Below are 72,089 nucleotides of genomic sequence, written 5' to 3' on the forward strand. Positions count from 1 at the left end.
CTTCTACACCCTCGACATTCTTCCCATGAGATGACCAGAACTGAATACAGTACCCCAAGTGTGATCTAACCAGAGCTGTATACAACTGCATTACCTCGTGGCTCTTGAACTCAATCCCCCTGAAACTAGAAACCTGTACAATTTTCTTTCTTTTATTTACAGGGAGATAAAAGAGCAGGGGAGTGAAAACCATAACCAGGTAGCTTGAGCAGCATATGGATCTTGTAATCTGATGAGAACAATGTGGCTGCACTGTTGAACATGCTGAGATTGGCGAAAATATTTGCTGAAGTTGCACTGGGGTTTGTTTTAAACTGATGAGACTAATTGAAGCCTAAAATGGAAAAGTCCTGTTTCCCTTAGAGAAGTCAAGAAAATTTAAACCAAATGGATTAGGGGAGAGGGTTGGGGAAGAGGGCAGCTGTACCCAGGTTCAATCCTGGACTCCAGCAAATGGGGAGGGGGTGGCACATGCGTGAATTGCATAGGTCAGAAGGTTAATTGGTCACTGTAAATTGCCCCTAGTGCGCAAGTGAGTGGTCAAATCTGGGGCTAGCTGATGGTAATGGAGAGGAAAGGATGAGGGATCTTACAGAAACATAAAATTATGAAAGGGGTAGATCAGATAGAGGCAGGAAAGTTGTTTCCACCAGTAGGTTAGACTAGAACTAGGAGTCATAGCCTCGAGATTCGGGTAAGTAGATTTAGGATGGAGATGAGGAGGAACTGTTTTTCCCAGAGGGTAGTGAATCTGTAGAATTCTCTGCCCAATGAAGTAGTGGAGGCTACGTCAGTAAATATATTTAAGACAAGGTTGGACAGATTTTACATAGCAGGGGAACTAAAGGTTATGGGGAAAAGGCGGGTATCTGGGTCCATGGCCAGATCAGCCATGATCTTATTGAATGGCACAGCAGGCTCAACAGGCCAGATGGCCGACTCCTGCTCCCATTATGAAACAAACTGGTTGGTTGATGGTCAGAGCACTCACTGTGCTGCAGGGTCTGTTTCTATGCCATACGTTTCTGTGAAAGAAAACTTCCAAGTTAACCTGAGAGCTATGACCTAAAAGGGGGCAGACCAACAGTTGGAAGCTGAGCCTCTTTTTTGAATCAGCAGTTTAATATTTTTTCAATAATTCTACTCAAAATTCTAAATTAATAATGTAACAATTTAGAATTGTATTGGAATGGGTCAGAGGGGCTGTAACACTTTTAGAGACAGTAAGAATAAAAGGAGAATGCACAAGTTTTCAGTGGCCTTTAAACTGTTGCACTTGCAGTGTCTGAGATCATGGAATTTTAGAATGTTATTTCTGAATTACTCTCACTACAGAAGAAGAAAAACAATTCAAGATACTGTTTCATCTCTGAAAAGGTGTTAACGACTTCCACAAGCACCAGCCAGGCTGGGAGACTGAATGAAGTGACAGGTTGCACTGAGCCATCCTAGAACCAGAGCCAGGCTGTCTGGGACTTCTGTCACCCCTGAGGTGGAACACAGAACCGAAATAGATTCAAACAACAGGAATTCTGCAGATGCTGGAAATTCAAGCAACACACATCAAAGTTGCTGGTGAATGCAGCAGGCCAGGCAGCATCTCTAGGAAGAGGTACAGTCGACGTTTCAGGCCGAGACCCTTTGTCAGGATGAAATAGATTCTCTGTGGAAATTCACAGAGTGCCTGTGTTGCAAATGACCACATCCAAAACAGTGCAAAAGATGAGATTTGCAAACAAAAAGTGTTAATTGACGGTGCGGTGCCCGCACACTCTCCCCGTGACCGTGCAGTGCCCGCACACTCTCCCCGTGACTGTGCGGGTCTCTTCCCACATTCCAAAAAACGTGGGCTTAATTAGCCACTGTAAATTGCCCCTGTGAAAGGAATAAGTTGGGGATGAATGTTGAATTTAAATTTATTTAAACCTTACATCCATCCCACAACGCGAGTGAGTAAAAATCTTTGCGTTATGACTCCGTTGCAATGTACAGACATATGAATTTAGAAGTCTAATGTCTTCTAGAAAGAAGCTGTCCTGTAGCCTGTTGGTTCTGGCTTTAATTCTGCGGTACTGTTTGCCATACGGAAGCAGCTGAAAGCTTATGGTTGGGGTGACTGGTGTCCCTGATGATCTTCCGGGCCTTCTTTCTGCACCTGCTGTTGTAAATGTCCTCAATGGAGGAAAGATCACATCCACAGATTCGCTGGGCTGTCCGTACCACTCTCTGCAGTGCCCAGTGATCAAGGTTGGTGCAGTTCCCGTACCAGGTAATGACAGAGCCAGTCAGGATGCTCTCAATGATGCCTCTGTAGAAGGTCTTGAGGATTTGGGGGGCTCATGCCGAACTTCTTCAGTCGCCTGAGGTGAAAGAGACACTTTTGTGCTTTTTTTGCCACAAAGCCAGGGTGTACAGTCCGGGTGAGATCATCAACGATGCATATACCTGGGAACTTGAAACTGCTCACCCTCCCAATTGTAGTCCCATTGATGTTGATCAGGGTGAGCCTGTCTCCGTTCCTCCTGTAATCCACAATCAGCTCTTTTGTTTTTTTAGACATCGAGGGAGAGTGTAATGGCTGGCATAGATTTAGTGGGCTGAAGGGCCTATTCCTATGATCTTCCTTTAGCCACGCAAGATACCAGCCAGAAACAAAAGGCTCAAGACAAAAATATTTTTAATTTAAAAAATGCAAGTCACAATTCATAGCTTTCAATTGTTTGTCAATGCAAGCTTCGGTTAATATACTGTACAAACATATTTGCAATTTGCCCAATGTTTTCAGTGGGGTGCATCTTGGTGTAGCTGATGAACTGGCGTCTCAGTTTGCGCAGCTCTGCCATATGAAGGCTGCGTGTCAGTTCTATGTGTTCAGAGTTAAGGACATTTAACAGAATCACTGAGTATTCAAATGAATATAAATGTCTTCCAAAGCAACACCGCTGAAAGAGAGTAACAATGGTGCTTACAGCACATCCTTCAGAGTTTCCCCACCCTTTGGCAATTAGGAATTCCTTCATTTAACTGAAAGCAAAATCAAAGCAAGCTACCGATGACAGAAATCTGAAGTAAAAATAAAGGATGCTGGAAACACTCAGCAAGTCAGGCAGCATCTATGGAGAGAGAAATTGTTACTGTCCCAGTCTGAAGACCCTTCTCAAATGTAAAATATTAATAGTTTTCCTTCCCACAGAGGTTGCCTGAACTGCTGAGTATTTCAGCTTTTTGTCTCATTTCAGCCTTCACCTATGGTTCAGGCCATAAGACAGCACCAGAATTAGGCTTTTTGGCTCTTCGAGTCTGCTCTGCCATTTGATTATTGGTGAGTTATTTTCCCCTCTCAACCCCATTCTCCTGTCTCTCCCCATAACCTTTCTTTTTGTCATTACCAATCCAGAGCCTATCAGCCTCTGCTTTAAGTGTACCCAATGACTTGGTCTCCACTCAGATGTAGAAATGAATTCCTCTGGCTGAAGAAATTGCTCCTCATCTCAGTTCTAAAGGCATAGCCTTTTATATGAGGCTGTGTCTTCTGGTCCTAAACTCTCCTATTGGAAACATCCTCTTCACTTCTACTCTATATCCAAACCTTTAAATATTCAGTAGGTAATGACTAGGTTTCAGACTCACTTACCAGAGAAAATTTCTCCATCAAATCCTCAACAGCTCAATTACACCATCCCTGGATTCAAGGGAGTATCAGCATACCAAGTCCAACCTTTTGAACAGCAATACAACTGCTCCCTATTTAGGCCAACCTTTGAGATTTAAAAGGATATTTTCATGTTGGCTCCCGGTACAGTGATCAGGTCTCCTGGTACACTTGTCTTCTGTGCATTTAATACCGCCTGAAGTACATGAACAATATTTTAAAGTTAGGTTTTAAGAAAACTCACATTTTAAACCACAGTACTGATAAATGTTTTGGGAAGTTGGGGGAGAGGTTGGGTAGAATACAAGTTACATTTTTACCCCATCATCCTGGGCTGCATTAAATACAGATCCTATTCTCCTCTGCCCAGCCAGTAGCATGTTGTAATATTAGCAGGGGGGTAGTCTGAGCACTGGCTTTCTGCACAACACTGCCCCAGAATTGCCACTGATTTGTAATCCTGCTCTGACATCCGTGAAATGTAGATAGTGACAGTATGGGAAAGTGTGCACATCAGTACAGTCGGGAGGGCATGAACTCTGACCTTGGGCCAAGAGCTTTGCTCTGTGTCTGTCTCCCACTGACACCCACCCTAAGAAGAAACTTGCTTGTTGAATGGAAGTCATTTATTAACCGAAACTAGAATTCTAAGAGTGTGCAAATCAACGGCCAAGTGAAGAATACTTGATTTCACCTCTGACATCCACTTGCTTACTAGGCAATGGAATTCAGTCACTGAGCCATACAGGGGCTTTGCCCAACTTGTCCATGCCAACTAATGTGCCTATTTAAGCCAGTCCCATTTGTCTGTGTTTGGCTCTTGTTCCTCTAAACTTGTCTTTTAAATGCTATAATTGTGCCTGCCTCAAGATTTAATCCAACTCCCACAGGACAGAAAACAGAATAGTTGAGGGGGGTGTTACAAACAGTATTGGGGACAGCACAGAGGCAGTGCGTATGACTGTGAAAGAATATGACAATTATTATGTATTGACTTTCACGGCCCAGCAAGTCCCTGAGCAATTTACAGCCAAAGCACTTATGGAAAAGCAGTCACTAATGTAGGAGCAACACTCATTAAAAGGGAGTTTGAGGAGTTTAAAAAGAACATATAACTTATTCTTCCTGTTGACAGTCTGGTGTCGCCGCAAAGGGAGGCGATCACTACTGGGAGTGGCCACCTTGAGAAAGGCTGTTTTGAGGTTGAAGTGCAAAATATTTTACGAAGGAGAATTCAGCAAAAATGTCAAGGGGCAAGATTAAATCAAGATAAGGTTTTTTCTTCTAAGCATAATACAGATTGGCCACCACAAATCCAGAGTGATTGGGACCTGTGCAGTGAATCTGTCGAATCGCAAGTGGTTAGGTTAGGATTAAATAAACACCTCTAACCCACTTGATGATCACCTCACCCTACCTTTAAAGTACCCTGTAAATAGTACAAGTTGGATAATGAAGAAAAAAAAGTGTTGGAGCAGCTCGATTCAGTGACACGATCTTTTGAAGCTTTCTAACCCGTTGGTGATTCTGCAGTGTTTATCTTGGAGTACAACGACAATACAAGGCAGTTTTGCCCATATTGTAGGCCTGCTCAGGACTTAAGTTTTCATCAGAAACTGACTTAGCAAACTCATCAATCTCAGCAACTGCTTTTTTGTCTGCTGACCCTTTTTTCACCATATGCCGACTGCACGAAATTTTGTGCTTGAAACGGTGAAGCCACCCTTCACTGTATTCACACTCATAATCCAGCCCTAATTCTTCATGAAATAATTTTGCTTGTTCCTTCACCATTTCTCCTGACAGTTCTACACCTTTGCTGAGAGAGTTTAAATCACTTAGAGAAATTTATCTAGTTGTGAACATCTTCCAGCTTTCATGGTTTTCTTTATGCACACCTGCTTTTTTGATTCACTGTCAGCAAAGAACTGGAGCAACTTTTCTTTTTGTTTCTTCATATGTGGAAGAAAATTAAGAAAATAAAATTTTGAATTACATTTTGTTGTCAAGCTTAACTATTGCTCAAGACTTGGATCATGAGGGTGACAGGATAAGAGGCAGACACTGCCTTGCTTGTGCAAGCTAACAATAGCTAGATGTAGATCATGCCAGCATTGAGGTATTGTTAACCTTTTCCCGAGATTGTCTAGCAAATAGCAAAAAGAAACTGTAGACATGCATTTCTAATTTTGTGTATTACACAGGAACATCAGTAGACTTACTGATACCCAACAAGTGCTTCTTGAAATCGCTGACCAAGTATGTAATAGCTGTTGGCTATTGCCCAAAATTTACTGTATAAATTTAAGATGTAACCTGACATTGGCCGAGTTGTAAGACAACAGCTCCCCGTGATCACGTACTAAAGGGTTAATACATGTTTTTATTTCTGTTCCTTAAAGAGTAAAGTCTCTTACAGTAAATTGGCGACAAAATCCTTTTTCAAGTCTTATGTGCTACATCATGATAATTCTTCAACATCGTATCATAAACTGTGGAAGAACCAATGTTTTACAAGGCGCATATCCTTTTTACAGACACGCCACTGTTGAGTTTTATCTTGTATAGATGACATATGATGTTTACACTTTACAGAAGAAGCCCTTCCTTTATTCAATGAAGACATGACCGGGGCTAGATAAGCACAGGTTAGAAAAATAAATTCTTTTAAAGACCGTGCCAACAGCCAATTCTGCTAATGGTACCACCAAAACAGTGGCGATGGGTTGCTGCAGCGACACAGGAAATTTGAAATTAGGCTGACAAAAGTTATGTCTGAACCAGCGGTGGAACCAGAATACCGATGGCCAGACTCCAGGTGGATGACGGTCAGTGGAATGGTGTACTTTTCTTGTGAAATGTGAGAGATCAGGGAGGGGTCAACTATCCCTGATCACTGCTGCGCACTTGCAGTCAAGAAGATCATTACTATATGGTCTAACGAGGCAATCTCTATGCTTCAGGACGGTTTTGAACAGACTGATGGTCATCTCATGGCCCAACGAGAAGCCCCGGCTGAAAGCATAGGTGCTCTCCCTAACAAAAGCCTGGGACTTCATATCCGGTGAGAGAACAACCAGGAAGAACCTCATCTTAAACATCAAGAGGGCAAAGGCTGCCTAAGAACAAAAGATTCATGAGCACCTGTTCATTATCTATCTCTGGCGTATGTGGCTGGGCATTACGGACATTATTAACTATGCAAAGAAAACAGGGGTCAACTGTACCAGTGACGTCTCTCTCCTAGCGCTCTAAACAGCATTAATGCACACGTCGACACATGCAACACAACACTGGCCACAAAAGGCACCACTTACCACCCCCAGGTGAGCAGCCATGGTCTAACAGCAGCAGACGTGAGAAAGACTCTGCAGAAAGTCAACCCCCATAAGGTGTCCGAGCCAGACAACATCCCAGACCGAGTGTGCTCACTGACATCTTCAACACTTCACTCATCCAGGCTGCTGTCCCCACATGCTTCAAATCAGTCACCATCATCTCTTTAGCAAAGAACTCTACACCTTCAGATCTAAATGACTAACACCCAGAAGCAGTGACGTCAATCATCACGAAGTGCTTTGAATGGCTGGTAATGGTAATTATCAAAAACTCCATTTCTGCCACATTGGGCTCTCACTAATGTACTTACTGACAGAACTGCTCTACAACAGATGCCGTAGCATCTGTCATGCACTTGGCCCTGATATACCTAGAAAAGGACACATGTCAGAATGCCGTTTCTAGATTTCAGTTCAGCTTTGAACACTATTGTCCCACAGATCTTGGTGAACAAACTCCTACTGCTCAGTCTGAATACACCATTGTGCAATGGGGTGTTGCATCAGATTGCCTACCCATCAGATCTCAGACAGTCAGGATGCACAATCACCGGTCCCTCCCCATGGGTGCTAGAGAGTACAGAAACAGGAACACAGCTGAATTAGTGTCTCCCAAGAAGCTGGAGTAAGGGCAAGAGCTTCAGGTATTTTGATCACTGGGATCTCTTCTGGGGCAGGCTGAGCCGTGGAAGAAGAACAAGTTGCACCTAAAATGGAAGGATCAACATCCTTGCAAGGTTGCTAGTGCCATCCAGGAGAGTTATATCTGGCGAGACGGTGGGTGGACCCAGAATAACAAGGTAAGTAGAGGAAATAGAACAGGAAAGTCCAGTGGGCAGAGATAGGTGGGAGTGGCGATAGGTGTGACCACATTTGCAAGGATCTGCACAGATAAAATGATTGAGCTGAGAGTGCGGATCAGCATGGGGGATGATGATATTGTTGCAATCACAGGAATGTGGTTGAGGGAAGGGAAGTACTGGTAGCTCTGTGATCCAGATGCAAATTTTTCAGAGGTGCCAGAGGAGGGTACAAAAGGTGAGGGGACTTTGCACTGCTGATCAATGACAGCATCACGACAGTTCTCAGGTAGGACATCATGGAGGGATTGGCCAATGAGATTATATACAACTAGAACTTCAAAATAACAAACAGGTGATCACTTGGACGGCATTACACAATAGGCTTCCCAACAGTCAGCGGGAAATACTACAACACATGTAGGCAATCACAGTCGGAATGCCTAAACCACAGTGCAGTATAGTATAACATCCTTTACATTGACTGAGATTGTCTTCGTGTAAGGGCCACAGAAGGGAAGGATTTTTTAACCCGTATTCAGCAGGGGTGGTTTTAAGGCATTAAGTAGAGAGTCCTGCATGGGAAGTGGCTGCACTCAGTCTTATCTTTGGTAATGAGGACGGACAGGCTGTGCGAGTGTCTTTAGTAACAGAGACCATAGTTCTGCAAGTTTCAAAGTATCATGGAAAAAGATCAGATTGGCCCTAGAGTTAAAGTCTTAAATCGGGGCTGAGGGCTAATTTCACAAAACAGGACGTGGCAAAAATAGACTGAAAGCAGCTTTTAGAGGAAAAAACAATAGCCAATAAATGGGAAGTGTTTAAAAATGGTGTAGTAGGAGCTGAGAGTCAGTATGTCCCCATAAGGGTAAGAAACAAAGTAATGGAGAGTTTAGGGAATCTTGGTGAACAGAAGAATTAAGGTTTAATCAGAAATAAGAAAGTATACGTCGGATATTGGCATTTAGTATTGATGAAGTATTTTGTCAGTATTGGGCGCCAAGGTAGCGTAGTGGTTAGCGTGAAGCTATTATAGTCTGGGGCGTTCCAGAGTTCAATTCTTACGCCATTCTGTAAGGAGTTTCCGTACGTCCTCCACGTGAAATGTGTGGGTTTTCCCAGGTGCACTGTTGTCCTCTCACTGTCCAAAGGTGCACCAGGAAGGTTAACTGGTTTTGTAAATTGTCCTGTGATTGAGATAGGGTTAATCAGGGTTGTGGCGTTGCCTGGGCGTCGTGGCTCGAAGGGCTGAATCCACACTGTATCGCTAAATAAATATTCACCAGGTTTTGAAGGATGGCGAGTTAGAAAGGGGTATGATAATATTGTAAAACAATGTTTTTCCACAAGAGGATGGAATAGACTGCCAGAGGAAGTGATGGCGACAGATACAATTACGACATTTAGACAGCCACTTGAACAGGAAAGGTGTAAAGACACGGTCAAATGGAATCAGGATATTATGTGCTGACGTGGATGAGATGGGCTCATGGCCGGTTTCTGTGCAAGAAACTATGACACTAAGTCCCTTCCGACCAGAGAACAAGACAATAACTCACCATCAGTATTTCCTGTGTGACCCTGTCCAACTCGTACATGAAGTTTGCAGAGGAAAGTGGTTGCTAAAAAAAAATTTGCAGAAGACATTAAATTTTACTTGAGTACTGGACCCAAGTATCGACAGGCCTCTCTTCTGCCCTAACTGAATGTTTAATCTGCAAAAGGTTTCACTTTTAAACCTTCACCCTGGGAAAAATTTACTACAGTTTAAGATTCTTTATTGTGGGTCTAGAATATTTCCCCACTTTACTTCTGTATCCAATTACAAATAAAATTACTAGATTTCAAGCAATAAACTGTAGATCAAAACTCATATTGTCAAAAATCAAATCCACCCTTGGATAATTTTGCTAGTTACTTAAATGTGCGCCCTGTGGTCAAACTTCTAATCTAAGAATACTTCTATCAAATAACTATTTTTGAGAATAATCTCATTGCTATAATCATTTTCACATCAGGCGACACCCTCACTACCTTCACCCCAGCTTTGGAAACACTGGTCATCTAACATGAGTTGTAACTGTTGTTCAACGGTTGAAGGAAATTAGCCAAATGAGTGGTCAAGCTCCCTTTTAATCATTCTTCCTCCGCTCATCAATATTTTTATGTTTTATTCACAAAAGTACTCAAAGAAAATGAGAACACTCCAATACTCTAATGAATATTCTAGGTTTGCATGTAACAGTTTTCTAGAAATGAATCTAGAATTCAAGGGGTGTCCAAGCCAACACTGGATATACATTCCATTGTACACGTTTTCTCACTGTCCTCACTTACACTTAACGTTGACTGGTTGGGTGGTGGGGCTTTCCTGTGGAAGATTGCAGCGCTTATTGCCTCAAACGGGAGGGTATCATCTTTCTGAATGGTGAACAACGGCCTGTCCCATCGGTTCCTGGAATCAGGAGCCTCAAATCTCATCACCAGTGCATCAAAGCTGAAGGAATTACAGATAAGTCAAAGTTAGAACTCATTCACACCAGGTGGTGTTATAGCATCAGCTGAATAGGTAACTGGGAGGGATTTACAGGAATAATTTATGCAGCACCTTGAATATAGTAATATCTAAAGGATCTCAGTTGTATTTTCAAATGAAATCCAACAGTCATGCAGAGATTAAGATCAAAAACAAATACCTGGGTTGAACAGGCTTTTAAAAATCATCTTCAAAGGATTAAAAAGAAATTCCTGAGCTCAAAGGTTGGGAAGTTGAGGGTCCAGCTGAAGGCAGACTAATGAAAATGAGCCACAAAGGAAGAGGAGAGCTTGGGAAGGAGATTACGGAAATAGGCGTGACTAGGACATTGTACAACATGCCAAGGGGCTTCCTATGTTTCTCAAGCAGCTGTAACACATAAAGAAAGGAACAAGAGTAGCAATGAGGGCAGCTCAAGTTTGTTTCACTGGAGCAGGAAATGATACATACCCATCCCTCTACAGAGGTGCTTGTTGGAAAGCTGGTCAGACCGACAGGTTGTGATGAAGGGCACTGGAGAATAGTGAAGCATAAGCTCTGGTGCAGGCGGTGGTGTGGTAGTGCTGCTGCATCCCAGCTACAGCAACCCGTGTTCAATTCCAGCCTCTGTTGCTACACGCATGCCTACCTGTCCGTGACTGTGTACGTTTCTTTCCCATTCCAAAGAAGGGCTACTGGTAGGTTAATTTACCTCCAGCAGAGTGGGTGATAGTGGAAATAAAAGTCAGGCTGAAGTTGATTGGCTTGTGAGAGAATAGGTTACAGGGAAATAATTGGCGAAGGGGAAAAGGCATTATTCTGTGGGCTGCTTTAGATTCAATGGGCTGAACAGTCCCCTGTATCAAGATAATGTATGATCAAATACAATTGGAGCAAATGACAAGTTTCTAGAATGTTAATTTTATGTATTAATGCTGGCAGACAAAATGAAGTAGATGAGCCACCTTCTGTTAGGCAAACTTGAATGAATGGATCCTTTCACACATTCATCATCATCAGGTGCTGTGCCCAGTTTGAGCTTTGACTGCCATGGCCCACACACTCCCGTTTTGGGTCAAGTGGATCAATTCATTGGTATTCATTTCCAGTTCTCTGGCTGCTGCCTCCATCATCATTTGTCTTTGCCTTCCTCTTGCTTTCTTTACTTCAATCTGTCCCATAATTACTGTGCATTCTAACTCCTCTTTCCTAATAACATGTCCAATGAAGTCACGTTGCCTTTTCATGATCTCATACATTATTTCTCTTTTTGTGCTTGCTCTGTTCATAACACCCTCATTAGATATTCGTTTCGTCCATGATATTCTTTGCATCCTCCTCGAAAACCACATCTCTGCTGCTTCAACTCATTTCCTCATGTTAATAGATATTGTTCAACATTCTGAGCCATGTAATATAACTGGGTAAATGTAACATTTCAGTGCTCTGAGGTGGGTTGTCATGCCTAGTTTAGTGTTGGTCAGTATACTCTTTATTCTCATACAGGTGTCTTTTGCCATCCCTATTCTTCATTTGATGTCCATATTGCACCTGCCATCTGATGTCACCCAGCTTCCTAAGTAGCAAAAGTTCTGTACTTGTTTTATGTCTTCCCCGTTTATTCTCAGCCTGCGGATAGGATTCTCCTTCTTTTTGGATATCACCATACATTCTGTCTTTTTGCAACTGATAGACCCATTTTTGCACTTTCTTCCTTCAACAACTATATCAATTAAGTTTTGTAGTTCTTCCTCTGTACTTGCAATTAACAGTATCATCTGCATACCTGAAGAAGGGGAGGAGAAGATGGCGGCGCGACGCAGCACGCGTGGCCGCTCCGAAATGATATCGGTATTTGCTAAGTAGGTACCGTGCACAATCCTGATTTGATGGAGACTGACGTGAGAAGCACGGAGGAACATGTGGAGAAACTTCTGAAATGCCTGCTTCGCTGCCGCTGCTAAATGTACGATCGAGAATCTCCAAAGGGGAAGGCCACAAATCCTCGGCTTTGCCTATTGCCTGTTGCTGGGGCCGGGGTCGAAGTGCTTGGCAGAGATGGTGCTCGGTGTCAGAGGGTTGGTCGGAGGCTCAAAGTTTTCGGACGGACTCAAGAGTCGGCTATGGTCGGGTGCTTCCAGGGTTCTGCATCAGCAAGTTTGCGGTGCTGGAGGTTCATGGCAGGGGGAGGTTTTCTTCCTTCTACCATCTGCATGAGATGATGGGACCTCCGAGAGACTTTGAGACATTTTTTTTTACCGTGCCCATGGTCTGTTCTTTATCAAATTACGGTATTGCTTTGCACTGTTGTAACTATATGTTATAATTATATGGTTTTTGTCAGTTTTTTTAGTCTTGGTTTGTCTTGTGTTTCTGTGATATCATACTGGAGGAACATTGTATCATTTCTTAATGCATGCATTACTAAATGACAATAAAAGAGGACTGCGTGTCCTCATAATCTAATCTAATCTAAATTATTGATGTTTTCACCGCCAACTTTGATTTCCAAGATGTCTCTTACTTTCTGTTTCACTGTACACATTAAACAAATCAGGGGAGAAAACACACCCTTGTCTAACATCTCTCTTGATTTTTGTAAACTGACTCACTTCTCCATCTATTCTCTCAGCTGCGGTTTTTTCCCAGTTCAGATTTCTGATTAGGTGGGGGTCTTTCGAATCTAGATCTAGAGATTCCTGTAATATTTCAAACAACTTTTTGTGCTTCACTTTATCAAATGCTTTTGTGTAGTTAATAAAAAAAACAAACAAACAAATCTTTTTGGAATTGAATAGCTCCTTCTGATAGTATCCTTAACATCAATATTGCGTTTCTTGTACCTTTGTCTTTCACAAAACCACATTGTTCTTTACCTATTTCAGCTTATATCTTACTTTTAGCTCTTGTCATCAAAATTCTTAGAAGTATCTTGGTGATATGACTCATTAAACTTATGGTCCTATGTAATTCACATTCTATTGCTCCAGGTTTCTTAGGAAGAGTGGTAAATACTGATTTTTCATCTCTTCTGGTATTACTCCAGTCTCATAAATGTCATTGATTAAATCAGTAAATTTTTCAATTCCATAATCTTCAAGGGCAATAATTTGTTCTATTACTAATTCATCAGGACCTGCTGCCTTTCCTTTCTTCATCTTATTTATTGCATTACGAACTTCAGATTTTAAAATACTTGGACCTTCAATGTACTTAATTTCTGGTTTTTTGCCTCGATTGTCTTCAAACAATTCCTGAATAGACTCAGTCCATCTGCTCATAATCTCATCTTTTTCCATGATAATGGTACCGTCCTTTGCTTTCAAACATCCACCTGAAGAACAGAGGAGCTTTTTAACCAGTGATATTCTTGATTTGTTGATGTAACCTTTTTGGATCAGTAATAGGGATTCTTTCTAATTGCTCACATTCCTGGTTTAACCATTCTTCTTTGGCTTTTTGACATAAGCTTTTAACTTTTTTTAATCTAAGAACTTACATTCCATAGGATTTGCTTTCTTTAGTCTCCTTTCTTCCATTAGATTTTTGATTTCATCTGTCATTCATTTATTCTTTGTGCTTTTTTAGGAATCACTGACTTTGCTGATTCTACCAAAGATCCTTTAGAGATTTAAACTTCATTTCTACATGATTGCTATCATCTTCAACAGATTCTATTTCTCGACTTTGAAATCTATTCCTTACTTCAATTGTAACTTTTTGTCTTAAGTTTTCTTCTTTAATTAATTGCGAGTAGTCAAGGGATTGTTCAGGTTTTTGCTTCTTTAGTTTTTTAAGTTTTACTTTTACATGACATATTACTGGGTTATGGTCACTATTACAGTCTGCACCTGGATACGTTTTGCATTGAGTCACTGAGTTTCGAAATCTTTGGTTTATAGTAATAAAGTCAATTTGATCTCTTGTGTTATCACCTGGACTTTTCCAGGTCCACAAGTGTCTTGGATGGTTTTTAAAGTAGGTATTCATAATGACCTGATTATTCATCTTGCACTATTCTATCCATTTCTCGCCTCTTTCATTTCTTTCCCCTAGTCCAAGTTTTCCTATGGTATTTCCATCAGCACCTACTCCATTAGTATGGGATGTTCCACAAGAATAAATTAGTGTTTTATTTCTATTCTGACATGGTTGCTGGGCAGGGGTGAGAAAGCACAGGTTAGGGTATTTTTAGCTTTCTTAAGGGGTACAGGGTTCTTTTTTATATATATATAGGATATGATGGATAAACAGGATAGGGTACTAGGATGGCCAAAGATGAGAGGATAAAGTGTAGGTTAGGGTGTGTGTGGGTGTGTGACTGGGTGAAGGGATTTAGAATGTAAGTGTACTGCACACTGCGGAGCAGAAGGTGGCGGTAATGCAGCATTAAGCTGGGTGCCAACCGCCGTAAAACGAGAGGGGGGAGAGGGGGGGAGAGGGGGGGAGAGGGGGGGAGGGGGGGAGGGGGGAGAGGGGGGGAGAGGGGGGGAGAGGGGGGAGAGGGGGGGGAGAGGGGGGGGAGAGGGGGGGAGAGGGGGGGGAGAGGGGGGGGAGAGGGGGGGGAGAGGGGGGGGAGAGGGGGGGGAGAGGGGGGGGAGAGGTGGGGGAGAGGGGGGGGAAGAGGGGGGGGGAAGAGGGGGGGGAAGAGGGGGGGGGGGAAGAGGGAATCCCCTGCTGCCCAAAATCAACCCTACCGAGTGAAGCATCTTCAGAATTGTCTTGAAGATCCTCTTGATGCTGTTGTTGTGCTATACATTTTGTGGATTTGACCCTGGTTTTCTTAGCAAATAGATTCCAGGAAACCTAGTATCTAGCAACGGTGGTTTGCTATTGTCTTCTGTTGGGCGAACTAAAGAAATCACCATTTCCCTTCCCAAATGTTCATCCGCCTGTACTATAGCCATTGACATTTGAGGTTCTAGCTCATCCGCCTTCTTTGTCATAAGTTCAGTTACTGAAGCTGCCGTTAGCCTTCGCTCGTATCCTGAGCAGGAACCCTTGTAGGTGCTACTGTTCCGGGTCAGAGCGGCCCTGGGAGCAATGAATGACTGAAGGGTAACTCCACTTTCCCCAAAGCTCTGAAAGTCCCCAATCAGAGCCTCATCACCAGTTGCAGTTTAGAGTCATACCCAGGACATTTTAACCCATTACTTAAACAAAAAACATCCAAGGGTTTATGAGATTATATCTTCATTTTAAATATAGTTGCATAATGTTCAGGCAAAGTGTAGCAAGCAAAACTAAACACTTTTGGTTCTTCGATCCTTGTCTCCGTCTTCCTTCCCTGTTTACCAAGTTTGCTACACCAGAGTGCTGTTGAACTGCCTTGGCTATGCACAAGTGATAACGTCTAAAAGTCAGGGTTGGTGAAAAACAGATAACATGATGGCGATTGGTCAAATGTCATTGGAGCCAACAGAATGTCTCCCACTGTCAAATTTGGAACATAGTTCATTAGATCTGGTTAAACTGGCAATATCATAAGAAAACACTTTTATAATTAATGGTTGGTGTCTGCTTCTAACTTTACAATAAACAAAATCTATCAAAAAGGTATAAAGTTCAAAGTATAACTATTATGAAAGTACGTATAAATATATTCAACCTTGAGATTCGTCTCCTTGCTGGCAGCCACAAAACAAAGAAACTTAATAGACTCATTAAAAAAGGACCACCGAACACCCAATGTGCAGAAATAAAACAAATCGTGCAAACAATAAAAGCAAGCAAATAACATTCAGAACTGAAATTTCTGAAAGGGAGTCCACAGCCATGAAGCCAGTCATCACTGCAGCTGGACCAGGAGCCTGTTCGTCATAGGCTAGAGCTTCAGTTCAGCAGAGATTAGTAAACCTTGTGGAGCAGTAAGCTGAACATTGTCCCTCATCTCCCCCCGACAATCTGTCCTGGCACCTAAATTAGTTTAAAGGGATATAATAAAAAGGCAGGTATATGGAGTTTGATTACAGATCAGCCAAGATCTTACTGAATGGTGGAACAAGTTTGAGGCCAGCTACTTGTGCCTGTAAGAAAATTCCTAGACCCAAGTACGGTTCAAACCTTCAATGGCCTCCTTTGAACAGCCTTGCCCCAGTTTGGCACCAAGGCTCTGGGACGCAGATCAGGATCAGTGCCTCCAGAGCCCATCACCCAATAAGCAGGCGTCACCGCTAGAACAAACATCATGACTAATCACAATAAAGAGCCAGTGAAACCTTACCCCAGAACTACTTGAAGTTTCAACAAAATGAAACAGCGTAGAACTGACACTGCACACGCAATGAGTCAAATGCAGTAGTTCCCTAGCTGGACCATCAATGAGCCCGGTTGTTGGGAAGTTATCAGGCTGGATGCTGCCCACATAACGCTAAAACTAAGAGGGGCTGTAGAGGGCACCAATGAGCTTACATTGTCTGGGAGTATTGTTGCTCCTGCTCTCTGCTTTGGTTCCATGATGAACATATATCAACTGCAGTCTCACAGTGAATCTGCAAACAACAGCAACAAAGACATAAAAGATCCCATCTCAACATAGAAACAGAAGTTATCTCAAGAACTTGGGGATTGTTAAGTACAAAGCAGATTTGGCCAGGTAGTCCGTGGTGGATAGGAAAAGCAGGTTGTTCCAACAAGGGATGGAGACCTACAGGCAACTGTTAAATCCACGGTCACACAGAGCTGTACAGCACAGAAAGACTCTTTGACCCAACTCATCCATACCAACTGTGATGTCTACCTTTGCTAATTCTGGCCTGTTTGTTGATGTTAAGTAGGAGGTGGTGGAAGTCTCTGACAGATTAGGGAAACACTGGGATTGGAAGTCAAGACGATGATCGGCAAAACTAGTCAATGTTCAGTGCAAGTGCATGGTTCAGGGAGAGACAGAAGGGGACAGAGCACTGGTGTTCCATTCAGCAAACAACAAAGCTCTATCCGCACAGGAGTCATAGTGTCTTTAACAACAGTTTTAATGATAATGTTAGGGAGGAGCATGATTGAATGCAGTTTAGAGAAAGGAAAGCTGGGATGAATAAGGGGAGGAGAGGAACTGACATGACTGGTCGTGCCAGGAATTTGCAATGAGAAGATTAAGCATCCAGATTTTTCCTTGCATTGTGTTGCCATGCAATCATTCACTTCAAACTAATTTACCTTACATTGGTGTTCAAAATCTTTCTGTGTACAAATTAGCTGTCTAGTAGTCTTCATCCCAACACATCAAAAGGAATAACACCCTTAAGTATGAAACAGCTCCTTTTATACTGTATTATCTGTACTACCTACTCCCAAATTCTCTTACAAGTTGGAAATGAATGGACACACTTCCACAGGTTTATGGAGACTTCCAAAAACTCACCTAATGCCCATGTGAATGACTGGACAGTCAAAATGTCCAAACAGTCAAAATGTCCGAACAGTTATTAATGACTCACGTCTAACCACCAGGCTAAATGTCACACACAAGACGCTGGAGGAACTCAGCAGACTAGGCAGCAACTATGGAAAAGAGTAAACCATCGATGCTTCGGCCCAAAATGTCGACTGTTTACTCTTTTCTATAGTTGCTGCCTGGCCTGCTGGGTTCCTCCAGCATTTTGTGTTGCTTGGATTTCCAGCAGCTGTAGATTTCCTCTTGTTTGTCACCAGAACAAATGTCACAGGTAAGATCCTAACTCCATAATTTGATCAATTGGTCTGGTCAGAACTTTCAAAACACTCACTGTTAGAGGATTAGCCTTTGAGGTGAGGTGATCAATGTTCTCCCCGCTTCTTAGAGATGAATAATTCCTATGAAAATAGTCAGAGTTCTCCAGTCCCCTGGCCAACCTTCATCCTATATCAACAAACTGAGTGATAATGTGGTAAATTTGATCAGGAAATTAGTGGATGACACCAAGATTAGGGGTGTAGTGGACAGAAAGGAAGATTATCAAAGCTTGCAGCAGGATCTGGACCGGCTAGAAAAATGGACTGAAAATGGCAGATAGAATTTAATGGAGACAACTATAAGGTGTTGCACTTTGCGAGGACTTACACCATGAGCAGGAGGGCACCGCAGAGTGCGGAAGGACCGAGGGATTTGGGAATACAGATCCAAGATTCCTTTGAAGTCACGTCACAGGTAGATAGGGTTGTAAAGAGAGTTTCTGGCACATTGGCTTTCATAAATCAAAAAAAACATTGAGTACAGGAAATGGGATGTTATGTTGAAATTGAAGAAGACCTTGGCGAGGCCTAATTTGGAGTATTGTATGAGGTTCTGGTCACTGAACCTACAGGAAAGATATCAATAAGATTGAAAGAGTGCAGAGAAAATTTAACAAGGACGCTGCCAGGACTTGAGGACTTGTGTTATAGGGAAAGGTTGAACAGGTTAGGACTTTAATCCCTGGAGCATAGCAGAATTAGGGGAGATTTAATAGAGGTATACAAAACTATGAGGGGTATAGATAGGGTAAATGCAAGCAGGCTTTTTCCGCTGAGATGGGCGAGACTAGAACTAGACATCAAAGGTTAAGGGCGAAAGGTGAAATGTTTAAGGGAAACATCTTCATTCAGAGGGCATGGAAGGAGCTGCAAGCATAAGTGGTGGATGCAAATTCGATTACAACATTCAAGAGAAAAATGAATAGGTACATGGATGGGAGGATACTATGTTCTTGGTGCAGGTTGACAGGATGAGGCAAAATAATGGTCTGGCACAGTGCAGATGGGCCGAGGGGCCTGTATCTGTGCTGTCGTGTGCCATGACTCTATAACACAAGCAAAGCAGGTCAACGCTGGTTGCTGGAGCTTGCTATACACAAACTGCTGCCAATGTATCTGCACAACAATAAGTAAACCTCACAATGGAAAAGCAAGTTACTGCCTGTTAATCATTTTGGCATGTCTGGAGGACACAAAAGGAATCAAACTCAACTTCAGACTACGTGTGTGGGGAAAATGGATATTGCAAAGTAGTTCTTTGTAGGGGAGAGAAAGCAATTATGAGGAAAATGTAATTGGAAAAAACCTGGTTTTAAGCAGAAATCATACTAGGAATACTTCAGATTTAACAAACAAGGGGTTAAGTGCAGTTATTTGCGATTAACATTTGTGCACGAAGGTAGCCTGGTGCATGGTTTAGTAAGAGGCCCAGAAAAGTGGCGAGAATTTATGAGGGTCTCAGATTAAAACCAAACTGAGCTAACAGCCGTGTTAGTAAAAAAAATACATACAAAACCTGCAATCCTTCACATTTCGTTACAAAAGGAAGATTTAATGGCTACTTACCAAGCAATGTGGAGTCTGTGCATGCTTTATTAAACAAAACAGCTCATATCTGTAACCTATATTCAAGAGAACAGTCAGCTGGATTCACATATTCGCAACAAAATTAGACACAGTGAGTCAATATTTTCACATCTCAAGAAGAAATGCTAAATCAAAAGTCATTCTGATCTGGCCTCTTGATTAATTAGCCCCATTATCAGCCCAGCTGCTAATTTATAGCAAGATTCTGTCAACCTGACTCCTCAGCACGGATAAGCTAAATTGGCAGCTTCTTCACAAGGCTTAAACATACATGTGTAGATGTCGCCTGTACCAACTGCTGTCTCACACCTCCCTTATTACTTCCATGTATCCAGCTGGCAAAGAGCTTCCCACATGCATTAAAGGCTACTGAGAGGGCCAGAGAACGCAAGGTAAAATCACTTCATCCTAACAAAATTGTAAATGAGTTTGAAAATAAGTGCATCTGTGCTTAAAAAGCAACCCACAGCACCACCACTCTCCCCTTTTTAGCTAAAATATTAACTCCTCTTGATGGATGATTTACTTTATTCATTAATATACAGGAGAAACAATATAATATGTTCATGTTTTCCTCTACATTGATTGGATTGTCAAAGCAATAGATTTTATTACTACACATCATCGCCACTGATGATTCCTCTTTAAGCAATTCGCAAATAAAACAGTTAAGAGGCCCTGCATGCCACTGGTAACAGGTACTAAAATTGTGGTCCTTGCCCAAACAACCTTTGCAGTGGCTGCACCAAGCTTCAGTGCATCACTCAGCACGGACTTCTGCACCCTGGAGTGTGCCGGGTGGCAGCATTTGCTTGCAGGCATCTCCTCATACTGAAAGACCAACAAGTTTCCCGTAGACCAAGGTGTACCCCTCTCAGAGCTGATGTTTGCCTCAGTGTGTACCTTTTGGAAATTATAAGACAGTCCTCTGTAATGCAGCCGATTGTGATGGACCTCTATGGGGCCCCAAGATATCCTCTTCCAGACCTTCTTGACAATGAACTTGATCGGACACTGGTATCGGTTTGAGCTGCAGCCCAGGTGACCAAACAGCAAGACTTATTCATGGAATCTGGCAAGCTGGAAATGCCAAGGGGATTTGAACACTTCCTATGCAACACGTGGAAGTGGCTGGAATGATTAGCAGAATTCCAGCAGTTAAAGCCATGGAATTACTGCTGATGTTCACAATTGTGGAGGGAAGGGAAGCCTTGGTTTTACAATTCCCACCTGGCTCCCATGCCGATTGGCACGATTCTACAGACTGTTCATCGCTCCACACTAAACCATTTGCTTTTGAGAACACGTGGGTACAGGGATAGCAAAAGAACATATCTAGGACCTTTAATACATGCAAAAGACATGTACAAAAGGCACAGGGAAACGCTTTATTAATTCTAGGAGTGCACCACCTCACAAGCCTATCTGTCAGGCATCTCCTCCCTCTATGTGGGTGGGTGGGCTGGGGGGGGGGGGGTCTTCAGTTCCCCTATTTACCTCACCAGCCTCCTAGAGAACCTACAAATCCACAGCAGAACAAAGCCATTCTCAAAGATGACAGCTCTTTGTTAACTATGCCGGAGATGTCAGTACCCATGAAAGCATTTTGAACATTTCCTACAATCCAGCAGGAGACACCATTAGCTCAGTTTAACATTTAATATAAGGATATTTGCAGGTACATTATCTTTCAGAACAGAATAGGTAAAAAAAAAAGCGGAAATTGTGAAAAGTACTTTTCCTTCCACAGATTTCTTTTGTTTAAGCTCTATTTTACAAAATTAGAGCTAAGCATTTTAGTAGCATCCTGAATGCAAATTGCTCATCACACTGACATTCTAAACACAATGGATTGCAGTCAGCAACACTCTTAGAAAAGCTTATTATCTGAAAAAGGCACACCAGCTCAAGTGAGAACAGGAATTAGTTGTTGCCGATTGAGCACACTCGTAACGATAATATAAGTAGCAATTGGAGAGAACTGCAGAACCCTAATTATCCAAATCCATGCTCCTTCAGAGCACGTGGTTCAAGAATATTTAACCCGGGCTGCACTTTAGTGCAGCAGAGAGAAAGCTGCACAGGCACTCGCTGAGATCACACAAAATAAAAGTCCCATCAGCTCTCAGAGGGAGATACAAAAGGATGACAGCAATCTGAAAGAACAGCAGAGGAACTATCACTGATCTCCTGACCAATGTATTTCATTGCAACAACATTGCAAATATAGATCAACTGCTTATTCAGGGACCTTGGGCAGCTTCCCCGAACTTCTCCAGGAGATAAGAGGGGTTGGATGAAATCCAGGCCATGCCACCCGCCAAGCCCAGCCAGGAGATACTCATTGCTCCTTCCCTGGACATGGATATATCACTAAAGAGGGACAGACCCATTACCTTTACCTGTGAAGGCCCAGGAACAGACTCTTAGCCCATTGGTATAATTTGCCTTGCTATAATTTATCTCATCCAAGCTATGGCACTGAACTCCACTGGTCTTAGACTTGAGTGTAACTAGTGGAGTGGGACCCTAAGCCACATGTTTCTAACAAAGGAAATAGACTACAACTAAACCAAGCCCAAGACCTCAGACCTTGCAATATTACACAACTTACTTACAGAATGACCTACTACAAGGACATTGACTGTATTACAGCAAACAGTAATCATTGCAAGTAGGTAAGTTCTTACAGAGTCTGATCTGACTTTCTGGCCGATTGCTAATGGCTTGCTGCAGCAGGTACTCACAGACTCCTTGCTACAGCCCCGAATAGTTGACCTTCTTCTTATAACTAAATGGCTCAAGTACAGCAAATAGTTCAGGAAATTACAATTTGGTGCTGTGAACAGTAGACGCATACAATACATAATACAGCTTTTTCAGACAAGTAATACGTTGGCACCATTCTAAAATACAGTGCCCATAAAAAATATTCACCGACCACACCCCCCCCCCCCCCGGAAGTTTTTATGTTTTATTGTTTTACAACATTAAATCACAATAGATTTAATTTGGCCTTTTGACACTGATCAATGGAAAAGACTCTTCTGTGTCAAAGTGAAGACATATTTCTACAAATTGGTCTAAATTTATTACAATTATTAAACACAAAATAATTGATTGCATACCTGCTCACAACCATGCTTCACGGTAGGGATGGTGTGTTTCTGATGAAGTGCGGCATTTGGCTTACACCAAACATAGTGTTTAGTCCGATGGCCAAAAAGCTCAATTTTGGTTTTATCACACCATAGAACCTTTTCCCAACTGACTTCAGAGGGTCCTACATGCCTTCTGGCAAACTCTAGCCAGGAGTTCCCCCCCCAAACAGTGGCCTTCTCTTTGCTACTCTCCCATAAAGCTGTGACTGGTGAAACACCCGGGCAACAGTTGTATGTGTAGTCTCTTTCATCTCAGCCACTGAAGCTTGTAGCTCCTCCAGAGCTGTCATAGGTCTCTTGGTGGCCTCCCTGACTAGTCCCCTTCTTGCACGTTCACTCAATTTTCAGGACGGCCTGCTCCAGGCAGATTTATAGCTGTGCCATGTTCTTTCCATTTCTTGATGATTGACCTAACTGTACTCCAAGGAATATTCAGTGACTTGGAAATTTTCTTGTATCCATCTCCTGACTTGTGCTTTTCAATAACCTTTTCACGGAGTTGCTTGGAGTGTTCTTTTGTCTGCACGGTGTAGTTTTTGCCAGGATACTGACTCACCAGCAGTTGGACCTTCCAGATACGGGTGTATTTTTACTACAATCAATTGAAACACCTTGACTGCACACAGGTGATCTCCATTTAACTAATTATGTGACTTCTAAAATGGCTACACCAGTGATGACTTGGTGCATCATATCTAAGGGTGTAAATATGTATGCAATCAATTATTTGTGTTTTATATTTGTAATTAATTTAGATCACTTTGTAGAGATCTGTTTTCACTCTGATACCAAAGAGTCGTCCTGTTGATCAGTGTCAAAAACTTCTGGGGGTTGGGGGGTGAATACTTTTCATAGGCACTGTATACACAGACACATCACAAATCCTAGTCAAATGACACGCATGTGAGCTAATTAGCTCTTATTCACAGTTAACATTTTGTATCAGGGTAACATTTGGACCTCATGAAGGTTATAGCCTCAGAATGGAGAATGTGCCTTTAGAACAGAGATGAGGAATTTGTGAATTTGTAGAATTAATTGCCACAGATGGCTATGGAGGAAATTCATCAGGTATATTTAGAGCAGAGTTTGATATTTAGTAAGGGTGTCAAAGTTGATGGGGAGAAGGCAGGAAAATAAGATTGATAGGGAAAGTCAAGTATACCATCAAACAAAACGACGTTTCTCCAAACCAGGGTGTAAAGCACTGCAGTACACATAACACACAATAACTTATAAAAGGAAGGGTGAAATCATCAAATGAATTACCCATAAATAAACAAACTCAAGTGCACAAATTAAATATTATAAGGTACCGAACAGATTAACCAGTGACACTTTGAATATGATGCAGCAGGGAGTTCAGAAGCCTAATGGCCTGAAGGAAGAAACAGTTTCTGATCCCGACCATTCTTGTTTTTATGCATCGGAGTCTCCTGCCTGATGGTGGAAAGTCAAAGGATGGATAGGCGGGATCCTTAATAATACTAAGGGCCTTGTGTACGCAGCACTGCTGATAAATGTCCCCAATGGATGGTAGGGGCACACTCAATGGGCTGAATGGCCTAATTATGCTCCCATTTTTTATGTCCTGAATTGTTTCTTTCTCCACAGCTGCTGCCCAACCCAAATACTTTCAGCATTTTGATTTTTAAATTTAGAGCTGCATGACCACATGCTCTTTGCCTTCCAGCCTTCAGAAAGTAATCAGCTGGTCTCCATCCTTAATCTCAGGCCATCAAGCATAGGATGGGTGGGCTACTGCATCACCCAACATACCACTGCTCTCAAAACAATGAGACGGCATCCATACATCATTGAATTAATTTAAAGACTCACTCCATACCTTTGATGTAGTTTAGAGAATCCAGAATTACAACATCTTCTTTATTGATTTTTCTGAGAATAAAAATACACAAGTTTAAAGAAAAATATGAAATTGTACTAGATAGTACAAGTATCAGGCATATTTTGAATCTCATCCGAAATTCCACTGTAATAGCCAGGCAGAAAATAAGTCTGTTTTTGCTTTTCCTTTCCTGCTCGCTGGGTTGAGTATGACTTGCTTCCAAATGCTAATAATGCTCTGAATATCAAGGCGTGTACAAGCCCTACTCAATTGTTATGCTTTATTGTGAAGACTGTGTCTAGGCATACAACAGAACATGGCAACGCTGTATATTATCAAGTTAAAACAATATTACCATCTTATTAAGTATCTTACCAATTTGGACAGTCATTAATTCCAAAGCGAAGAACTGCGAATGACAGAAATCTGAACAAAAAATAGTAATGTTGAAAATACTCAATATATCAGGCAGCATCAGTGGAGAGACAAGCAGAGTTAGTGCTTCAAATTGAAATACTTTCAATGACTCTGCAATTCATGTTCTTAGTATTATTTACTTGTTATTATACTTTTTGTATTTTCTTTTGCACATAGATTGTTTGTCATACTTGTTTGTGCGTACTTTTTTTACTGATTTGTATTTCTTTATTCCATTGCGAATGTTGATGCCCGTAAGAAAGTGAATCTCAGGGTAATACATGGTGAAATACATTCAGTGGCCACTTTATTAGGTACAACTGCTCGTTAGTACCAACATCTAATCAGCTAACCATGTGTTAGCAACTCAATGTATAAAAGCATGCAGACATGGTCAAGAGGTTCAGTTGTTCAGACCAAGCATCAAAATGGGGAAATGTGATCTAAGTAACTTTGGCCATGATAGTGCCAGGTGGGGTGATTTGAGCATCTCAGAAACTGTTAACCTCCTGGGATTTTCATACACCACAGTCTCCAGACTTCACAGAATATGGTGCGATAAACAAAAAAAAAAATTCTAGTGAGCAGTAATTCTGAGTGAAAATACCATGTTAATGAGAGAGGTCAGAGGAGAATGGCCAGACTGGTTCAAGCTGATAGGAAGGCGACTGCAACTCAAATAACCACCTGTTACAACACTAGTGTGCAGAAGAGCATCTCTGAATGCACAACACATCAAATCTTGAAATGGATGGGCTACAGCAGATGACCACGAACATGTACGTACGTTGGTAATAAATTTACTTTGGACCTTGCATCAGAATGGGGAGAAGTTAGAGGTAAACAAGTGTTAAATTTTTGGCATGAAGAGGGAGAACAAGACATCTACGATATAGAAAACCAGGAGACATTAAATGACACATAGTGCAGGTATTAGCGACGCTCATTACTTGTGTGTTATTTTAGCCAGGAAAGATGCTTGTCACACTGACCAACAAGAAGTGTGCAACCACAAGGAAATTGAGCTCAGAGAGCAGCAAGACTGTAAAAATGCCCCCAGTGCTACTATGAGTCTGATAGTAGGAGACAAAAATAACCAAAGTCTTTTACAACTCAAATGTATGCTAAGGACTGATGTCAAAATGACACAGAGTACCAGGACCAAGCACAGATAGAAGTATTGCTTTTAGATTGTTAAAGGAAACAGTTCTGACCATAAAGATCGAGAAAGGTTTGAGTCACACTCAATCACAAATACTACTTAACATTTTGGAGGTTTGTATTCCAAACATTAGACATTGAAACAGGCAGTAGATGCTGAATTTTGGCAACTTTGGCAGGCAGATGCTACTTTATTTATTTTGACAGGGGTAATTAGCCTATCTACTGTTAAGCCATTACTTTGATTTTGAAGAGGAACTGAATGTTGCACAAATAAAGCATAATCTCAGGAATATCTGAAATCCAGTATACATGGAGGTTCATGGAGATGATTATTAATGTTTCAAGTGTCTGCGTCCACTATACCATAACGGAGTGTTCTCCAGGCTCCAACTATCCTCTGGATAAGAAAATATCTTCCTCAAATTCTGTCTAAATCTCTTGCTCATACTTTAAACCTAGTACCTTTAGTTTTAGACCTCTGCTCTGGGAAAATGTACTATCTGCTCTATGTACAGCTCAGTTCGGTTCCCTCTTTGGGCTTGTTCACTTCATGATAAACAAACCCAGTCTTTCTACATTTGCCTGATAACTGAAACACTCCATCTCAAGCAACATCCAAGTGAATTTCATCCTTTCTATAGTGCAGTGCTCAGCATTGTGGCTACATCTACCAATGTTTTATAAAGATTCCAGATTGTTTAATGCCATTTCCAGTACACAAGTGCAAAGGGGAACAAAATAATGGTTATTCTGGATCCCATGCAGCACAAAAAAAAACACAATAATAATAAAAAGCAATACATATAAATACATAAGATAGTCTCTGCACCTTACAGTGAAGCAGCTTTTAGGATGGTCTCCACTGCACATCTGTAGAAGGACATGAGTATGGATGTGGAAAGTCCAGCTCTCTTCAGCCTCCTTAGAAAGTAGAGGCATTGGCGAGCTTTCCTGATCGGGTATAATGTGCTCTGGGACCATGAGAGATGGTGTGAGATGAGCACTCCCAGGAGTTTGAAGAAATTGTTCATAGTTTCCACTGCGATGCCGCTGATGTAAAGAGGATGCGAGTGGTGCGAGTTGTCCTGAAGTCAATGACCATCTCATTTATCTTGTTGGCTTTGAGGAAGAGGTTATTTGCAAGGCTACAGGCCTCGAGCTCTTCCATGTCCTCTCTGTAGACTATCTCATCATTGGCAGTGATGAGCCCCACCACTGTCGTATCATTGGCAAATACAACCATGTGGTTGGTTGGGTGTATGGCCATGCAATCACGTGTGAGCAGACTGTACAGCAACGGCCTCAGCACACAGCCCTAGGGGTGATGGGGAGGGAGGAGTGGTTGTGCATCCTGACTACCTGAGGTCTATCGGTTAGGAAGTCCAACACCCAGTTGCATAGTGGTGCATTTAGACCGAGGAGTAGCAGTTAGTTCACCAAGGTCTATGGGAGAGTAGTGTTAAGTGCCAAAATGAAATCCAGAAACAGCATTCTGACGCAAGTGTCCTTGTTTTCTAGGTGTGTCAGGGACCAGGTACATGACCGATGCTATGGCATCTGTTGTAGAGCGGTTCTGTCGGTGAACACATTAGTGAGAGTCCAATGTGGCAGGAATACAGTTTTTGATAATTACCATTACCGGCCATTCAAAGCACTTCGTGATGATCGGTGTCAGTGCCACTGGGTGTTAGTCATTTAGATCTGAAGGTGTAGAGTTCTTTGATACAGGGATGACGGTGGCTGATTTGAAGCTTACGGGGACAGCAGCTTGGATGAGTGATATATTGAAGGTGTCTGTGAGATGGTGTGCACATTGCCTGAGTACTCAGCCTGGGATGTTGTCTGGCCCAGCCACCTTATGGGGGTTGATACTCTGCAGAGTCCTTCTCACATCTGCTGCTGTTACAGACAGTGGCTGCTCACCTGGGAGAGAGGAAGCTTTCATGGCCCTTGTGATGTTGCTTTCCTCAATGCGTGCATAAAAGTTGTTTAGAGTTTCAGGGAGAGGCATCACTGGTACAGTCGCTGCAGTTTTTACCTTGTGTAGTCAGTATGCCCTTCATGCCCAGCCACACGTGCCAGGGATTGTTACTAGACAGGTGTTCCTGAATTTTTTGAGTATAGGCTGTCTTTGCCCTCTTGATGCCCAAGATGAAGTTTCTGCTGGCTGTGGAGAGCTGGTCTGTCACCAGACTTGAAGGCAGCATCGCAGGATTTTAGTAGGGAGTGCTCCTCTGCATTCAGCCAGGGCTTCTGGGTGGGCTGTGAGATGACTGTTCTTGAGGTACCAACATCGTCTACACACTTACTGATCCAGTCAATGACAGATAAAGCACTGGTCTGTGTCTCCTATGTTTGTGGTGGCCTTCATGAACATCTGCCAGTCAGTCCATACAGAACAGTCCTGAAGCATAGGGATTGCCTCATTAGACCATACTGTGATGGTCCTCTTGACTGGTTTCTCCATTTTCAGCAGTGGTCACTATGCTGGGATTAACATTATGGAGACAGGTTCAGATGCGGGCGTGGGATGGCTTTGTAAGTACGTCTGTTTGTATAAACATTGTCCAATCTGTTTGTTTCCCTAGTAGCCATGACGATGTGTTGGTGGAATTTGGGTAAAATGTCCTACAGGTTAACATGATTGAAGTCTCCAACAATTATGAAGGGACCGTTGAGATGCCTGTTCTGTAGACAGCTGATGATACCATAAAGCTCTCCCAGTGTGTCCTTGGCATTCATGCTCGGGAAAATGTATTCATGCTTGGGTGATGAACACAACAGTAAACTCCCTGAGCAGGTAATGTGACCGCCATGTCATTGTAAGATACTCGATTTCACAAGAACAGTGACAGCTAATTACAGATGAGTTTGTGCATCAATCTTTGTTAATGTACACACAGATTCCACCTTCCTTGGATTTCCCTGACAGGGAGATTCTGTCTGCGTGGAACAGAGTCACCTAGTCAAGTTGAAACGCCAAGTCAGGCATGTTGTTGTTTAGCCACATTTCGGTGAAAACCAGAATGCAGCAGTTTCTCATCTCTTTCTGTGCAGTCTCAGTCCCAGTGAGTCCATTTTGTTGTTCCATTCATCTCTGGTCTACTCTATGCCCCAGTTAATGAAGGCAAGCATCTCTTATGTCTTCGTAACCATATTCTCTACATGTATAAGGAGGATTCTGGCCAACTGGGTTGGGTAAACACCTTTGCAAGACTATAGAATTGTGCGTCTGTATTGCTTAATGCCTAGATCCGCACAGAATCGTGGTGCTGCCCCTTAACCTACTGCAGTAAACACAAGACTACGTGGTACTGCACTCTAGCTTACTACTTAACACAAGGGTATGTGACTTAATTGTGGAAGAAGTTTCTGAAGGGTTAAATTATCTGAGTTGCTAACACCCTGCACCTACCTTTAATTAACAATATACTTAGTGCTGATCTTAGTGCATAACTCAGCAGCATAAACAAGATGGATACACTGAAGGTCATAAATTGTAGTGAAGACCCTGTGGGCCGTCATGTTTCTCACCTGCCTGGTACTAACATATAAAACAAATTATACTTTTGTACTTTAATGACTTACAGGATCTAAGGATTTAATGAATCTTCTTTATATCATAAATGAAGACTCGCCATTTGGCCTGGATTCTCAGCACACTTGCAATAATCTATCTTAGGCTACGTCCACACTAGACTGGATAACTCTGAAAACGCCGGTTTCGAGTAAAAACGACAGGTGTCCACACCAAGCGTTTTTCAAAATATCTCCATCCACATTAGAACGGATATTTGGCTAAATCTCCTCCTACTGGGCACGCGCAGGACACATGAAAACAAACAAAGAGGAAACAGTATACTTGGTGCACGTTTGTCCAGTTACAGACTAGAAAAACTTAAAAGGAATTGCTGTTGGCTCTCGCGCAGGAGGACTTAAAACTAAAAAACAACAAATACTGGAGTGTATGGAGGCAACTGACGGAGAGTTCACAGGCAGTATGACCCGGCTGACAACCAATATTGAAAAACTGACTAACTCTGTTGCATTAATAAAGCACCATGTTAAATGGATAAAACATGTCTGCATCAGTGTTATCTTGTATTTCCATACAATGTTACATTAGTCTGTTACACATCTATTGTCAGAGAAGTACTTGCAGGGAAACCACCTTCATACAAGCAAGGACAGAAAACAGGGCAAAGTGAGTATACTTATTTATTCAGTAAGCTATGGGTCAAAGTATTTGGTGAGTACATTTCTAACTCTTCTGGCTTCAGTCTCGTTGCCGTCTGTTCTGAAATTGTTAGGTTGTGTGGGGGGTTGCGTTCAAGAAAACAATGAAATGCCGCGCTGCCGCCATCTGTCCCGACATGTCATGACAGCGGTTTTAAATAGTCGAAAAAGCCCACTTTACAATTTAACTCTCACGCCATTCACACCGACTGTGCGTTATAACAGCCGTCCGGCAGTGCTTGTGCAGTACCAAGCAGAAGCAGAAAAAGCATTGTTGTTGTGGTGTTGTCATGACAGCGTTTTTAAATCTCTCCGGTTACCCCGTACGCACTACACCAGATATTAGGCGTCTTCAGATTTATTCACTCTGGAGACGGTTTCCGAAAATCTCCGTTTTCGAGGGATGAAAACCCCGTTTTAGTGTGGACGGAGGGTTAAAACGAAGAGAAAAAGCTTCGGTTACAGATTTATCCGGTCTAGTGTGGACGTAGCCTTAGTTTCAAGGATGATCTCACAACCTATCTCTGTGTATTGTGGGCAGAAAAGAGACTGCCTCTAGCATCTTCATAGGATTGACTTGTTTTTAAAAGGCTGTGACTATTGTTCTTTAGAAGACTTGACGATCGCACTATTAGCGAATCATTCTTCCCTTATTCATGAATAAAGGTATTCTCTACTCACTTCAGTCTGTGTCCAATTTATTAGTGACCAACTTTAATCGATATTCCTTAGCAAATTAATTTCCCTAACAATGTAACACAACTTCCAGAGATCCTCAGATTTGAACACCAAAGTTTCTTCAGTTCTCCCTTAATAGTTGTAAGCAAGTGCATCATTGTGCACTTAACCATATTTAATTCTATCATCATTGCAATGTGCATTTTTAATCAACCCATCAACCCTAATCCTGTCGCCTAAACCTACTCTGCTTACAATCAACACCACCAACTTTGTCATCTTCCTCCTGCATTCTGATCCTTTTTTTTTTACTGCAGAGTAGAGCAAAACATTTGTATGTTTTGCTGAACCACTCATGTCACAATTCACAGTGCTCTTAGATTCTTAGGAAAAATAATTTACTTATTGAGCTAGAGCATGGGCATCCCAAGACACACAAAGGATCAGCATGGGTGTGGACCAAGTATGTCCAGAGGGGCAGATAGTCAGTGTATACATATCTTGCAAACCCTTCAGTAGTTGCATAGACACCTGAAGAGCAGACTATCTGTTAGATGGAAGTGACCAACAAATCTGACAGAGGCAGATGCCAAGTTTTTAAGCTCACCAGTGAGGGGTGATGCTTTAGCACTGCTGGCCCACCACCTCAGGAGTCTTGATCATAAGCGGGCCGAAACTCCTGAAGACAGGTGGCAGATCAACTGATGATTCCACTGGTGATAGCACAGGACAGGTAACATCTTAGTCCACTTGTATTTTGTAACTGGAATAACCCCTCCCAGCTCTTTGAGCTGTGCCGCATACCAACCACAAATTTCACCATAACTTAGTTTACAATGACCAATTCACTTATCAACCAATACACTTTTGGACTGTGGGAGGAAATCGGAGCACCCGGAAGAAACCCAAGTGGTCACAGTATGAACTCCTTACAAACAGCGGTGGGAATTGAACTTGAGTGACTGGTACTGCAAAGTGGGTACTAATCACTATGCTACTGTATTGCTCCTTTAAAAGTAACTGTGTTAGTGTGTGCTCTCTGAAAAATGCCAGTAATTGCAAGGACCAGTTTGCAGAGAAGTGGAGCGAATGGATGCCAAGCCAAGAGACAGAAGGAATATTACAGCAGGAGATACATGCATGTGCTGTATAGAATTGGCATGTACATAGAAAAGGCAAAGAGAATTTACTCCTTGGCATGGGCAAAGTTTGGTTTACACTGCAGTGCAACCAAAATGTACAGATACCCGAAAAAATACAAATTGCAAACACTTTTTAAAAAAACGCTTTACAAAAAAAAACCAAAAGCTACAGTTTTCAGATTAGACCATTTTTATATCCTAATCGCAGAGCAATAATGTCGTGCTACCTTTCAACTTCTGCTTTCAATGCTCCCCTGAGTTCCTTCTCCTTCCGAGAATCTGCAATGCAAAATAAAAAATGACCACCATTTAGGTCTCTCTTGATCATACTAAAACTATACATGTATTAAATCAAACGGTGCTTTTTCCAACAGAATACACTGATGATATGTTATTCTTTATATCCCAAGCTAACAATATCAAGTACCAAGGCACAAAAAAAAGATTTTTTAAGAAAGCATGTATAGTTGCAAGAAAAAGTTTGTGAACCCTTTGCAATTACCTGATTTTCTTCATTACTTAGTCATAAAATATGGTCTGATCTTCATCTAAGTCTCAATAATAGACCAACACAATCCACCTAAACTAATAACGCACAGACATTTGCACTTCTTCTCATAATACTGGGTACACCATTTAAACAATCACAGTCCAGGTTCAAAAAAGTACGCGAACCTCTGGGGTAATGCCTTCCACAAAAGCTATTTGGAGTCAGGTATTCCAATCAATGGGATAGAGATTGGAGGTTGGAGGTGTGGGTTGTAGAGTTGTCCTGCCCTATAAAAAAGACACACAAAGTCAGGTTACTGACAGAGCCTGCTCTTCTCAAGAAAGATTTGATTATGTGCAGCATACCTCAATCAAAGCAACTTTCAGAGGACTTTAGAAAAAGAATTGTAGAGATGTATGAAGCTGGAAAAGGCTGCAAAAGCATTTCTAAAGACCTGAGTGTTCATCAGTCCACAATAAGAAAAATAATCTACAAATGGAAGAAATTCAGTACTGTTGCTACTCTCCCTAGAGGTGGGCGGCCTGCAAAATCACACCAAGAACAGAACGTGCAATGCTGAATGAGGTGAAAAAGAACCCAAGGATAACATCAATAACACCTGCAGAAATCTCTAGAATTTGCTCAAGTTTCTGTTCATGTGTCCACTATAAGCAATACACTGAACAAGAATGGTGTTTCTAGAAGGACACCTCAGAGCGACCCACTACTCTCCAGAACAAAAAATAATAATTCTCTCTGTCTCAAGTTTGCAAAAGATCACCTGGATGTTCCACAACTTCTGGGACAATATTCTGTGGACAGATGAAACAGAAGTTGAACTTTTTGGCAGAAATGCACACCACTATATTTGGAGGGAAAAGGGCACTGCACACCAATGACAAAACCTCATCCCAACTGTGAAGCATGGTGGCAAACACATCATGGTTTGGGGCTGCTTTGCTGCCTCAGAGCCTGCACAGTTTGTAATCGTTGAAGGAACAATGCATTCAAAATTGTATCAAGACAGTTTACAGGAGACTATCAGGGTAGCGGTCCATCACCTGAAGCTTAATAGAAGTTGGACAATGCAACAAGACGATGATCTGAAACACCAGTAAATCAAAAACACAATGGTTTAAAAAGAAGAAAATTTGTTTTGGAGTGTTAGAGTCCCAGATTTTAACCCAATTGAGTGCTGTGGCATGACCTGAAATGTCATTCCAGAAATACTGAGGAACCGAAAGTTTTGTATGGAGGAATGGTCTAAAATTCCTCCTCACTGTGGTGCTAATCTGATCAGCAGCAACAGGAAACACTTGGTGTAAGTTATTGCTGCTAAAGGAGGTTCTACCAATTAAGAAGTACAAGGCTTCATATACTTTTTCCAGCCTGGACTGTGAATAATTAATGTGTTCAATAAAGATATGAAATGTACAATTGTTTGTGAGTTATTAGTTTAGGCAGATGTGTCTATTATTGTGACTTAGATGAAGATCAGACTACATTTTATGAGTAATTAATACAGAAAATCAGGTAATTACAAAGGGTTCAAACGTTTTACTGCAACTGCAGATGCTGGTTTTACTTACTTAATTATTGAGATACAGTGAATAACAGGTCCATAACGTTCTTTGGGCCAGCAACCCCCAACTTAACTCCAGCCTAATCACAGGACAATTTGCAACGACCATCCACCTACCAACTGGTACTTCTTTGGACTGCAGGATGAAACCGGAGCACCCGGAGGAAACCAATGTGGTCATGGGCAGAACGTACAAACTCCTTACAGGCAGCAGTAGGAATTGAACCCTGGTCACTGGTACAGTGAAGTGTTGTGCTAACCACTAGCCACCATAGTGCAGTGGTAAAATTACATGGGATCCTCAGACTTGGATGAGGACTTTTCTTATTAGCATACTCTTAAGTAACAACAGTACAATTCTGGCAATCTAACATGTAGCAGTGATCCCACCTTTCTATACCTTTCATAGACATAGATTATCTAAAGCAGCCACATTAAACACGAGAGAGGTACCACTAATGCTAACCACTATCACTAACACTAACCACTAACTAGAGAGGTACCACTATAAATCCCTCTAAATTCAAAGCAAACCCATGACAGCATCCTCCCTGAGCCTACATTGCCAGCACTGAGGCTTTCAATGGGCCAAATGGCCTAATTCTGCTTCTCTGTCCAATTATACTAACCAGACTCCAGTGAGTAGGCCACATTGCTTCCAAAACAAATACTCAAAATGGAGGATCCAAACTGTAATTACCACAAGAAAAACTATCTTTCAAGTTAGAAGTTACATTCATCTTTGGTCTCAGGTTTCCTGGCCTATCTCTACTCCCTTTCTTGAATAAGGGAACAACACCCGCAACCCTCCAATCCTCCAGAACCTCTCCCGATCCCATTGATGATGCAAAGATCATCACCGGAGGCTCAGCAATCTCCTCCCTTGCCTCCTACAGTAGCCTGGGGTACATCTCATCCGGTCCCGGCGACCTATCCAACTTGATGCTTTCCAAAAGCTCCAGCACATCCTCTTTCTTAATATCTACACGCTCCAAGCTTTTCAGTCCACTGCAAGTCATCACTACAATCATCAAGATCCTTTTCCATAGCGAATACTGAAGTACTTATTATGTACCTCTGCTATTTCCTCCAGTTCCATACACACTTTCCCACTGTCACACTTGATGGGTCCTATTCTTTCACATCTTATCCTCTTGCTCTTCACATACCTGTAGAATGCCTTGGGGTTTTCCTTAATCCTGCCCACCAAGGCCTTCTCATGGCCCCTTCTGGCTCTCCTAATTTCCTTCTTAAGCTCCTTCCTGTTAGCCTTAAAATCTACTGGATCTCTAACATTACTTAGCCCTCTGAACCTTTCATAAGCTTTTCTTTTCTTCTTGACTAGATTTACTACAGCCTTTGTACACCACGGTTCCTGTACCCTACCATAAATTCTCTGCCTCATTGGAACGTACCTACGCAGAACTCCACACAAATATCCCCTGAACATTTGCCACATTTCTTCCGTACCGTTCCCTGAGAACATCTGTTCCCAATTTAAGCTTCCAAGTTCCTGCCTGATAGCCTCATAATTCCTCTTACTCATAGAAAATAGGTGCAGGAGTAGGACATTCGGCCCTTTCAGCCTGCACTGCCATTCAGTATGATCATGGCTGATCATCCAACTCAGAACCCTGTACCTGCCTCCTCTCCACTGATCCCTTTAGCCACAAGGGCCATATCTAACTCCCTCTTAAATATGGTCAATGAACTGGCCTCAACTGTTTCCTGTGGCAGAGAATTCCACAGATTCACCACTCTCTGTGTGAAGAAGTTTTTCCTCATCTCAGTCCTAAAAGGCTTCCCCTTTATCCTTAAACTGTGACCCCTCGTTCTGGACTTCCTCAACATTGGGAACAATCTTCCTGCATCTAGCCTGTCCGATCCCTTAAGAATTTTATATGTTTCAATAAGATCCCCTCTCAATTTTCTAAATTCCCACGAGTATAAGCCTAGTCGATCCAGTCTTTCATCATATGAAAGTCCTGCCATTCCAGGAATCAATCTGGTGAACCTTCTTTGTACTCCTTCTATGGCAAGAATGTCTTTCTTCAGATTAGGTGATCAAAACTGCACACAATACTCCAGGTGTGGTCTCACCAAGGCCTTGTACAACTGCAATAGAACCTCCTTGCTCCTGTACTCGAATCCTCTTGCTATGAATGCCAGCATACCACTCCCCTTTTTCACCGCTTGCTGTACCTGCATGCCCACTTTCAATGACTGGTGTACAATGACACCCAGGTCTTGTTGCACCTCCCCTTTCCCTAATCGGCCACCATTCAGATAATAGTCTGTTTTCCTGTTCTTGCCACCAAAGTGGATAACCTCACATTAATCCACATTAAATTGCATCTGCCGTGAATTTGCCCACTCACCTAACCTATCCAAGTCACCCTGCATCCTCTTAGCATCCTCCTCACAGCTAACACTGCCGCCCAGCTTCGTGTCATCCGCAAACTTGGAGATGCTGCATTTAATTCCCTCATCTAAGTCATTAATATATATTGTAAACAACTGGGGTCCCAGCACTGAGCCTTGCGGTACCCCACTAGTCACTGCCTGCCATTCTGAAAAGGTCCCGTTTATTCCCACTCTTTGCTTCCTGTCTGCTAACCAATTCTCTATCCACATCAATACCTTACCCCAATACCGTGTGCTTTAAGTTTGCACACTAATCTCCTGTGTGGGACCTTGTCAAAAGCCTTTTGAAAATCCAAATATACCACATCCACTGGTTCTCCCCTATCCACTCTAGTAGTTACATCCTCAAAAAATGCTATGACATTCGTCAGACATGATTTTCCTTTCGCAAATCCATGCTGACTTTGTCCGATGATTTCACCGCTTTCCAAATGTGCTGTTATCACATCTTTGATAACTGACTCTAGCATTTTCCCCACCACCGACATCAGGCTAACCGGTCTATAATTCCCCGGTTTCTCTCTCACTCCTTTTTTAAAAAGTGGGGTTACATTAGCCACTCTCCAATCCTCAGGAACTAATCCAGAATCTAAAGAGTTTTGAAAAATTGTCACTAATGCATCCACTATTTCTTGGGCTACTTCCTTAAGCACTCCGGGATGCAGACCAACTGGCCCTAGGGATTTATCTGCCTTTAATGCCTTCAATTTACCTAACACCACTTCCCTACTAATATGTATTTCCCTCAGTTCCTCCATCTCACTAGACTCTCGGTCTCCTACTATTTCCGGAAGATTATTTATATCCTTCTTAGTGAAGACAGAACCAAAGTCCAGTTAAAAGCTTTTCTAACTTGTCTGTTCCTATCTCTCTCCAGTGCTATTGTAAAGGAGATAGAATTATGATCACCATCTCCAAAATGCCCTCCCAATGAGAGATCTGACACCTGACCAGGTTCATTTCCCAATACCAAATCAAGTACAGTCTCTCCTCTTGTCGGCTTATCTACATCCTGTGTCAAGAAACCTTCCCGAACACACCTAACAAACTCTACCCCATCTAAACCCCTCGCTCTAAGGAGATGCCAGTTGATATTTGGGAAATTAAAATCTCCCACATCAACTCTTATTATTACAACTTTCCAGGATCTGTTTCCCTATCTGCTCCTCGCTATTCCTGTTACTATTGGGCGGCCTATAAAAAACACCCAATAGAGTTATTGACCCCTTCCTGTTCCTAACCTCCACCCACAGAGACTCTGTAGACAATCCCTCCATGACGCCCACCTTTTCTGCAGCCGTGACACTATCTCTGATCAACAGTGCCGCGCCCCCTCCTCTTTTGCCTCCCTCCCTGTCCTTTCTGAAACATCTAAAACCCAGCACTTGAGGTAACCATTCCTGTCCCTAAGCCATCCAAGTCTCTGTAATGGCCACCACATCATAGCTCCAAGTACTGATCCACGCTCTAAGCTCATCCACTTTGTTCACAATACTCCTTGCGTTAAAATAGACACATCTCAAACCATCGGTCTGAGTGCATCCCTTCTCTATCACCTACCTATCCTTCGAACACGCTGTCTCCAAGCTTTCTCCAATTTCTTCAGTTCAGTTCCCACCCCCTAACAATTGTAGTTTAAACTCTCCCCAGTAGCCTTAGCAAACCTCCCTGCCAGGATATTGGTCCCCCTAGGATTCAAGTGCAACCCATCCTTTTTGTACAGGTCACACCTGCCCAAAAGAGGTCCCAATGATCCAGAAATCTGAATCCCTGCCCCCTGCTCCAATCCCTCAGCTACGCATTTATCCTCATTCTATTCCTATACTCACTGTCATGTGGCACAGGCAGTAATCCCGAGATTACTACCTTTGCAGTCCTGCTTCTCAACTTCCTTCCTAACTCCCTGTAGTCTGTCCACTCTACTCTATCTAGGCCTTTCAATTTGATAGGTTTCAATGAGATTCCCCCCCCCCCATTTTTCTACCAACGCAAGAGTCATCAAATGCAACTCATACATTAACCCTTTCATTACAGAGACTATTCTCGTGAATCTCCTCTGTACCCTCTCCAATGTCAGCATATCCTTTCTTACATAAGGGGCCCAATACTGCTTACAATACTCCAAGTGCAGTCTGTCCAATGCCCCAAAGCTTCACCATTACATTCTTGCTTTTATATTTCAGTCATTGCATTTGCCTTCCTTACCATTGACTGGACCTGCAAGACATAGGAGCAGAATTAGGCCATTCAGCCCATCGAGCCTGCTCTGTCATTCCATCATGGCGGATCCCGGATCCCACTCAACCCCACACACCTGCCTTATCACCATATCCTTTGATGCCCTGACTGATCAGGAAACTATCAACATCCGCCTTAAATATACCCACGGACTTGGCCTCCGCTGCAGTCTGTGGCAGAGCAATCCTCAGATTCACTACTCTGACTGAAAGAAGTCCTCCTTACCTCTTTGCTAAAAGGTCACCCCTTAACTTTGAGGCTGTGCCCTCTAGATCCGAATACCCCCACCACAGGAAACATCCTCTCCACATCCATCCTATTTAGTCTTTTCAAAATTCGGTAGGTTTTAATGAAATCCCTCCCGCATTCTTCTAAGTTCCAGTGAGTAGCATTTAGGGAATCTTGCATGAGGACTCCCAAGTCCATTCACACCTCTGATTTCTGTATTTTCTCCCCATTTAGAAAATAGTCTATGCCTTTATTCTTTCTACCAAGGTACATGACTATACAATTCACTACATTGTATTCAATCTGCCACTTTTTTGCCCATTTTCCTAATTTGTTTGTCCTTCTGCAGATTGCCTGCTTCCTCAACACCTATCTTTACATCATCTGCAAACTTACCCACAAAGCCACCAATGCTATCAGCCAAATTGCTGACATATAACATGAAAAGAAGTGGCCCCAACATCGACCTCTGAAGTTTTCAACTCTGTCAAAGCTCATACAAACTTGTAAGCTCCCCAGTGTCACTCTGGCACAACATCTGAAAGCCGGTTTCATTCTGTTAACAACAGAACTGCCTTACCAGAACTGCCATTTCGTTTGACTCCATACTTTGTGCCTAGGGGTGCTACTTCCTGTCACAGGGTTATTTGAAATCCCACCCCAAAGACTTAGAAACACAACAAAAGAAAATACAACTATTCTAAATCAGCACAGAACAGATGCTAAAGTATCATCGTTTAGCTAAAATGTTAAACTGAGGCCCAGCAGCATCTAATCTCTCACTCAAATTTTATGAATGCCCCCCTCACCCTTCCCTTCACACACATCTCTTACCTTCCACTGAATCACCATCCTATTAACCCACTCCCATAATCCGCATCAAATCCCCATAATACCCTATAGTTTTCTCATAATACCCCCAATATTCCATTGCTTTCTCCTACAACCCTCCCTTCTTACACCACACCCCCACACTCCATTTTCCTCACCCCCTTTTGCCATCCAACCACTACCCTTTGCCATCCTTCTGTAACCCTTCGCTACCTATCTTTTCCCCTCTACTCTTTCCCACACTCCCTTTGCCCCAACTCTATACCCTCCTTTACCCAATCCCCTTGGAACCTTCCCCTCTGCCCTTCCACATTCCTCATTAGCACCCTCGCCCTTTTACCCCAGTCTTTCCCGTCCCTCCCCATTCTCCCTCTGCCCCCAATTCCCACACCCTCCCCCTTTATCCCCTCTCTTTGCTGCTACTCTGTCCCCCTTTACTCTCTACCCTGTCTCCCCTTCGGCCCCTCCATTTGCCCACACCCCGTTCCTCCTTGCCCCGGCCCCTCTCACCCGCATAGACCTCGTTGCGCTCCACCCCCAGGCTCCGGTCTCCCACCTCCACCACCTTCCTGTCCGTCGCCTCCCGCAGATATTCGCTCAGCTCCGCCGCCCTGCGGCTCTTCCCGCTGCAGGGAAGGCCGCACAGAAGCACCAGGGGCATCGCCGAACGCTCGCAGCCGATACGGAGACCCGAGCCTGGAACCACCGGCCTCCTCTTCGGGTTTAATGGTGGACGGCAGACCAACATAAGGCGCATTACCGCCACCTACCGATCCGGAGTGTGGACCAAAGAGACGGGAACTCCCCCCAACATCGCAACCACTGTATCCTAAAGTCAAAAACGCACTTGTATACATTATGATGGCAGTGATATCCTAACACACTTTCCATCCCAAACTGTTTCTTGACAAATAGCTGGTCTCATCAACAAGGACGACGAGTCAGCATACAGAGAGGAGGTGCAGCGGCTAACAGACTGGTGCAGAGCCAACAACCTGTCTCTGAATGTGAACAAAACCAAAGAGATGGTTGTTGACTTCAGGAGGACACCGAGCAACCACTCTCCGCTGAACATCGACGACTCCTCCATAGAGATCATTAAGAGCACCAAATTTCTTGGTGTTCACCTGGCGGAGAATCTCACCTGGTCCCTCAACACCAGCTTCAGAGCAAAGAAAGTCCAGCAGCATCTCTACTTTCTGCGAAGGCCGAGAAAAGTCCATCTCCCACCCCCTATCCTCACCACATTCTACAGAGGATGCATCAAGAGCATCCTGAGCAGCTGCATCACTGCCTGGTTCGGGAATTGCACCGTGTCGGATCGCAAGACCCTGCAGCGGATAGTGAGGTCAGCTGAGAAGATCATCGGGGTCTCTCCTCCCGTCATTACAGACATTTACACCACACGCTGCATCCATAAAGTGAACAGCATTATGAAGGGCCCCACGCACCCCCCATGCAAACTCTTCTCTCTCCTGCCATCTGGCAAAAGGTACCGAAGCAAACTATGTAATAGTTTCTTCCCCCAAGCCATCAGACTCCTCAATACCCAGAGCCTGGACTGACACCAACCTACTGGCCTCTACTGTGCCTATTGTCTTGTTTATTATTTATTGTAATGCCTGCACTGTTTTGTGCACTTTATGCAGTCCTGGGTAGGTCTGGGGTCTAGTGTAGTTTTACGTAGTTCGGTGTAGTTTTTGTATTGTTCATGTAGCACCATGGTCCTGAAAAACGTTGCCTCGTTTTTACTGTGTACTGTACCAGCAGTTATGGTTGAAATGACAATAAAAAGTGACTTGACTTGACTTGAAATGCTAGTATCATGCATATTAATTCTGAACAATGAATTAATTATTCAACTTACTACATCCAATGCGTAAACGTGCAAGTATAACTTTTTCTCTCCGTTTATACCCATCTCCCACCATCCTCAGAATTTTATATAAACACTGTCCTTTCCTTTCCTTACCCCAACTTTTTTGCCACGGTGATCAAATAGACTTTTTAAATTATGATTTTCTCCTCCCCTTTATGCAAAAGCACCACTATATTTATATTCTTAATGTTAAGTGATTTATTGGCAAAAATATCGTCCACCTCGTTTCCTTCATGGACGGGAATGGATGCATAAGCCTAGACCCTGCAGGTTCAACAGATGTGGTCGAATCTCAAGGAGAATGTCTGGCCTACAATTTGAAAGACCTGTTTTAATCGATGTCAAACGTGAGAACGAATCAGAGCACAGAAGCACATAATCAGGGCATATTTCTTCTGGAGCCACCCTAAAGGTGCGGCGGCACTTCTTGTTTCCTGTCGGCTCACTAAAGGGATCTATGCGTGGCCGCGTCCTCCGATCTTTGCAGATCTGCTCTCGCACAGTAGGACCTCCAAAGTGAGGTTAAACTGTTTACTCTTTTCCATAGATTTGCTGCGTTCCTCCAGCTGTTTGTGTGTGTTAAGTTAGAAAATGCTGCAAACGCAAGGAAACATTGACAACTTCAGTGCGTGTAATTGAGTTATATTGAAAGTTGTGATGTTATAGACCTGATAACCCAGAGAACTGGATTACGATTCACAAAACTAGAAATCAGAATCAAAATCAGGTTTAATATCACTGACATATGTTGTGAAATTTGGGCAGCAGTACATTAAAAACTATAAATTACAACAAAATATATATTTTAAAATTAAAATAAGTAAGTAGCGCATAAAGAGAGCAAAGATAGTGAAGCGGGTAGGTTGGTTCATTGTCCTTTGAGAAACCTGCTGGTGGAGGGGAAGAAACTGTTCCTAAAACTTTGAATTTTCAAGATCTTGTACCTCCCCTCTGATGGTAGTAATAAGAAGAGAGCATGTCTTGGGTGGTGGGGGTCCTTAGATTAGATTAGATTCAGCTTTATTGTCATTGTGCCGAGTACAGATATAAAGCCAGTGAAATGCGACTAGCATCTAACCAGAAGTGCAAAAGAATAGTATTATTTACAAAATAACTGCAAATAAAAAGTGCTACAGCACACAAATATAAAAGTACTGAGACAGTACAATATGGGTGCAATACTGCTTAATGCTGTGATGTGAGGTTCAGCAGGGTCACAAGCTCAGGGAAGAAGCTCTTCCTGTGCCTGCTGGTGCTGGAGCGGAGGCTCCTGTAGCACCTACCAGATGAGAGGAGAGTAAAAAGTCCATAGTTAGGGTGAGATGCATCCTTGATAATGCTTTTTGCCCTGCCCAGGCAGCGTTTATGGTAGATGTCCTCAATGGTGGGCAATTGGGTGCCGATAATCCGCTGGGCAGTTTTCACCACAAGCTGGAGTGCTTTACGGTCCGATGCGGGACAATTGCCATACCACACTGAGATGCAGTTGGTGAGTATGCTCTCAATGGTACAGCGGTAAAAGTCCGTCAGTATCTTGGTACAGAGGTGAGCTTTCTTGATGCTCCGCAGGAAATAAAGGCGCTGTTGTGCTTTTTTGATCAGGATGGAGGAGTTCAGGGACCAGGTGAGATCATCGGAAATGTGAACACTAAGGAATTTGAAGCTTGATACACGCTCCACTGCAGCTCCGTTGATGTAAATGGGGACATGAGTGTGACTCCTAGCATGCCTGAAGTCCACAATGATCTCCTTGGTCTTCTGGATGTTAAGGGCTAGGTTGTTATTGGCACACCACGCGGCCAGGTGCTGGACCTCATCCCTGTAGGCCGTCTCGTCTTCCCCTCTGATCAGGCCAACCACCATGTTGGATGCTACCCTTTTGAGGCATCACTTTTTAAAGGTGTCCTTGATGGTGTCGAGGCTCATGCCCATGATGGAGCTGGATGAGTTGGTAACCGTTTACAGCTTTTTCCGATCCTGTGAGGTGGCTTCTCCATATCAGATGGTGATGCAACCAAGTAGAATGCTCTCCACGGTACATCGGTAGAAACTTGCTAGAATTTTTTCTATGCGGTAGGGAAATTCTAGGCAGCTTCTAGAGTAGTTACATGGTCGGCACAACATTGTGGGCCGAAAGGCCTGTAATGTGCTGTAGATTTCTATGTTCTATGTTCAATGTTCTAATACAAAGAAGTGGGAATTATCAAAATGAGTAAAAAAAAACAAGGTTCTGAAAGAACCTGCAGTTCCTATTCACTTCCATTCCCCATCAGGAAGGACTAAGCCTGGTCTATTTTTTTCTAGAAAATGAATCCAGCAAATTCCTCACTACTAACATTCCACCACCTGGAGGAATTTATACAGAACTAACCCTAGCCCTGAACAACTTCCCCTTTGATTCCTCTCACAGCTACAAATCAAAGATGGGCATTTCTTGGGACTAGAAGTGAATTTAATAATCTAGATCATTTTTTTAAAGAAAGCATAATCAATGGGAGCCCATGAAATATAATTGAGTCATGGCATAAACGATTTAAGGTCCTCCAGAGTGGGAAATTTGTTGCTTGAGCCACTGTTGGACTTTTAGTGATCTCAGACATCCATCCCAAGGTAACTCACTCTTAACTACCCCTCCGCCAAGCAACTGGACTAAGATGCCGGTAGAGAGATTGTCCGCGGGGAATGCCGCCAAGTGGCACATTCCAGGCTGCAGGAATACATGCTGAGGGATGCATTGAAGCTCAGTGCAGCCAATGCAGAGACTCTGTGGGGGAAGGACCACAGTCTACGGTCCTTCTAACACCAGACACTGAGTGTTATGTCCAGGGTAGAAGCTCCTTAAAGTCTTAAAGTTTGTCTCATGCCCAGAGGCCACAAGAGTGACTGTGGTGCTCTGTACAAAAAATATGTGAACACCAGTGAATAGCATCAATGACACTGTGAATGATACAAAAGCTTGAGAGCCTGTACCACCAGGCTCAAGGACAGTTTCTACCTTGCTGTTGTTATAGGCTATCAAATAGTTCCCTAGTACAATACATTGGACTCTCGACCTCACAACCTACCTCATTACTATCTTGCATCTTATTGTTTACCTGAGCTACACTTTCTCTGTAGCTGTTACACTTTGTTCTGCGTTGTTATTGTTTTACCTTGTTCTACCTTAATACACTGTGTAACGATCTAATCTTTTGAATAATATGCCAGGAAAAGCTTTTTGCTAAATCTCAATACGTATGATGACAATAACCAAATTCAAGTATGCTACAAATGCAAGAGCCATGTGATGGATTTGTCTGTACTTGTATATATTTTTATGAATAAAGTTTAATTTTGAAATTTAAAAATGTTGCTTTCCCAAGGGCCCCCAAGATGGAAGTGATAAGGATGTGACAATTGTTTACCTCTTTGTGGTCTGTCAATTTACAAAGAGGGTCTGGAAAAGGATGCAAGGGCCCTTGTTGAGGTTCTTCCTCAAGCCAGCAGAAAAGGTTTTAAAGATTAGGTCTGTCACATGTACATTGAAACATCGAAACATACCGTGAAATGTGTTGTTTGTACAAAATCAAATCAGTAAGAATTGTGTTGGGCAGCCAGCAAGTGTTGCCATTGCTTCCATCATCATTATAGCATGCCCACAACCTAGTAACCCCAAGCTGTACGTCGTGGAATAGGGCAGGAACGGGTTCATCCAGTGGAAACCCACGTGGTCAAGGGGAGAATGTACAAACCCCTTAAGGGCGGTGGCGGGAATTGAACTTTGATCGGTCATTGCTGACACTGTAAAGCGATGCACTAACCACTTTGCCACTGTCCAACCCACCCCAACAACCCAGCCCCAGTTTGGATCCAACTAGCAATGCCTCACTTTGAACACTGATTTCATCTCCCTTCCTAGCAGCTTGCTCACATAACTGGCAGGCAGGAGATCACTATGAAAACACCAAAAGTAGCAATCCTGGTTAAGGGGTCAAAAAAAAATAGGCAAACCATAGTTTATTGCTACAGAGAGACAATTAAAAAACAGAGAAATTACAGTGGACCTGTCCTGAACATTGGTTAGACCATGCTTGCCATATTGGAGCCAGAAGCATCCTACAGCAACCTACTTTTAGCACAGTAAATAGTTATTGTAAAGAGCTGGAGGTGGTGGAGGGAGATATTGGTGAACATTGAGCAAGTATTAAGCTGATAAAATTGTATGAGGATGGACGGGAGGGAACCCCATGGACTTTCTGTGCTCTTCATCCTATGCAATGCTCTGGTTATATACTGTACATAGAAGCGGACCTGTCACTAGACTAAATATGAAGTCTAAAAATAGCTTAAGAATGGACATAGCAATGGAGACAACCTACCTGCCAGTTATGTGAGTAAGCAACTAGGGACAGAGATGAAGCCAGTGTCCAAGGTGTGAAATTTCTGGTCGGGTGGTTTTATATTTACTGTTAGTGATTAAGAGAATGTCCTACCAGCTGAGGTTTATTATCAGATGGGGAGACTTTCCACAAGGCAACGGCAATGGAATTAAGGATTGAGAATGACAAGGAAGAAGGCACAGAGGTTCGTTTCACCAAGGAATGAGGAATAAATGTGTAAGTAGGATAGATCCTTCAGTTTAACAGGGGTGCATAATTGAGTACTCACCCTGGTAAGGAGGAATGGTCCCATATGGGTGGTCTTGGACCACTAAAGAGAGGTGGTGGAGGTTAATTACCCGACAGGTTTCAAAAGATGGTATACAGCAGCTGAAATGTCACAGAATAACCAATGATATTAATCCAAGTCAATTTCAATTGTCTTATTGAAATTAAAAGCAGATTGAAGGGACCTGTGGGAGGTGGCTGGAGATAAACAGGACCTTTCAGAAGGAAGAGGCTGGGTGGAATACTAGAAATAAATTGAAAAACACAGCGAGTTGAGATTAGGATGAACTGTACGATTGTTTCAACAAGGAAAAAGAATGAAGTGCAGATCAACCCCCGAAACATATAAAGTTCTGTGGGGTACTGACAAAATTGATGGTGAAAGGGATGTTTCTCCTGCTGGGGCTATTTTAAACTTGATGTGAGGGCACAATTACAGAATAATGGGTTGCCCAATGAAAATAGAGGCCAACTTCTCTCAGAGGGTCACAATTCTCTTGAATTCTTTACCCCACAGAGCCGTGAAGGCAAAGTCATTAAATAAACTCAAAAAAACAGATATGACCAGATATATCAGCTTCAAAGCCAAGAAGAGATATAGGGGCCAAGCAGGATGATGGTGTCGAGGACAGGATTAGATCAGTCATCATCTTACTGAGTGCTGCAGCAGGATGAAGGGGGTGGTGGCCTTGTTCTGTTTCTGACATCAGTTCTGGAAGTGGTGAGGGGGGTGCTGAAGCTGGGTGACTCTGCAGGGAATTAACTTCTGACCTTCTACAGACACGGACTGGAGAGTATTCTGACTGGTTGCATCATGGCCTGGTATGGAAACACCATTGCCCATAAGCAGAAAAGCAGTGGATGCAGCCCAATCCATCACAGGAAATGCCCTCCCCACCATTGAGAACATAAAACATTATATAAAAGAATATAATATATATTTTATAAAATATTTTATAAAAGAACATTCCAGCTGCTAACCATCAAAGGCTACATATACAGACACATTTCAGTTACACCCACTCAGCTTTGGTGAAACAATGGCTAACAACCCTTCCTGAGAACGGGGGAAGCTCAGAGATGGTTGTACTCAAAGATGAAGCCACCTGCCCTGGATATCAGAGATGCTAAGTGATGCCAAGTCCACCACATTGACTCACTCAGTATGACCTGTTGCATGAGGCACCTCATTTCTCTACTTGTTATCCCAGGATTTGTATTGACAGTTGAATTTTCAGACTTTGATTCCACATGAAAAATCGGTCACTTCACATCCTCCTACAACAGATGTCCACGTCTTTGAATACTACCACCTGCATCTTTCTTCAAGTGTTCAAGGAGATAGGAAGTTCCAAGAGTCAGATTTGTTCCTTCAACTCATATTTCAATAAACAACTGATGCAGCTCAGCTCTTTCCCTTCATTCCCATTCACTGCATTCAGCAGTCCCAATATCCCATAACGTATAGGCACTCAAGGAAGAGAGAAATATCCACTGCTTTTTAATGTATTTTATATTGAGTTTGATTTACAGGGTTCCTTTACATTTTTGTAGCGGGGTTTGTAGTGGGGATAAACTCCCACTTCCTACAAAATGCTCCCAATGGCAGGCATCTCAAGTAGCCTCTGACAACCAAGTCCAGCTCCTGGCCTTCACGTGTGCTTAGTTACTGAGCCTGACAGAACCGTTTCTACTGACAGGAGAAGGGGCAAAGCGGGGTTACTGTTGCCTTAAACCAGTCACTTTGAGCAGGTGGGGCTTATCAGCCATGGCTGGCAACTCACCCAGGAGAAAGGAAACTCTGATGTTAAACCTCTGCTGCCTTGCGGCTGTACCCACTCATGGGGACGGCTTTGGGACTAATCCCTGAGGAACAGTCCGGGGCTGGATTCCCTAAGGCAGTCCTACATTGAGTTCAATGCTGACTGGCAACTCCTGTGATGCTGCTGGTGCCAAACTGTATCAGTCTCTGCTGTACCTGTGGTCTCATCAGATGCGTGGAGAGAGGGAGCCTGTTTCAGGGCAGCAGCTTCCTGTCCTTGTAGTACTGCCCTGGGCTTATGTATCATGTAGATAGCTGGGATGCTACATCCATGGTTGACTTTGACCAACGGAGACCAAGATTGGGTTGTAGGTATTGTTGTGTTATTCCTGACAATTAATTAGACAAGGATCATTCATTGGAGTCACGTATCTGCCAGTAGCACATAGACTGGATTGAGATCTTCAGCCCACAATGTCTGTTACAACCGTGATACCAATCAAAACCAATCCCCCTTACCTGCACATTGTCTATATCTCCCACCCTCTGCCTGTTCATACATCCTGTACTTGATCTGGTATTGGGAAATGAACCTGGTCAGCTGTCAGATCTCTCAGTGGGAGAGCAATTTCATACACAACAGTCTGGAGAGTCTACAGAGGATTGTGCAAAAAAGAAACCCAAAAGATCCCAGTGATAGTCAGTTCTGTGGGTGAAAATGCCTTGTTAATGAGAGAGGTCAGTGGAGAATGGTCCGATTGCTTCAAGCTGACAGGAAGGCAACAGTATCTCAAATAACCACACATTGCAACAGTGACGTGCTGAAGAATATCTCGGAATGCAAAATGTGCCGAGCTTGAATTGTGAACTACAGTGGCAGACCACACACATACACTCACTGGCCACTCTTTTAGATACAGGAGGCACTGTGTGTATAGAATGGCTTGCCGTACGACTCCCATGAGGCAGGTGGTTGTAATAGGTGCTGCAATAGGTTGTTCTGTGGGATATTCTGGCCATGCTGAAATTTTTCAACCACGCATGCACAAAATGAGAAGCTGGGAAGAAGTCAAAGGTTATATGAGCAATACTTCTGAAAATCTGTTGCACTAATGTGATAGTGTTACTGCTGTTTATTTTGTTGTATAAGTTATTAATTTATATTAATTTAATTATTTAGGAATTGATGTTCAATAATTCTGTACTGTACTGTGCTACTGCTGCTGCAAAGAGCTAATTGTCATGTCAGAATTGTCAGAATTATATTCTGGGTATGTACGCTCATGAAAATATATTTGAACTTGAACTTTAGTCTATGTACGTTATGATGTATCTAAATCACTCTGTATTTGGACCCAGCACAGTATTGAATATTACCGCTGATGGCGTAGTGGCATCAGCGCTGGACTTCGGGACGAGCGGTCCTGAGTTCGAATCCGGCCGGCTCCCTTGCACACTCTCCATCTGTGCCTGGGTTGAGTGTCGAGCTAACAACTCGACCTCGTAAAAAAAAAACCTGGAGATGGGCTCCACCAGGTTTCAGATGCCCAAGACACGGCATACGATGAGCAAAAAAGATCGGTGCAAAAGTTTGTCATCACAGCGCCCCAACGACTCCACCAGGAGTTAAGGGCAACACACACACACATACACACACACACACACACACACACACACACACACACACACACACACACATTATTGAATATGTACACGTGTACTGTAAGCATCACATTTCATTTTAAAGAAAGCGCATCGGGATATAATGTTGCCTTATTTATGAAAAGTTTCCTTGTAACCAGAAAGGCAATGACCCTGTGCTGGAGATAAAGCTGGAAGAAGATATGAATCTGCACTGAGAATTCAGATCTGCGATTTGGTGTTAAGCAGATTCTGTTGGCAAATGCTGAGTCTGCAAAGCAATATAAGGATGGGGCAACAAACAATCAGTCTGAGGAAAGTAGTGGGTCGAGTAGCATTTGTGGTGGGGTGGGCGGGGTAGGATGGATCAGAGCCTTAAATGGGTGTGAGAGTGGAGGAGGAATAGCCAGAGTAAGGAGGAGAGGAGGCAGGGGTCTGAGGTGATTAGTGGACTGGTGAGGGGGTGGTGAGGGAAGTTGGGTGGATTGAACAATGGAGGGGAAGGGAGGGGGATTTGGGAGTTAGAGGTAGGTGGATGTCGGCAGGGTGAAGTTGGAGAGGGAATGGGAAATCTCACAGCTTGTCTAGAGATGGCGTCCAAATCAACAGCTGTCAAGAGCTAGTTGGTCTGTTCTGAGTATATGTGAGTGTGCCTCTGTGAAATACATTCTGTGTGTATCTATCTGTAATTGTGTGCATGTGTGCCCCTTTTTGATTTATTAAGTTTGGAGAAAATAGTGCAGTATAGAATTACAATGAACATCCAGAACAAAGGCAGACAGTCCCTGCAGCTGATCATGGACCACAGAGTGGACGGGAAAGGTAAAAAGGAAAATCTACATCATCTGTCGAGGCTGGAACAGTGTTTCACAACTGGCACATTTCACGTGGAAGGATCTGGAGTCTCCGCAATGAAATTCACAACAACACTGTAATTTTATATTTTCAGGACAAAGGACACCATTTAGTCCGGTGAGGCTATGTCAGCAATTCCATTCCCCCAATCTGCAGCTGTGATCCCATTTCTCAGTCTCAGGGGGTATGGTATTGATGTGGATAGAGAAATGGCTGGCAGACAGGAAGCAAAGCATGGGAATAAACGGGACCTTTTCAGAATGGCAGGCAGTGACTACTGGGGTACCGCAAGGCTCAGTGCTGGGACCCCAGTTGTTTACAATATATATTAATGACTTAGACGAGGGAATTAAATGCAGCATCTCCAAGTTTGCGGATGGCACGAAGCTGGGCGGCAGTGTTAGCTATGAGAAGGATGCTAAGAGGATGCAGGGTGACTTGGATAGGTTAGATGAGTGGGCAAATTCATGGCAGATGCAATTTAATGTGGATAAATGTGAGGTTATCCACTTTGGTGGCAAGAACAGGAAAACAGATTATTATCTGAATGGTGACCGATTAGGAAAAGGGGAGGTGCAACGAGACCTGGATGTCATTGTACACCAGTCATTGAAAGTGGGCATGCAGGTACAGCAGGCGGTGAAAAAGGCGAATGGTATGCTGGCATTCATAGCAAGTGGATTCGAGTACAGGAGCAGGGAGGTACTACTGCAGTTGTACAAGGCCTTGGTGAGACCACACCTGGAGTATTGTGTGCAGTGTTGGTCACCTAATCTGAGGAAAGACATTCCTGCCATAGAGGGAGTACAAAGAAGGTTCACCAGATTGATTCCTGGGATGGCAGGACTTTCATATGAAGAAAGACTGGATCGACTAGGCTTATACTTGCTGGAATTTAGAAGATTGAGGGGGGATCTTATTGAAACGTATAAAATTCTAAAGGGATTGGACAGGCTAGATGCAGGAAGATTGTTCCCGATGTTGGGGAAGTCCAGAACGAGGGGTCACAGTTTGAGGATAAAGGAGAAGCCTTTTAGGACTGAGATGAGGGAAAACTTCTTCACACAGAGAGTGGTGAATCTGTGGAATTATCTGCCACAGGAATCAGTTGAGGCCAGTTCATTGGCTATATTTAAGGGGGAGTTAGATATGGCCCTTGTGACTAAAGGGATCAGGGGGTATGGAGAGAAGGCAGGTACAGGGTTCTGAGTTGGATGATCAACCATGATCATACTGAATGGCGGTGCAGGCTCAAAGGGCTGAATAGCCTACTCCTGCACCTATTTTCTATGTTTCTATGTTTCATGGGATTAAATTGTAAGTACTAGTTGCTTAAACAATATATTCTTTATTCGCCAAGTATAACCTTGTGGTTACATTAAATGTGCTTTAACAATGCAAAAAACTCAGAAAAATATAGAATAATCCTTGCTCCCTCTTTAATAGATATAGATAAGTGTACAGAAGCAATACATAAAATATGTGATGGAAATACATTATTGTTACAACAAAATGTCCACATTCACCATTTGGGTCACTTTGCTCACATCTTCACCAACCATTTTCCTGGATGTTCATCATTTCTTTTTACTTTTACCATAGCTCTCAATAATCTTCATTATTAGTCCTGCTTCCTGGAAAGAAAAAAGGAGTGAACATGTCATTCTACATACAGACATGGTGCACCCACTGCGGGTGTGGGCAATGTGCAGTGTAACTGCCCTTAGCATTTTATACAAGTGGCATACAACATTCCCCGGACATACAATAGACCTGTTGCATTGCACACCTTACATTTCTCACATAAAATAGTTATTTTAATGCAATATATCCAAAACTTCTAAAGGATGCTGCCTGGATTGGAGAACATGTCTTTTGAAGATAGGTTGAGCGAGTGAGGGATTTTCTGTTTGGAGCAAAGGAGAATGAGAAGTGACTTGACAGAGGTGTGAAAGATGATAAGAGGCATGTAAAGTGGATAGACAGAAACTCTTCCCAACGCCGACATGGCTAATACGATGGGGTGTCATTTTAAGGTGATTGGAGTGAGGTATAGCCGGGATGTTAGAGATAAGTTCTTTACACAGAGAGTGGTGAGTGTGTGGAATGCCCTGCCAGGGGCAGTGGTAAAGACAGATACACGAGGGCATTTAAGAAATTCTTAGGTAGGCACGTGGATAACAGAAAAGTGGAGGGTTATGTAGGAGGGAAGGGTTAGATTGATCTTGGAGTAGGTTAAATGGTTGGCCAAAGGGCTTGTACCGTGATGTAATGTTCTGTTTGACTCCAATTTAAAATGCACTTCAGCTATCGTTCAACTTTCTTTTGTGCCCGTGACATGGATTGACTAAGTTTCTCATTGCACCTGTGCATACGTGTATCACGCCAAAGGAGGAGGGTTGAGCATGGGGCCAGTGACTCCATCCATAAAAAAACCCATAGCTACTGAAAAAACGAACAGAAGCACCAAATACATCAAAGAAAGAGGAAGGGTCTCGGAAGATGGGCTACACAGGGGGACAGCTTGAGGGACTGGCCAGGATAGTGCACTCTGGTGGGCTGCCATCAGCAGTCTGTGTACCAGCAGGGGAGATGTACTGGACAAGAACTTGAGCCTGTCACAATTAACGGGACTTTGGACATTGACTTTGACCTCAGACTGGCCCCTGAGAGGAAATGCATCTGGTTTATTTAATGGATATTTCTAATACATGGTACAAAATCATAATCAAATGTATTCTCGCAAACACAAGGAAATCTGTAGATGCTGGAATTTCAAGCAACACACATAAAAATTGCGGTGAACGCAGCGGGCCAGGCAGCATCTTTAGGAAGAGCTACAGTCGACGTTTCGGGCCAAGACCCTTCGTCAGGACTAACTGATTTCGTCCAAGTCTGGGCTTTTACCTCTGGGTTGGAAGGCTTCCAGTTTGGGAATCGGGCGGATGCCAATCGCGCGTACCTCTGAGGGAGCCAGAATGGGTCGGCAGGCGGAGATCCCCGGGGGGGTGTCTGAAGAATGTTTGAAGGCAGTTGCCCGGTAACGCTGACTGACCGTCTGAGAGCAGGCAGAATCCACAGACGCAGGTTCGATCCTGACCTCGGGTGCTGAAAGTGTAGGTTTTGTACGTTTCCGCCTGATCAGGGGGGTTATTGGTATTTGTATTGGCTTATTATTGTCACATGTACCGAGTTACAGTGAAAAGCTTGTCTTGCATACTGTTCATACAGATCAAACCAGCACACGGTTCATTGAGGTAGAACAAGGTAATACAAAAACGAAGTAGAATGAAGTGTAACAGCTACAGAGAAAGTGCAGTACGGACTTCCCGCCTGTGCTGCAGTTTCCTCCCACGTCTCTCAGACACGCGGGATGATGTTAATTGTGCGATTTAAATTGTCCCTAACGAGTTGGTGAGCGGTAGAATCCGGGAGAGCTGGTGGGAATTAAATGATTCAGAATCAAACGGGAGGAAGATGTATGTTTGATGGTTATTGCGGACTCGAGGGAGCTGTCTCGCGTCTATTGGCTCTCCTGAAGGAAGTACCCAACATGTACACATCGATCGGGAAAATATATTGAATACAGGAGAACGGGCGGGTGGATTGGCACCGTTCATACCTCCACCTTCGTCCGCACTGTCCGCTGTATCCTGAAATATATTTGCACTCGCGGCGTTACCTGGGCTCCGGAGCCGTATCTCACTCGCTTCCCCTTTGCTTCTTGGGCCAGGGCGATTTCCAGCATCCGCTGGCTCAGCAGGCTCCCGATAGTCTTAGTGTCTTCGGGAGAGGTGAGAGGGAGTAGCGCCGGAGTATCGTCATATACATCTGGATAATCTGACAGGCTCTTCTTTCCCATAAAGTGTCCTGCGACCCAACAATAGAGATCGTCACAGCGGAGTCATCTGGGCTGTGCGCCCTCGTACATCTGGTGTGTTGTCATATGCATCGTATCAAAGCAGCCACCCAGCAGAGTCACAGAGACTGAAACAAGCCCTTCGGCCCGTCATCAAGTTCCTATCTTTATGCTAGTCATACCCTAAACCTGCGTTCTCCGACATTGCATTTACAAAGGACGCCGTCGCAGCGTCCATCATCGAGGACCCCCACCACCCAGGCCAATGTCTCTTGTCGCTTCTCCCATCAAGAAGCAGGTACATGAGCCTCAAGTCCAACAACACTAGGTTCAGGAAAAGTTATTACCCATCAAACATAAGGCTCTTGGACGGGGGGGTGGGGGGTGGGAATAATGTGTTCTCGATATTTATTGTTTATTTATTATTATTTTTTCTGTTTTTGTATTTGCATCGTTCATTGTCGTTTACACACTTGAATCACATTGCAGCCTTCAGTTAACCCAAGGAATCTCGCGCGATCACAAGGCGAACGTGCGAACTCCACCCAGAGAGCACCGGACGTGAGGATCGGACCCGGATCTCTGGAGGTGCGATGCAGTTGCTCTTTCCGCTGCACCTCCGTGGTGAGAGGTCAGTTTCCCTGGCGGAACCTTGTTCACCACATGCGGCCCATTTACAGGTTTGGAAGATGAGGTACCACAGGTTTGACTGCTTCCTCTCCTCATATCGCCTACACTGCCATCTACTGACAGCAACATTCGTACACGGACTCCTTACACTCACCTGGGCGGTGGAAACGGATAACAGGTAGAGGAATGGAGAGAGGAGATGGTACAATTCCAGAGAACGAGGGCGGGACCAGGCCATTCCCTTAGCTGTGCGAAGTAGCAATGATAGTAAAATTAAAAGAGCTTCCAAACTATTCTTGTTTTATTTCACGGATAAAATGTTTGACTACTGGTATATTTAACTCAATATTTATCATTTGGTATACTTAAAGCAGATATCGGAAAGCTCCTCATTAGTAAGAGCGTCGAAGGATACGGGAATGGGGTTGAGAGGAATAATAAATCAGATACCATCTGATGGCGGAGAAGACTCCACAGGGGAAATGGCCTAATTCTGCCCCAGTGTCTTACTGTCTTACGGTTTTAAATCACGAATTACGAAAAGTTTGGAAAAGTAGATGGATGGGAGGGGATTGAGGGCCATGCTCCAGCTCGGGTCAATGGAACTAGACAGAATAACAGATTGGCATGGACTAGATGGGCCGAAGGGTCTGCTCCTTTGCTGTAGTCCTCTGTGACTCTATGGCACTTTAACAAGCTCAAGCTTCTAACGTACAAACATGGTTAATTTTAAATGATCTATCTTCCCCTTCCCCAGTGTGGATTCCGAGTCTTTATTTCCGACTCCATCGAAAGTTTGGAGATCCAAAAGACCGCGGATGCTGGAATCTGGAGCAACACACAAGGTGCACGATACAAGATTCACCAAAGCGCCTCGACCTCAAACGTCCACTGTCGATTTCTCGCCATAGATGCTGCCCGACCCGCTGAGCTCCTCAAGCATTTTGAGCATTGTTCTGTCAAGAGGCTCCTTAACATCACCCAATCCTTCCTCCGACTGTAAATGTGAGCCCAACCGGAGATAAGACCCCTTCCCCGAGACCCACACTCACTGCCCTGGACATGCTGTTCCCTTACCTGTGGCCCACAACTTAGGTCCCGCTTCTCCCCATTTGGATGCCGCATTGGGATGAGGATTGGCTGTAGGATTTGGATCGTCCGCAGAGGACACGGAAAACACAACCAGGTAAGCGAGGAAGCCGAGGTAACCCATTTCGCGGCTGCAGACAGCTGTCATTCTTGCCTCACTCTCCGACTGTCTCGTTCTCTTTCCTTTTCTCTCCCTGTGGGCAAAGCCTCTCCGGGTTTCCCGGGTTCTGTCTGGCCGCTTCATTGCTCTGTTCTTTTTATACTTTCCCGGGGACGATGGGCGGCGCCCAATCGAATCCTCAGCACGGATGACTAATGTACTGAGGACCAGCTCTGGTCGGTGTTGGGACATCAGAGAGGGAACAAGTGAAATGTGTAGCGAGAAATGGTCGGGCTAATGAGGCAGAAGGGGAGTCTAGTGATCTCTAGGTGAAAATGTGAGTCTCGAGGCGCCGGTTAGACTAGAGACTCCTCTTCGCTTTATTTACTTTCAAATTCTCAACTTCTCGGTTATCTGCGCTCGCCCATCTCTCGGAGGAGATGCGTTTGTGCCGGTGTGGGATGGAGCAAGAGCCGGCAACGTCTGCCTTCACGGCAGCTCAGAGACCCATTCGCCCCTCCAGCAGAGAGCTCAGGGCAGAAGAAGATAATCCAGAGTCACAACAGGATCACTCAACAGGCTGGGCAGCATCGGCGGGAGAGAGAAAACTGACTTAACATTTCAGGTCAGAGGTTATAGCAACAGGGTCAGTTACAGTGTGAGGGTCATTCAGGCGAATCCCTCAGAGAGGCGACAGACTCCATCCAGCTTCCCCGCTCATCTGTTTGTGTTTCCCTACCTGACCGTCACGGGGTCTCCGGGCTGAAACGTCAACTGATTCTCTCCACACAGACGCTGCCTGACCTGCTGAGTGTTTCCACTATTTTCTCTTTTTTCCCATTTCGGATTTCCAGCACCTGCGGTGTTTTTGTTCTGATTCCGGACTCACCTTGCGTTTGAGACCCTCTGTCTCTCTACAACGTCTAAATATAGCGCGGCATCGTGCCAGAAGCGCTGCCCAGAGAGTAAATTATAGACAATTACGTCCATTTTTCATCGAGAACAGAACTGTTTGTGTCAGTAGTTCCGATACATCCATATCTTCCGATCACGCTGACCTCTGCACATTATTTCAAAATGCATTTGTGTGGGCAAGTGAATCCTTAATATCACTTAAAAGCCCCCACAATGCCTATTTTTATTTGTTTTACACATCAACCGAGGATGTAGTTCCCCAGATAAATTTCATTCTCAATTTCCCGGTGACCCGCGTGAAATCCTCGTGAAACTGCCCCATTTATATTAACTGAGAAACTAAACGCGGGACGAGGGGAGGGGGGTTGTTCAGATTAACCATAGTTAACGCTCGACACAACTCACAGATCCCAGTGAAAGCTAAATGGTTCGTTTTTATCTCTCTATTCGTTTCCGTACCAGATCTGAGGTGTTTAACATTTCCTTAAACTATTAAATAGGTTAAAAATAAACGTGACGTCCTTGATAATACTAACTTTTCAATTGTTCTATGATACGGCACAAGAGAGGTTGATAGGTTCAATGATTTGTGTTTGCAATCCTATTTCCCTCTCCGTTTTAAATTTTAACTTTCCAAGTGCTGTTTAAGATTGAGTACCTTTGAAGTTTCAAGTGGATCCAAAGCTACCTGCAGCCAATGAAATGGTTCTAACATTAGACGCAGGTCGTCAATCAAAATGAGCTTTCGTTGCTCATTTCCCATTTGCCTTTGAGAGGGGTCGGGGGGAGAGCCTCCTCCTTGAACCGCAAACGTCCATCTGGTGAAGTTGTTCCCACAGTGCTGTTGGGAAGGGAGTTAGAGTACTTAGATCCAGCGAAAATCGGGACGGGAAATTTATTTACACATCATGGAAGGACATCGTTAAACTAGAAAAGTTATGAGAGAAGATCCACGAGCATATTACCCGGAGAGACTGTTTAGGCTGGGACAGTTTTTCCCGGAGCCACGGAGGCTGAGGAATGACCTTATTGACCTTACAGAGGTTGCTGATGTGGGTCATGTGGGGTACTGCGATCACTCGAGCCGAGTACGATATTCTCCAAAGGGCTTGTCTATCGGTGCGTCCTCACGTTTACAGTGGCATAGTATACTGGGGGCCCTTCACTGCTGTAGCCTTCCTCTGCCATTGTGACGTGTCATCATCTCACGCTGTTCTACCACTGAGGTCTTGGTTGGATCACTATTTGTCCAGAACCTCTCTCTTGATTTTACCGCGAAGGGTGATCCTACCAGGAGCTAAGCGCCAGATGGCTAAACTCCAGACGGTATCGCTCTCGGGATGTCAGGAACTCAGAAGCCTCTCCTCCACTGTCTCCTCTAAGCTGTGCGGGTGCGCGGCCGCGCAGTAACTGAAATGCTCCCGCGCACATAGCCTTTGTTGCCGTGCAGCAGGAATTTTTTTTTTAGTATATTGTGCCACGAGAGGTTGATAGCTTCTTGGTTAGGAAGGGTGTCAAAGGTTATGTGATGAAGGCAAGAGGATGGTGATAATAAAGCAGCCATGGTGGAACCGAGGAACAGACTCATTGGGCCGAATGGCCTAATTCTACCCCTATGATTTATGGTTTCATAAGATCACTCGTTCATTCATTATTTGTCGTGTCATATGACGTGGGCGATCATGGTCCTGACTATGGTTGTTCCTGGCAAATTTTTCTACAGACGTGGTTTGTCTTTGCCATCTTCTGGGCAGTGTCTTCACAAGAGGGATGACCCCAGCCATTATCAAAACACTTCAGAGATTGTCTGCCTGACTTGTGATATGCACCAGCTGCTCATATCACCAACCACCAGCTCTCATGACTTCACCTGACGCTGATGGGTGGGGGGTGGGTGGCTAAGCACGTGTTATACGTTGCTCAAGGGTGACCTGCAGCCTAGCAGAGGGAAGGAGCGACTTACTGTTAGTGAGTAAGAGAATGTCCTACCAGATGAAGTTTATTATCAGATAGAGAGCCTTTCCACAAGGCAACAGCCATGGAATTAAGGATTGAGACTGAGTTGAGAATGACCAGGAAGAAGGCACAGAAGTTTGTTTCACCAAGGAATGAGGAATAAATGTGTAAATAGGATAGATCCTTCAGTTTAACAGGGGTACATAAGTGAGCACAGACCCTGGTAAGGAGGAATGGTCCCATGTGTGTGGCCTTGGACCATTAAAGAAAGGTGGTGGTGGTTAATTATCTGACAGGTTTCAAAAGACAGTCACAGAATAACAAATGTCATTAATCCAAGCCAATTTCAATTGTTTTATTGAAATTAAAAGCAGATTGAAGGGACTTGTGGGAGGTGGCTGGAGATAAACAGGACCTTTCAGAAGGAAGACGCTGGGTGGAATACTAGAAATAAATTGAAAAACACAGCGAGTTGAGATTAGTATGAACTGTACGATTGTTTCAACAAGGAAAACCCCAGGGGTACTGACAAAATTGATGGTGAAGGGGATGTTTCTCCTGGTGGGGCTATTTTGAACTTGATGTGAGGACACAATTTCAGAATAATGGATTGCCCAATGAAAATAAGAGATCAATTTCTCTCAGAAGGTCACAATTCTGTTGAATTCTGTCCCCAAAGAGCCGTGAATGTCATGGTCCAGTCCATGAAATCTGCATTCTGGTTCACGGTCCGGTCCAGTTCCTTATTCCAGGTTTTCCTGTATCCCCCAGTTTCTGTTGAGGCAGCTGATTGTCGTTTGGGCTGGCTTTATAAATACCAACAGAATTCAGCCTCTGGCTGCTGGATTGTTCCTGTCCATACCTCCCATCTGAATCCCTATCCCTATCCCTATCCCTATCCCTATCCCTATCCCTATCCCTATCCCTATCCCTATCCCTGTCCCTGTCCCTGTCCCTGTCCCTGTCCCTGTCCCTGTCCCTGTCTCCTTCCCCTTAGCAAGATAAGGAACTGTCTGTCGTTGTTTTGAACTGTCTCTGTAAGCACACCTTCACCAGGTTGGTCTGGTCATCTGCTGCTACCTTGTGTTGTAAACCGTCTTGTTGTATTCTGCATTCTGTGTAATGAGTCCCGGCCCTACGTCCTGAACCCAAGGAGGGGTTCTGGCTCTGTGTTCCATGTTCCTGTCTCTCCCAAGACCAAGGCTCTGTGTTCCATGTCTCTGCATTCCTGTCCTCCCTCGACCAAGGTTCTGCATTCCTGTCCCCCAAGGCTCTGTGTTCTGCGTTCCTGTCTCCCTCGATCAAGACAAGGCTTTGTGTTCTCGTCTTGTCCATGTGTCTCGCCCAGCCCAGGAGTACCTTGCCCACCCGGTGCTGGTGTTCCCCCGTCCTTTGCTGGAGATCCCTTGTCCTATCCAGGAGTCTCATGTCCAGTCCTGTTGCCTTTCCTCGTCCTGTAGCCACGTCTTGCCCTCGCCTAGTTCTGGAGTCCGAGCCTGAGTCTAGTCCCAAGTTCTGGGTCCTTGCCCAGTCTCTGGCTCAGAGTCCATACCCAAGCCTTTCAATGACTCTACAATTCATGTTCTCAATATTATTTATTTATGTGTTTGTTTGTTTATTTGTGAATTTTGTATTTGCACAGTTTGTTTTCTTCTGCTCTTTGGTTATTTGTCTGTCTTTGTTTGTGCATAGTTTTTCATTGATTAACCCTATTGTTTTTCTTGGTATCCACTGTGAATGCCTGCAACAAAATGAATCTTGGTGGGGGTAGTATGTCGTGGCATGTAGGTACTTCAATAATAAACTTACTTTAAACATTGCTATCTGAAAGACTGAAGTGATTGATGATGCCAGTCAGCACTGGGTAATACAATAGGTGGGTGATGTCCCAGCAGGGGACGGCTTGTGGAAGGATGTAGGTTGGAGGTTGGTGGGAACATGAAAGAAAGAATTAGGTATGGAATTAAGAGACAGCAGAGCTGGTGTCAGGTGCTATAGATAAGAATGATCAACAACTGAGTGGAGAGATATTTTCTTTGGTGCACAAGAGGATGATGGGATTGTTTGTACCCTTAGCATGAGACTAAACACTGGATGACAGAGAGAAATAATACTTACTACTGTAACTCTCTCACCAGGGCCCATTCACACTTGGCTTGCTAGCCAACTCTGCTTAAAGCTCTGTGGCTCAGCAGTGAGAAGGCCACCTCTGACGAATATGTACGGGTCTGGGTTTGGTACGATTTGGGGTTCAACCAAGCAGGAATGTCATGATAGATCAATAAATGGAACCTTGATTTGAGAAAATGCTGTGTAAAGAAAAGAAATTAAGATGGTCCATTATAGTTAAAACAGTCCAATGTGCACACAAATATTGGAGATCATACTGGAGTAGTCAGGGTGTATTTCTTACTCAAGCATTGGACCCACCATCTGCCTGAAGGAACCTGCCACATTCTGAACTCCCCTCGAAGATGATCTTGAAAGAACTGGCTCTCACAAGAGGATTGGCCCTTCCTGCTTGGAGACATTCATCTGCACAAAGCGCTTCTTGCAACAGGGTCTCTCCTTCCAATGGCATTCAGTGGCATCTTCCCTTGTGCCCTGCTCCTCAGCTCCCGCCAAAAGACCTTCAGAAAACTCTTCTCCACGGCTCTCTAGAACCAGGGACCTGAATGGCTGACACACATTCCTAAGTTAGACAACATGGCTTGTTTTCTTTAGCCAAAGCCAAAACATTCTTTCCAGCATGGCACACTGCTTTTAAACGGCTAATATAAAGTACCTCTCTGCATAGCAGTAGAAATCTTAACTGGGGCATTACAATTCTGTAAACAAGTATGTAGTTTATTGTGAGATCCTTTCCTGTCACACCTGTATTCTGTTGTCGAAGTTCTTGTAACATTTGTCATACCTAGAGATTATGCTAAGAGTATAATAGCAATGCCTACTTCTATGACATTCAAAACGTAATGTTGGAAATTTGTGATTCAGCCTTTCCACCACTTAGAGGTAAATTGCCTCTTCTGCCTGCTGCAAAAAAAATGTGACTAAATGTTGAACAAAGATTGCAGATATTCCCTATTGATCTTGGGAGTGACAAATGCACTTCACTTTTAATTCAGAAAGTCTGTGCTTATGCAATTCCAAAGGTATAGTGACAAAAATCTAGTTTGACACCCTAGTGCTATGCTGAGGCACCGTGACACTGTCAGAGGTGCTGCCTTTCAGCTAAAACACTTACCAATGGTAACTGAACGTGGAAGAACCCATAACACTATTTGAAAATGAGCTGGAAGATTTTCCTCAGTGTCCACTCTCCATTGGATGCTGGGAAATTCAGGTGTTCTGTGGTTATGAGCATCATGCCACAGATGCAAATTCTTTGTTTTAATCTTTCAGTTTATGAATGAATTATTTGGAACACAAATGAGTTGCAACTCAATTCCAATTTCTCATAGCTAATATATTTCATTTACATAGTTATTCTGTGCCCAGTAAAGATGATCCTAGTAAGGTATGTACTCAGTATGGAACAGGTGCAGGCAGACAATCTCTGATAATGGCTAGGGTCACCCATCTTGTAAAGACACTGCCCAAAAGAAGACAATGGCGAACCACTTCTGGTGAAAAGTTTGCCAAGAACAATCATGGTCTTGGGGCAATGATCACTCTCATCATATGATATGGTGGATAATGAATGAAAGATAATGATGCAGGCTATTCACACCCTTGAACCTGGTCGACTGCTCAATTAGATCCGAACCTCAGTTCCATTCACTTGCTTTTTCCTGCACCTTCTTGGTGGTTTTAGCTAATAAGGAAGTCTGTGAATTCAAGGCTCAAAGATTTCAAATGACCCTAAATGTATAGACTTATTTGGGTGGGGCTGAGTTTTCCAAATTTCACTTACCCTTTCTGTGACTTGCCCTTCCTAACTTCATTTGGATTGGCCCACATGCAATTCTCTCTGGTTCCTTTCAAAAAACCAATTCCCAGGTGAAAGCATGGAATTCCCAAGGAATACTGAACCAAAGACTCATAAGGGGACAGCACAGAAGTGGACACCTTGGCCCCTGGAGGCTGCTCTGACCATCAACCACCCCTTGCCCTAATTCTATGTTAATCCGACATTCTCATGAATGGATTCCACCATGCACAAGGGACATTGGACGCTGTTCAATTAACCAAAAACCTGCATGCCTTTGAGTTGCCGGATAACATTGGGGCACACGGTCTCAACCCACCCAATGACAGAGAGAACGTGCAAGCTAACATCCCTGGAGGTCAGGATTGAACCCGTCATCTATGGTGCTGTGAGATAGCACCTCTGCACCTCTGTGTCATTCATTCATTAAGTGCCGTGTCGTATGACGGAGATAATCATGGTCTTGACCATGATTGCTCTTGGAAATTTTTTCTACAGAAGTGATTTGCCATTACCTTCTTCTGGAGAGTGTCTTTACAAGATGGCTGACCCCAATCATCAGCAATACTCTTCAGCGATTCTCTGCCTGGCATCAGTGGTCACATAACCAGGATTTGTAACATACACCAGCTGCTCATACAACCATCTAGGACCTGCTTCTGCGCCTTCACCTGACCCTGATCGAGAGTCTAAGCAGGTGCTACCCCTTGCCCAAGGGTGACCCGCAGGCTGGCAGAGGGAAGGAGCAGCTTATCACCCGTCCTTTGGTAGAGACAGATCTCCATCCCAGCACCCAGTTTCTGTGTCACCTTCTCATTATTTTCAACCTTGAATCTGTGACTTCTTTGTCTTCTGAATTATGGAGACTACAAGCCTATCTGTCCTCATGTTTATAATCTTAGCGTCATTTGAAATCTGTCTTACACCTGTTTCAAGATTAATACTTCTTTTCAAAATGTGGTGCCCAGAATCAAACTCAATTCAAACTGCATTTTAGATGATTAGATTAGATTATGAGGACATGCAGTCCTCTTTAATTGTCATTTAGTAATGCATGCATTAAGAAATGATACAATATTCCTCCGGTGTGATATCACAGAAACACAGGACAGACCAAGACTGAAAAACAAAAAAAAAACACAAAATTATAACATATAGTCACAACAGTGCAACAATACCATAACTTGATGAAGAACGGGCCATGGCACAGTAAAAAAGTTCAAAGTCTCTTGAAAGACCCACATCTCACGCAGACGGGAGAAGGGCAAATACTCTTCCTGCCATGCCCAACCACAATCTTACTCTGAGTCGTCTGAAAACTTCGAGCCTCCAACCAGCCCTCCAACACCGAGTACCGCGCACCATATCTGCTGAGTGCTTCGACCCCAGCCTCGGTTGAAAGCAACAGGCAAAGCCGGGGATTTTGGGGCCTTCCCTCCGGAGATTCTTGATTGCACAGTTGCAGCGGCAGCGAACCGGGCATTTCAGAAATTTCTCCAGATGTTCCTCTGCTTCTCACGTCTGTCTCCATCAAATCAGAATTGTGCATGGCATCCTACTTACAAATACGATATCATTTCACCAGAAAGCTGCGTGCACTGCATCGCGTTTGCACCAAATCTTAACATATCACCCTCTTGTGGTTTTGGAGATTTTTCCAAACAAAATAAAAACAGCTTATGCCTGCCAACTGTTCTCTAAATATCAGATGAGAGGGAAGAGACATGAGAACAACGAACAGAATCCTGGAATAACTCCTGATGCAGGGTCTTGAATCAAATCATGGACATACTCCACCTCCTCCACAGACGCTGCTTAACCTACTGAGTGTTTCCAACGTTCAGCTTATGTTTGTATCAAACTCAAAGGAATCGCTCTAGAGCTGTGAGATTTATTTTGAATACACAGGGAGGACAAACACAAGAACATCTGCAGATGCTGGAAACCTAAAGCAACACACACAACAGGCCAGAGAAATAAAATATTCCTCCAGTATTTTGTGTGTGTTGTATACACAGGGTGTGCTTTTATGGAAGCCTGAGAAGTATTTATTTCCTTTTATGTTACTTATGGGGAGCTCAGCTATTATGTCTGCTCTTTACCTAAGGAAGGATGTCCTTGGAATGGAAAAGAATACAGAAGGTTCAGCAGATTGACGAAAGGTTAAGCAGATTGGATTGATATGATCCTGAATCTGGAAGAAAGAGTTATCATCTCCTTGGAATCTATAAAATTCTTATGGGGTGGACCTTTCCCTTCACTGGGATCATTAGAATCAGGGGTCACAGAAAGAGGTTGAACATTCACAATAGAGATGAGAATAAATGTCTTCACCCGAGGCATGTTGAACCTTTGGTATTATCTCCCCAAAAGGCTATCGGGTGCTTGTTGTTGATCGTACTTAAGACAGCAGACCACAGGTTTTGAGCTACGAAGCACATCAAGGACATGCAATCAGAGGCGCTGAGGACAAGGACCATCTTATTGAATGGCAGAACAGCCAGGTGCGTCAAATGATCTCCTCTTGTTTCTATTTATCTTGTGGAAGAAAAATTATACATATACATGCAGAAGTATTTTATACTTGTTTAATTTATGTATAACGTCTGCTAATTTTGAGAATATGGCAATTTAAATGAACAGAATGTCTTGTAGCATGTTCTGCCATTGCTGCAAAAAGCTGATTTTCATGACTATTCTATATGGTATATATATGCCTATGACAATAATAACCTTGAACATGAACTGCTTCCTATAGCCTTCTGACAGTTTTTAACATAATAGGATGGAATGGTGTGCAGAGAATTTAAGTGAGTCTCTTCTATTTGGTAGAGAACTCACAAATGCTTAAATATGAGAGACCAACAGGATAAAAAGAAGGTGAAAACATTATTATGAAATTGAAGGTTTAATCCCCCCATGTTTTAAATGTAAAACTGTTTGAATGGATGTCAGTGAAAGGCAGCAGATGGACTTGGTGTCTCACATGAATCAGGTTATGGGTTCAAGCCCCACTCCATGTCTTGAGTATATTATGTCCCTTTCATTATATTTCAGGGATCTTTTTCTTTCGGTAAGGTGCTGATCTCTACTGCTTGTTTTCAAGTGGTATTAAACCAAACAGAAATCTTGGAAGAACTCAGCCATTTAAGCAGCATTTGTGGACCATAAGACCATAACACAAATGGACAGCTCCATGATTCAATCCTTTTCTTTTTTTTGTAATTTATTTTTTATTGAAGTTCATCATCAAACAAATATTTCCATAAGATGTATTTCAGATATTGTATATATATATACAGGGTTTTTTTGTATGTTAAATTTAAAATGGCTTCTTTGTTATGTTATACTTGGGAATGTTTCTTTGTTATGTTAAACGCTGAGAAAATCCTTCCTGCTAGCAGTTTGTTTTGTATCATCTATTGATATGAGGATGAATGAACCAATTGGGATAGTTGTTATGACTTTGGTGTATCTGGAAGATTTGTATGCACAGGGTTTTGAGGCAGAAGGTGGGAGTGAGAGACAGAGGATGGAGCTGGTGCTCTGAGTCTGCTAACGGGGTCGGACCCCGAGCGGGGCATACGGTGAGGAGATGGAGACGGACTCGTGCGGAGCATCTGGTCGACAACCGTTGCTGGTCCCAGGGGGATGGTCGAGGTGGTCCGAGGAGTCACAGGGTGAAGAAGAAGGGTCCAGAGCTCCAACTGCTTGTGCACGAAGATTTTGAACTTTGATAAGTGTGGCACCTTTTATTTTCCTTTTATATTTTATTCTCTCTTAATTATATAGTTCCAGTAATATCTATAAACTGTAAATCATTTAATCGTATCTGGTGTATTGTCTGTTATTTGGGTGGGGTGGGGTACATCACACAGCATCCACACAAACTAAATACCCAGTTTGGCGGGGCCGAGGGCTGTTTCCCTAGACGACAGCGAGCCGAGCGACCCTGAGGCTGGCCAGGGGGGCTACATATATATATCAGATATTCATACTTGCCACAAATCTCCACATAATATCTATCTGAGGTATACACCTATAGAAAAGAGAAGAAAGAAAGAACAAGCAAAAGGAGAAAACTATGTACAAGTAGGGAGTGATTTTTTTTTACAACATATTCATTGATTTGTGAGAATAAAATAAGGCCTATGAGGTGTTATGTAGTTGAAACATTTTTCCCAGTATGAATCAAATTGTTCCAACTTATGATTAACAGATGCTGTTATCTTCTCCATTTTGTAAATGTCCATTCTAATTTTCATTGCTGTGATAACTATTTCCTGGTAACAGTCTTTTTACCAGCCACCAGCAGTATATTCATTAAATATTTATCTCTTTACAACCATTCTTGAGGTACGTACCCAAAATATATGGTCTTACTTTCTAAGGGTATTTCACATTTAAAAATGTCTTGTAGGGTATTGTGTATCCCACTCCAATAACCTTTGATAACGGGGAAATCCCAGAAAATATGATAATGGTTTACATTTTGATTGCCACAATTTCTCCAGCAAACAGGGAGGTTACTATCATAATGGGATTTCTGAGAGGGTGTAATAAAATATCTTATCAAGTTTTTCCATCCAAGCTCCCTCCAGTTCTGTGAACTGGTACACTTCCATTGATACCTTCATATTATTCATTTCGGATCTCCCCCTCCCCCTCCAACTTTCAAATCCCTTACTCACTCTTCCTTCAGTTAGTCCTGACGAAGGGTCTCGGTCTGAAACGTCGACTGCACCTCTTCCTACAGATGCTGCCTGGCCTGCTGCGTTCACCAGCAACTTTGATGTGTGTTGCTTGAATTTCCAGCATCTTCAGAATTCCTGTTGTTTGCCTTCATATTATTGTCCAGTCTTCCTCAGATATTATTATCCCTCCTTCCTTCTCCCATTTTGTTTTAAGGTATGAAGTCGAATGTGTTTTAAGATTTGACAAACCCTTATACACACTTGAAATGATTCTACTACCATTATCTGAATTATATGCTTTTCTAAATAGCTCTATCAAAAATGTACTTGCCTTGGTTACATTTTAACCCTCCTATTAACATACTGTCACATCCGTAGATACCGATAAAAGTCTTGTTTTTCTAATAAGTGTTTCTCTTTAAGCATTTTGAACCTGAACAGTGTTCCTTCTTTCATTATATTGCAAAGAACTGTTATTCTTTTAGCTGTCCAGTCCTTAAATCTAGCATCCAGTTTATTTGGTGTAAAATCAGAGTCCTATGCACACCATTTAAGAATTGCAATATCTCCCTCTTGTTTACATTCTTTTATAATAGTTTTCCATATTTTAAGAGTCCATTTCACCCATGGATTATCAATAGTATTTATGTACCTTTGTAGGTTGTTATCAGCCAAAATTACCTGTATGGGGATGGGAAGTATCCCCTCGTCAATGTTTTTCCATTGAGTGTCATATGATGGGTTGCACCAACATATCGCAGCTCTCAACTATGCTGCAAAATAATAATCTCTAAGAGAAGGTAAGCCCCATCCCCCCTTTTCCTTGGCTAATTGCAAAGTTTTGAGACAAATTCTAGGCCTTTTACCTTGCCATATATATCTTGATAACATTTTGTTCCATTCATTGAATTGATTTTGGTTCGTCTCTTTTGGTAGGGTCTGAAAGAGATATAATAGTTTGGGCAATATATTCATTTTAATTGATTCAATCCTTGAACTGAGACTAAAAAAAGGAATTAGGTTCCTTTTTGCTGGTGGCTGGTAAAAAGACTCTTACCAGGAAATGGTTATCACAGCAGAGCCCAACTTTAAATGCAGGGATGGAAATCACAATGGACATTTACAAAATGGAGAAGATAACAGCATCTGTTAATCATAAGTTGGAACAATTTAATTCATACTGGGAAAAATGTTATATCTTCCTTAATTTTTTTATATATAGGCTGATAATTGCATTCTGATAATTTTGACCAATCTTTTGGCATAATGATGCCCAAATATTTGAAAGACTCTGTTTGCCATGCTCAGGGATATCTACTTCCAATTTCTCTTGGTGGGCTATAGTTATATGAAAGTAGTTGGGTTTTATCCATGTTGATCTTGTATCCTGATAATTGACCATATTGTTCAAAGGATTGCATCAAATTAGGTAAAGAGTATGTTGGTTGCCCTAGATAGGTCAAAATGTTATCTGCATAACAGGCCAATTTATGCTCTGTCCCTTTAATAGTAAATCCCCTGATAGCTTCATTTTCTCTGATGTATTCAGCTAATGGTTCCAGATATAATGCGAAGAGTAGTGGTGACCATGAACAACCCTTTCTCATGCCCCTTTCTAGGGTAAAACTATTTGATAAATATCCATTGATTTTAATCCTGGCAGTAGGGTTGTCATATAGTGCCTGTATAGTTTTAATAATTGTGTTATGGAAACCAAATCTATGTAAAACTCTGTTAAGAAAATTCCAATTAATCGAATCAAATGCCCTTTCAGTGTCCACGCTTATCACTATTGCTTCGATTTTATTTTTTTTGTATATGATCCATAATGTGAAGTGTCCTTCATATATTGTCTTGTGTTTGGCGTTGTGGTATAAAACCTGTCTGATCCTTATGTATCAGTATGGGTAGAAACTTTTCTAATCATTTGGCCATGATGGAGGTAAATATTCTATAATCCACATTAAGAACAGATATTGGTCTAAATGACCCACATTCCATTTTATCCTTGCCTTCTTTCGGTACAGCTGAGATTATCGCCTCCTTCCAGCTGGGTGGCATTTGTGCCTTTTTTAGAGCCCAGTTCAGTGTGGGGAGTAAGAGAGGAATTAACTCATTTTAAAATTCTTTGTACCACTCTGCCATATACCCATCTGAACCTGGTGACTTGCTTAATTTAAGCCTACTAATTGCAACTTTTAGTTCAACTTCAGTTTTGTCAGCAGTCATTGTTCTATTTTGTTCTTCGCTTAAAGTGGGTAACTCTAGAGAATTCAGGATGGTGTCAATTTGGGTTATGCTTCCCCCTGGAACTTTGGAATATCGAGCTTTGTAAAACACTTCAAAAGCTGCTTGAATTTCACTTAGCTTATTTTTTTTATCATTTTGTTCTTGGATCACCAATTCTATGAATTGTATATTTTGCTATCTTCCACGCCAGTATTTTCAAAGACTTAGATCCACTTTCATAATGTCTCTGTTTCAGAAACATTAAATTTTTCCTGATTTCTTGCGGAGCCAAACTATTAATTTCATTCCTAATTTTTAAAATTTCCTCTAATGTGTCCTGTGCCAAATTCAATTTCTGTTTTTTTCTAGTTCCTTCAGCCTATTTTGTAATTCCTCTAATGTTTTAGTCCTTATTTTTTCTTATATGAAGATATCGCTATAATTTTCCCTCTTAAGACAACCTTCAGAGTATCCCATAGAATGAGATGTTAAACTTCTCCATTATCATTAAATTCTAAGTAAAGAACAACTTCTTTTTTAATTTGTTGCTTAAAGTAGGGATCATTGAGTAGACTTGAATTTAGTTTCCAAATAGTATTCTTTGGTTGTAGGTCAAAATCAACAGATAAATATATAGGTGCATGGTCACTTACATCTATTGTCCCAATTCCACAGGTGATTATTTTGCCTTTGTCTTTTCCAGATGTTATGAAATAGTCCATTCTTGTATATACAGAATGGGGGGCAGAATAATGAGTATAATCTCTTCTGTTGGGGAAAAGGTCCCTCCATGTATCAATTAAACCGACATCCACAAAAAGTGTGTTAATTTTCTTATGTAAGGGGTTTGTTTCATAGGTTTTTCTATTGGAGGAATCTAACTTTGGTTGTAATTGTAAATTTAAGTCTCCCCCACATATCAGGAGACCTTCTGTTTCCGTTACCATAATATTAGTAATTTTCTGAAAGAAACTAATATCACTTCCTGGGGGTGCGTATATATTCAATAGAGTAACTGATTTTCCATCTATATTCCCCCTTACGAGAATATATCTGCCCTCCTTATCTCCCGTTTCGAATACCTTTTCAAAATTTAGCTTGCTTGAGATAAGAATAGCAACTCCTCTCCTATGTCCTGATTTATGAGGAGAAAAACAATTTAGTGAAGCCCATTCTCTTTAGTTTTCCATGCTCATTATCACTTAAGTGAGTTTCCTGTAAATATACTACATGGGCTTGTTCTTTTTTCATTTTGGATAGAATTTTACTGCGATTAATTGGATTTAACAGCCCATTGACATTAAAAGAAATGAATATTACTTTGTCCTTAGCCATATGTATTTATCTGTCAATGTATCATTGAAATTAGCAGAATAAAACTTAATCGATCTACTCCCCCAACAAATAAGAACCAAGAAACGCAAATAATAAAAAAAAGGGCAGCGAAAGTGTGATTCCAAGACTGTGGTCTCTAGTAGATGACCCTGGGTTGAGCTAGAGGAAACGTCTAGCTGTGGGGGATAGCCCTTCTTCCCTGTGAGTTGGGGGCCCTCATTCCAGTACCCGTAAAAGTAAGTGAACAAGTTCTATGTCCATTACACAGAAAAGCTTTCACTGTGTATTCCTCCCATATATATATTCTCATTTAGGTAGGGAAAAAGGAGTGAATGAATGAATAAAAAAAATTGAGTAATATAAGATCCACATTATAATAATTATTTCTTGAAATAGGTGTAGCACCGTTTATTTTTGCTTCCGTTTATCCTATCAGCACTTTGAAAGTTAGCCAAACCTTATGGCTGTTTTGGAGGGGGTGAGGGCTGTCTTCAGAAAACTCACAGTCTCTTCCTGATATTCTCTCGCC

At 42.9% G+C, this 72,089-nt stretch overlaps 1 protein-coding gene across 1 annotated transcript; it reads right to left on the minus strand.

Annotated features, from left to right (window-relative positions):
• Nucleotides 1-2,659: 2,659 nt before the first annotated feature.
• kti12 (KTI12 chromatin associated homolog) lies at nt 2,660-40,783 on the minus strand. The gene is made up of 9 exons (XM_072282323.1): nt 40,553-40,783; nt 32,477-32,528; nt 24,610-24,662; nt 19,582-19,637; nt 16,717-16,796; nt 10,128-10,287; nt 9,350-9,412; nt 3,777-3,848; nt 2,660-2,864 (listed from the first exon to the last, which is right to left on the minus strand). Exons 1-9 carry the CDS (start codon nt 40,701-40,703, stop codon nt 2,724-2,726), a joined length of 828 nt encoding a protein of 275 aa, XP_072138424.1. The 5' UTR covers nt 40,704-40,783; the 3' UTR covers nt 2,660-2,723.
• Nucleotides 40,784-72,089: the final 31,306 nt, after the last annotated feature.

Source organism: Mobula birostris, chromosome 18 (genome assembly GCF_030028105.1).
Source record: "Mobula birostris isolate sMobBir1 chromosome 18, sMobBir1.hap1, whole genome shotgun sequence".
NCBI lineage: Eukaryota > Metazoa > Chordata > Chondrichthyes > Myliobatiformes > Myliobatidae > Mobula > Mobula birostris.

What these genes read in the sequence shown, in the direction of transcription:
- kti12 (XM_072282323.1), bottom strand. Translation starts at nt 40,703, where the DNA reads ATGCCCCTGGTGCTTCTGTGCGGCCTTCCCTGCAGCGGGAAGAGCCGC. An exon ending in CCAACCAGTCAACGTTAAGT is followed by an intron (nt 9,413 to 10,127) that starts GTAAGTGAGGAC and finishes ATTTTTTTTTAG; the next exon opens with CAACCACTTTCCTCTGCAAA. An exon ending in TCACACAGGAAATACTGATG is followed by an intron (nt 3,849 to 9,349) that starts GTGAGTTATTGT and finishes CATGTACTTCAG; the next exon opens with GCGGTATTAAATGCACAGAA.